The 72,089-nt window shown below is 40.6% G+C and overlaps 1 protein-coding gene across 2 annotated transcripts; it reads left to right on the top strand.

Moving 5' to 3' along the window:
• Nucleotides 1-20,043: 20,043 nt before the first annotated feature.
• On the top strand, nt 20,044-56,549 carry LOC125455923 (potassium channel subfamily K member 10-like). 2 transcript variants are annotated; one of them, XM_048538488.2, is made up of 7 exons: nt 20,044-20,589; nt 22,494-22,816; nt 28,217-28,334; nt 34,938-35,098; nt 38,444-38,630; nt 48,168-48,310; nt 55,046-56,549. In XM_048538488.2, the coding sequence occupies exons 1-7, from the start codon at nt 20,505-20,507 to the stop codon at nt 55,649-55,651; spliced, it is 1,623 nt and encodes a 540-aa protein (XP_048394445.1). In that variant the 5' UTR covers nt 20,044-20,504; the 3' UTR covers nt 55,652-56,549. The 2 variants fall into 2 exon arrangements, with proteins under 2 accessions (XP_048394445.1, XP_048394446.1); XM_048538489.2 differs by lacking the exon at nt 20,044-20,589 and adding an exon at nt 21,389-22,335.
• The last annotated feature ends 15,540 nt before the right edge of the window (nt 56,550-72,089 follow it).

Genomic DNA, 72,089 nt, shown 5'->3' on the forward strand with positions numbered 1-72,089 from the left:
TATAGGGGTGTGTCTGGGTGGGATGCTGTTGGGAGGGTCAGTGTGAATGGGGTGAATGTTCTGCTCCCTTGCTGTAGGAATTCTATAATTCTATGATAGTCTGGTAGTATAATATTTCTGGCAGAACAGACTTTCTGGGCAGAAATGCCTCTTCCGTATGGTGTAATTTTAAGATTCTATAGAGAAGAAAGCTAGCGGGGGGGTGTGGTCGAGAGAAGAATTGTGGGGGGAGAGAGAGGAAAGAGAGAAAGCAAGACAGAGAAGAGGTGAGAGAGTACAGAAGAATAGGTAATGGACTAAAGAGAGGTGTTCAATATGGTGTACTGACAAAAAAATTTGGTAAGAGCCATTGTGGACGTGCTGAATTTCCTCAGCCTTATGAGGATGTAGACATTTTAGGGCGCTTTCTTAGTATCGACGTGGATGGACCGGGACAGATCTTTGGAACTTGAAGCTCTTGATCACCTCCACCTCAGCACAAATGGTACAGACATCGTGTTCATCCACTTTGCTTCCTGAAGTCGACGATCAGCTCTTTTGTTGACATCGAGAAAGAAATTGTTTTCTCTACACCATGCCACTAAGCTCTCTATCTCTTTCCTGTACTCCTTCTCTTCATTGCTTACAAAGAACATAGAACAGTACAGCACAGTACAGGCCCTTAGCCCACGATGTTGTGCCAACCTATTATCCTACTAAGATCAAATTACCCTGCATACTGTACGTTATACTACCATCCATGTGCCTATCCAAGAATCACTTAAATGTCTCCAGACATTTATTTAAGATCTAACCGGCAGTGGTGGTGTCATCAACAAACTTGTAAATGGAGTTAGAGCAGAATTTGGCCACTCAGTCATGACCGTATAAGGATTATAGTGAGGAGCTGAGTACACAGCCTTGCATGGAACCTGTATTGGGGATTATAGTGGAGGAAATGCTGTCAACTGTCCTTAATGAATATGGTCTGTGGGTCAGTAAATCAAGGACCCATTTACAGAGAGGGGAGCGGAGTCCTAGGTCTCAGATTTTTAAGATGAGTTTGTTTGGAATTATAGTGTTGAATGTGGAATCAATAAATAGGAATCTGAGAAAAAAAGAAAGAAGAGGAGCAAAAAGGATAGAGAACAGAAAGAGAAGATCAGAAGAATTAAAAACTAGAAGTGAAAGATGGGATGGAAGAAAAGAGGGGAGAAAGAAATCTGAGGTAGTGATGCAAGAGGAAGCGCAAAAAGAGAGAAGCAGACACAGAAAAGAGACTGAGAAAACAGCAAAAGGGAGATAACAGATAGAAGGAAAGAGAAGAAACAATGAGAGAAAACGAAGTAACAGGAGAGAAGCAAGACAACAGTATAGATGGGACATGAAGGAAAGAGAAGAGAGGGAGATGAAACACGGATGAGGCAGAGAAGTAGGAAGTATGGAAGAGAGAGAATAAAAAGATAGATGAATTAGAGAAAAGGAGACACACAAATGAAGAGGTATGAGAGAAAATGAGGTATGAGAGGTAAGAGAAAACAAATTGTGAGAAGCATCAGGAAAAAGAAAGAAATGAACAAGTGAGAGTAAGGGAACAGGTAGAGATATGAGAGAAGAAAGAGAAGATCAGGAAGAGAGGGAAGACGTAAGAAGAGATAACGAGGGAAAGAAGGGGCAGTGAGAGAAAGCAGACAGGAAAAGGAGAAGGAGAGTGAAGAATCAATGAGAGAACTGGAAGAAACAGGACAGAAGTGAGAGATGCAGAAGTGAGTGAGAACATTGAGAATGGGTGATGAAGGAGGAGAGGGAGACAAAACAGACAGAGAGACAAAAGAGAACATAAAGATGGAGAAGGAGAAGAGGAAAAAGAGTCAGAAAAGAAGAAAGAGATTATGAAGAGACAGAGAGAAGAGACAGAAAAAGAAAAGAAAAAATGGAATGGTGAGACAAAAAGAAGAGACAGGAAGGAGGAGAGCAAAGAAGAGAGAGAACAGACAGCAGAAGAAGACTGAGAGGCTAAGAAAGGTAAGAATGAGTGACAACAGAGCGAGAGAGAAAACACAAAGGAGCAGAGGGAGAAGAGACAGAGAGAGAAGGAGGAGAAGGAAGGAGGTAGATTGAGAAGAAGAGGGGGAGAGAGAGACGTGAGAAGAAATGAGAGGGAGAAGAAACAGAGAAATCAAAAGAAAATGAGGTGAAAGGACCATCGTTTTATTTTTTTTAAAGGAGACTATGGACATAAATGAGCAAGAACTGCTTTAAAAATTATTGTTTAAAAGAGTGTCTGCAGTTTTGGAAGTAATCCGGCATCCATGCCAAGCATCATGTAGACTGTTTGAACAAGCAGGTTATTGAAGTTCAAGCTGCCAATGATTTGGAGCTGAGAGAATATATTAATGTACTGAGAGAGAAGAGACTGGGAGAATAAGAAGCAGGAGAGACAGAGAGATGAGAAGAGAGAAAGAGACAGGAGGAGCAAAGTGAGAGGAGAAACAGTGAGAAATGGAGGGAGAAGTGAGAGAAGAGAAGCATTAAAAGAGAAACGAGAGGAAGAAATGGACAAGTGTAAGAAGATTGAGGGAGAGAAGAGACATGGGAGAGACAGAGAGGAGAGATAGAAGTATAAGGAGGAGAGAAGGTGAGAGAAGAGATAAGAGAAATAAACAGAAGAGACAATGGGAGAGGGAAAAGAATGTGCAGAGGAAAGAGAGGAGTGGAGAGGAGAAGCAAGTGAAGAGACAAAAGGAAGAAGAGAATAATAGAGAAGAGAGCAAAATCAAAGAAATGAGGAACAGAGAGAGAGGAGAGATGCAAGTAGAGGCAGAAGGGAGAAAGGAGCAGCAAGAGAAGAGAAGCAAGAGGAAAGAGAGAAGTGAGAAATAAGATGAAGAGACAAACATTGAAGAAGCGAGGAAGAAAAAAGAGAGAGAAAGAACTAAGGAGAAAAGAGGGATGGGTGAAGAAGAATCAAGATAATAAGAGGAAGAGAGAATGGAGAGAGAGAGAACAAATAAGAGAAATGGAGAGAGGAAGAATAGATGGAGAGGAGGGAAAAGTGAGGAAAGGAGAAAGAAAAAGGGAGTGAGAGGAAAATGGGTGGAGAAGGGGGGAGAAAGAAGAGAAAGGCCAAAGGAGGTAACAGAAAGTGGAAAAATAAGAAGAAGGGAGAGTGAGAGAGAAGCGGAGAGGAGTGGAAGAGCAGGGGTTGGGTAAGTGGTGGAGAGAGAAGAGACAATGCTTGAAGGGGAGAAAGAGAGGTAGAAAAGAGAGAAGAGGCAGGAAGAAGGGAGATAAGTCATGAGAGAGTGGAGAGAGAAGGGAGATCAGAGAAGATGAGAGTAGCCAAAGAAGAGTGGGAAAGGAAGAACTGATAGAAGTATAGAAATGACTCTATGAATCACTCTATGATATATCACCACTCTATGAAATCCAAAAGTTGACAGCCAGGGTGTTGACAAACGTGAATTTTGCCTTTGATCAGAGAACGTTTTGTCATCACTCTGGTCAGTTGGTGACTGTGCATACTTTTAAAAATCCTTATTGATATGACTCCAGAAATAACAGGGCTTGATTTATGGTGCACTACTCCAGTTTGGCACTGCTCAGCTCGGGGGCATTGTTAGAGTCCTGCTTCCAGAAATCTTTTGAAATCCTAACTAAAATTTGAGGGTGGGGTGTGTGATGTGTGGAGGTGAGAGAGAAGGAAAGGATGGAAGTTGACAGAGAAAGTTTGGGTGAAAAGTGGTGGAAAAAAAATGACAGGAGAGGAAAGAGGAGCAAGTGGAATAGGAGAGGAAGGGAAATGCATGAGGGTTGCAGGAAAAACAGAAATAGGAGAGAATCAGTAGGATATTGTATTGGAAGAAAAAGAAAAAGATTGAAATAGAGTTGTAATTGGGGAGATTTAGACGGAAGTTTGCAAATCCATTTTGTATTCAAACATTTTTTTCAAACATTCATTTATATCATGATTCTTTGGATTTCCTTTTTTAAGAGTAATTTTGTCCAAGGGTAGATTCGTAAATTTTCCTTTAGGGGGCCCTGCCACATTACAATAAGCAATACCAAGCTATACATGAATAGAGATAGTAAGAACTGCCGATGCTGGAATCAGAGATAACAGTGTGGAGCTGGAGGAGCACAGCAGGCAAAGCAGCATCAGAGGAGCAGGAAAATTGCCGCCAACTTTCCTCCACCTCTGCTGCTGCCTGGCCTGCTGTGCTCCTCCAGCTCCACAGTGTTATCACTGAATGATATTGTACCTCCAAACACTGGCATCTGCTCACTAATTTCAAGATAAAATATTGATCCCTACATATTGGGAAAACTGCATGCAAACACAAACAGAAAATGTCTTGCATTTTTGTCCTGCATTAACCTTTACTAATAGAGCTCAATGAAGAATCAATACAATGATACAGAAATTAGATAATTTTTTGATAAGTTGTTCAGAGCTATGGTTGAAACACAGAATTTTTTCCCAGGAACCTTGGAAATGGGGCTGGAGGGGAGAGCAGAAAAATAGAAAAATTTAGGCCATCTCTCCACTGTGTTCCCACCTCCTTACACTTTCACCAGAGACATCTTCAAAGTTGTGACAGCAACCAGCATATCAATGATGGGAGCCAGTTATGGAAGCCAATAGTGGGCCTATTTAGAAGGTTATGGCTTTTTTTGCTGCACTTTGGGACCCTTGCTTTGCCTGCAAATTGTCTGCATACAAGAGCAGAGAGTACAGCAGAAGACTGGGAATGCTGTGAGATTCATACACATTGATTACTTGAAAAGGACAATGACAATCGTCTGGACATCCACAGGCAAACATTTTATCACATGCATAAGTTCCACCAGATAATTCTCTGGAGTAAAGATAATTCTGATCCCATCAGCAGAATGATATCTCCATCTTGTGCATCACTCTACTAAACACTTTAGCAGCACCATCATTCAGAGCCAGTCTGTAGGCTGCTCTTTACTTCAGATGATCTTATTAGCCAACAGTGATCTCAGTCTTCAAGCTGCTCTGCCATTTAATATGATTGGGGATGATGGTGAACTAATTTCCCAGTTGTTCTGCATAACCTTAATTTCATGAGAAATCAAAACTCTGTCTCAGCCTAAAATATATTCATTGATGAAATATCCATATTTCTCTGGGGTAGAGAATTCCAAAGATCCACAACTCTTTGGGAGATGAAATTTCTGTTAATCTCAGACCTAACTGATCAGCCCCTTATGAAGAAACCATGTCCCCTTGTTCTATATGCTCCATCCAGGGAAGCAATATTTCAGAACCTCACATTCAGTGAATAACCTCACACTTCCACACATTACAAGTAAAATCGGTGCCGTTGTTTAGTGAGAGGGATCCATTGACACAAAGGCAGTCAAGCTGAGAAAGTAAGTCAGTTAGTGTGGTATATGCCAAAAGGTGAAGGACTACTGAATTTAAGGAATTTGCACTTACTCTGAAAACAAAATATTATCTCAGTTTATAGTTTGTTTTGGGTGTCTTTGGGAGAGACACAAAATGAAAGGAAAAAGAATCTAGTGTCTGCAGTTCACCAATTTGCTGTGAGCACACCAGGAGATGATTATTAAATGTCTACTGTCTTTGCATGAGCTATTTAGCAATTAATCTATAGCAGGTAACCTACCTGACACCTTAGGTAACAGCATGAAGATCAAAGAATGGTAAAGAACACCAGCTGTACACATTACTCATGACTTCTTTCCATCATATGAACAAAAGATGAGAGGCATGCAGCAACCTGGACCATCACAGAACTATAATAAAGGAATGGGAATAGCTGTAGAGAACTTGATCCACCAAATCTTTCTTAATAAGATACAGGATGATGGGAGATGGAGTATTGGTAATGTTATTTGACTAGTAATTCAGAGGCATAGATTAATGGTGTGGGGATGTGGTCTCAAATCCTGTCATAGTAGCTGGTCAAATCTGAATTTAAGGGCTGTTGTAGTACAGTGGTAGAATCCCTAACTCTGGGCCAGGAGATCCTGTGATATGTTACAACATATTTGAATTAAAAATAAAATGGCAAGATAATAGCTGATCTGATTGTGGTTTAACTTGATGTTCCTGCTGCCCACAAGCTTCAGTTTGCTTGTAGGTCAAAAATCTATCTTAGTCTTAAATATATTCAATACCCTAGCCTCCACTCCTTTCTGAGGTAGACAATTCTAAATCCTAACAACCATCTGAGATGAAGCTTCTCCTCAATTTCATCCTTATTTTGGAAGTGTGCCTCCTAGTTTTAGACCTCTCCATGAGGGTAAACATTTATACAGAAAGAGCACACATACAGACCAGTTACTTAATTACAACCACCCCACCACCCATAAACAGAGCTGCATCAAGACATTACTCAAACAAGCCACAACACACTGCAGAAATCCGGAATTGCGCAAAGCATAACAATAGCACTTAAATGGAGTTTTTAAAATGAATGGATACCCAAAAAGCACAATCCAACATTACCTCTAAAACAGACCACAACAAGAAGACACAACACGGCCAGACACACTAATCACCCTACTGTCCATCAAAGACAAATTAGAGATGACCACAAGACTACTGACTCCAAGGTATCAAGAGTGTCCACAAACCAACCCAGCACTTTGCAACAGCTACTGACAAACATAAAGGATCCCATATCCACAACCAATAAAACCAATGTAACATACAAAATGCCATGCAAGGACTGTGAAAATAACTATAAATCAGCGAAACTGGAAGAAAAATGACAATAAGGATACATGAACACCAACTAGCCATTAAGACACATGACAAATTCTCACTGGCCTTAATACACACGGACAAAGAAATACATGAATTTGACAGAGATAACACATCCATAATAGCGTGAGTTAAACTGAGACATACCAGGGAATTTCTGGAGGCCTGGCATTCCAACTGGAACTCCATCAACAAACATTCAAACTGGACTCAATATGCAAACCACTGAAAAACAGAACCGGACGTAATGCCAGCCACCTAGCAAACCAAGGCATCTAAGTAGCAAGCAGGACAGAACACCAATGCCTCACCGGAGGCACACTGATGATGTTGCCTAGCAGGGTGACGAAATGTCTGCGACCAAATACACCAGCTTGGTGAGCAAGTCTATAACTTCATTTACAACCCAAGTTACAAATCTTCCCAAAACTTGAAGGGTAAACATCTTCTTGACATACATGTTGTCAAGCTCCTACAGAACCTTGTATTTGAATACAATCACCTTTCATTCTTCTTAATTACAGCAAATATAGACCCAAGCTCATAAACCTTACATCACAAGGCAGCCCTTTTAACCTAGGAATCGTCCAAGCTTAAATTGTTCGCAGTCCTTTAGTTGCAGTCTTGCCAATGCCCTGTACAGTTGTATCAAGACTTAACTATTTTTATTATCCATTTCCCTTACAGTAAAAGCTAATATTCCATTTGTTTTCCTAATTACTTTCTGTACCAACATGTTATCCTTTGTGATTCTAGTGTAAGGACATCCAGATTCCTCCGCATTGCAGCCTGCCTCTATTTAGGTAATACTCTGCTTTTGTATTCTTTCCAAAGCAAATGATCCCAAATTTTCCAACATTATATTTCATCTGCTGTTAAAGCTTTTGCAGAGTCACCCCACCTATCCTTTTCATCACTTTCTATACTCACAATGTGCAATCCCTTTACATGCCCATCCCCCACCAGGAGGGTGCTAGGGCTCTCTGATTCTTCCTGGAGCAAACCACACCCACCTTCGCTTGGCTGAGCTTGTCCTCACCTTCAACAACTTCTCTTTCAACTCCTCTCATTTTCTTCAGGTAAGAGGGGTTGCCATGCGTACCCATGTGGGCCCTAGTTATGCCTGTCTTTTCATGGGTTATGTGAAATATTCCTTGTTCCAGTCCTACTCCGGCCCCCACCCACAACTCTTTCTCCAATACATCATTGATATCGTCAGTGCTGCTTCCCTCTCTTGTCTGGAATTAGAAAACTTAATCAATTTCACCTCCAGTTTCCACTCTGTCCTCACTTTTACCTCGTCTACCTTTGACTCCTCCCTTCCCTTCCTCGACATTTCTGTTTCCATTTCTAAGGTTAGATTGGCCACTAATGTCCACTACAAACCCACTGACTCCCACAGCTACCTGGACTATACATCCTCACACCCCACTTCCTGTAAAGATGCCACCCCATTCTTTCAGTTCCTCCGTCTCCGTCACATTGGTTCAGATGAGGCCAGCGTTGACAAGGGAGCCTCCGAATTGTCCACCTTCTTCCTCAACTGAGGATTCCCCAGCTCTTTTGTCAACAGGGCCCTCAACCAGGTCCGACCCATCTCCCACACTTCGGCCCTCACACTTTCTCTTCCCTCTCACAACAGCGATAGGGTTCCCCTTATCGTCACCTACCATCCCACCAGCATCCACATCCAGAAGATCATCAGACACCATTTCCACCACCACCAGCAAGATGCCACTGCCAGATACATATTCCCCTCCGATCCCTTGTCCACCTTCCACAGGGAATGTTCCCTCCGGGACACCCTGGTCCATACTTCCTTCACCCCCCAGCACCTCCCCACAGCCCTACAGTACCTTCCCCTGTAACCAGCAAAGGTACAATACCTGCCCATTTACCTCCTCCCTCCCCAGTATCCAAGGGCTCAAATGTACCTTCCAGGTGAAACAACATTTCACCTGACTTCCCAAGATTAGTCTATTGCATTTGCTGCTCACAATGAGGTCTCCTCTACTTTGGGGAAATGAAGTGTAGACTTAGTGACCGCTTTGCAGAATATCTGTGTTCTGCTCGCAAAAAAGACCTTGAACTACCTGTTGCCTACCACTTTAATGCGCCACCCTGCTCCCTGGCCAACATCTCTGACTCTGACTTTCTGTAGTGTTCCAGCAAAGACAAATGCAAGCTGGAGGAACAACACCTCACTTGTCGCTTGGGGACCCTACAGTCCTCTAGACTCAACATTGAGTTCAATAATTTTGGGGCCTAAATTCTCCCATGTCCCAGCTCCCCAACCTACATACCAGTCCTTGTTACCACATTTGATAATGGGACCTGCAGACGCTGGAGAATCCAAGATAACAAAGTGTGAAGCTGGATGAACACAGCAGGCCAAGCAGCATCTCAGGAGCACAAATGAAGGGTCTAGGCCCGAAACGTCAGCTTTTGTACTCCTGAGATGCTGGTTGGCCTGCTGTGTTCATCCAGCTTCACACTTTGTTATCTTGTTACCACATAGCCTGCCACTACACACCCACTGTTGTTAGTCACTAACAGTCCCCCTTACCAACTATTCATTCTCCCAGCCTAATTGTTAACAACTCCTTTGTCTATCCATTTGTCTTTCTGTCTCTTTGGGCTATATCCAATCATTTACTCCCTACCCCACCCACTTCCCTATTTTCTGCATATAAACTGATGTTTTCCCAGCCACAATCTGTTCTGAGGAAGGGTCACTGGACCCAAAATGTTAACTCTGCTTTTTCCTTCACAGATATTGCCAGACCTGCTGAGCTTTTCCAGCAACTTTGTTTCTGCACACCTGGATCATTGTGCCCAATTCTTGGCACCACACTTTCAGAAGAATATGGAGAACTTAGAGCGAAAATATTCACAAGGATAGTTTCAGGAACAAAGAATTTTATTTACAGTTAGATGGATAAACTGGAGAAATTGAGGCACCTTTCCTTTCAGGAGAAAAGGTTAGCAGGAGATTTCATAGAGATGTCTGGATAGAGCAGCTCAGGAGAAAATGTTCCAATTGGTGGAAAGATCAAAAACCAAAAGAATCCTAATTTAAAGTGTTTGATAAAAGAATAAACAATGAGTGGAGGATCACCCTTTTTATGCTGCATGTATTCAAGATCTATAGTGCACTTAGTAGGAATCAAAATCTTCTAAAAAAATTTAACGGAAGTAAAAATATTGTTAGGGCTACTGAAGATTGTCTTCTGTTGAGAGCTTGCACAAGTACAATATGGGCATGGGCTCTTCTGTGTTGTAACCATTATATAACTATAAATGAAAGACTGTTTTCTCTCACTGACAAATTACAAATGAGCAAATACACTCAATATTATTTCTTTAAGTAAAAAGAGAATTAGAGGAAATGCTTTCATGTGTTTTGTTTAGGACAGGAAGGGACAGAAATTCAAATCAGTTGTGGACTTGCATCAAATTCCCAGGGACAGGCGGGCTAATGGATTGCTGTGGTCCATGCTGCCTGTCACGTTGAATTGAGGTATATCTGCATTGTACCACTGGAATCAAATGATTTCCTGCCCAGAAATTTCTTGTCTCACATGGCTACTGATGGAAAGGGTAAATTTCATGTGGCGAGTTACATTGATATTACACAAATGAAGAAAGATTTGCTTGCTCTTGTGGCCTGGAAAAATATTTAGGAGGTTCCTGCCTTAGCTCTATGGATATTCCATTTGAGGAGTTGTTTGTATAAATCCCAACTAAAGCATATGTCAATTTTACTTATACATGGTCAATAAAATTACCACACTGACACATAGGGACTTTGCAAAAGCCAGGTAACCCATAAAACTGGATAGGCTGTTTGTGACACCAAAAGTAATGAATTCTGCAGCTTCTTTACAAATTACCTGATAATGTGCCATTCCACTATTTTTGACAACCAGAAATTATTTAGTGCCATGAAAATTATGTGGTGATTAACTTAATTCATAACTACAGAGCAGTGTGGGCAGATGACCCTGACCCCAAAATAATTATGTAGTGGTTTTGGAACTTTTACTGTTCATGAAAGTCATTCTTTTTGTATACATCTTTGTTGCAGTCTTCAAATGATCTCTCCTGCAGTTACATTTGCTATATACTCTCTACATCGTGCTTAAGTGCTCCCTGACACTGCTTTACTCCAGCCCTTACTGTGCTTCCTTTTTATAAGAAAGAACAAAAATGTCTTGCAATTTGTATAACACTTTTCATCATGTTTCAAAAACTTTACAGCCAGTGAAGTACAACGTGTTGTTACTGTCATAATCCGGATATGCAGCAGCCAACTTCGCACAGTAAACTTCCATAATCAGCATTGTAATATTGACCAGATAATCTATTCTTTTGGGATGTCGATTAAGAGATAAATATTGACCAGGACAAAGGAGTTAACTCCCCTGTTTTTCTTTGAACAAATGCCTTTACATTTGCCTAGATGAAGCCACAGCTTCACTTCTCAATGAAAAGACAGCTACTCAGAGAGAGCATCATTGTTCAACATTGTGTTTGTAGGCCAGGTAATGTTTAGGAAGGAAATGTAATAGTGCGCAAATGTGTCTGTCAGCTTGCTGTGGTCATGTGACCTCTGCTATGATGCACTGACATCTACCTAGATGAATAAAGACACTGTGGATGCTGAACTGTTTGTATTGTGAGCTCTTAACTGTCATGGTGATAATATGGGTTTAACGATCAGTTGTCAAGGATTGATTATGGCTAAGTTTATTTGAAATAATAAAACATATCATGAGTAGTAAAACAGATATTATAACAAACCAGAGATAGCAAGAACTGCAGATGCTGGAGCCAGAGATAACCGTATGGAGCTGGAAGAACACAGCAGGCTAAGCAGCATCAGAGGAGCAGGAAAGTTGACATTCTGAAAAGAAGAGTCCTGATCTGAAACATCAACTTCCCTGCTCTTCTGATTATAGCAGACCAACTGGTTTTAATGCATGCTGCCTGCACTAAACTGGTAGGTAGAGTTGCAACCTTAGATATGTACAGCACCTGGGATCCTTAAAAGTGACATCTCTTAAGGGCAAAAGATACCTTAAGTACACCTTTCTTTTCCAAAGGAAATCTTAACTATAATAATTGAATCTACGTCATGTAGGTAGTATGCTGATGTGTATGGGTTGGTTTTCTTTAAAAGCTGAATCTCTTCAACATGCCTTCTTCAGTAATTGTTCAGTTTCTATGACCCATTTGAATTCTCACTACAGCATCATTGTTGGTATTTATTTCTGAAATTCCTGTCTCAATAGTTGTTTACATCTCATTATGAGCACTGTGCATCTCCACCCATTTTTGCACTTCCTCCAGCCTTTTTTTGTAGTCAACCCAATGTTCTGTATTTGTTCATGCTGAACTGAAATTATCTTATATGTGAAATACTCCAGGTCTTCCCATAAAGTAGCTACATTTTCATCGAATTGATAATGTGTTAATCCTGCTTCCTTTGTTGCTTTTTTAACTCGTCATTTATCATTTTGTGAATAGAGGTATCCCCTTAAAGACTTTTCTGAGATGGTATTCTCAGATTTGGATTCATCCTGAGCTAATTGTTCAGCCTTTTGCTCTTGAAGTTCCATTTCTCTCTTCACAGTTGAGCGTTTAGCTCTGCTAATTTGGAAGAAAGAAAAGTGCTCTATTCTTTTTCTCACTTTCAATTGTACAAGTGTTTTATAAGTACTCTGCAGCACCTTCTGTTCTGTCTTGATGCCTGATTCATTCCATAGATTGTGATTACTGTAAGGTCATGGCACATTGGCATTCTGGTCCAGCAGTGGCTATAATGTAGAACATCTGTGACATCCAGACGGATAGATTGTACTTGCACTTCAGTACTGTTTTCCTGCATATGGAATTGGTAAACAATTCTGTGCTGAACATTTTACATCATCAGTTTCATCATGGCTACCCATACTTCTGGGTACATGATTCTCAGAATTACAGGATAGTGTTATTGGTACTTGCCTCTGTGGTGATTTCAGCTAATAACAAATAGCAGTTTTCTGAGAAAATGACATTTTGAAATTCTATAACATTTTGAACTGTTTGATGTTTTCCACAAGATTGATGAAAACAAATTTCACATTTTCAATCATTGTCACATTCTCGGTATTTTCAGATTCTGGGTTGTGAATCATGTCATGTATGAGCCGATAGCAGGATACTAGATGGTCTGTATTATAGACTGGAGGTACTCCTTGTGAAAATAATATGAGGAGCCCAGCAAGGCCTATTTCAACAGTGAGGACAACTGGCTGGAGCTTTAACTAAGTTCCAGGTGTTGAGGGAAGATTCTCATTAGGCAGCAGCAAGTTGCCTGTTCACAGAGACTATTACTTTTCTATGGTCTTATTAAATGCAAATCTTTCCTCATTAATATGCATCTTTTTATAGTTCCATTTACATGAGCAAACTAGACACCAAGAATTCTCAACGTGGAAGTCAGAGCTGGTACGTGGCACCTTCAGCTACTGCTTCATCCAAAGAACTGTCACGGTAGCACCAACGTCTGAGGGCATGGTCCATGGACACATTGAGACACACACTCACACACACACACACCATATCCACTGACATTGGTATCTGATATATGCCAACTTCCAAGAATCCTCATTGCTCATCTCCAAACCGTGTACATTTTGCCTCTGCATTTCAATGATGGACAGCCTTTGATACCAGTCCAGGGACTTAGAACTAGTAAGCTACTTGAGTCAGTCAGATTCAGGATTCTCTCCTCACAACAAATCAGCAGTTGAGTGTTAGAGATAATGGGAACTGCAGATGCTGGAGATTCCAAGATAATAAAATGTGAGGCTGGATGAACACAGCAGGCCAAGCAGCATCTCAGGAGCACAAAAGCTGACGTTTCGGGCCTAGACCCTTCATCAGAGAGGGGGATGGGGGAAGGGAACTGGAATAAATAGGGAGAGAGGGGGAGGCGGACCGAAGATGGAGAGTAAAGAAGATAGGTGGAGAGAGTGTAGGTGGGGAGGTAGGGAGGGGATAGGTCAGTCCAGGGAAGACGGACAGGTCAAGGAGGTGGGATGAGGTTAGTAGGTAGCGTTGCAGCCCACCAACTAACATGACTCTTTCTGCCTATTGTGGGCTTCTTTCCTCCTGGCACAAGAAACATGGAAGTGCCAAAGGAGATGTAAGTGGGTGGCACAGTTGCTTCTTTTGTTGTGAATGGGTAGTGACCTCAGTGAGTTATTGGTGATCACAGAGGACATGCAGGGTTAGTAATATCGAGGTTGAGGTTAGTGAGAGCAACTGAGGGAAATTGTTGTAAGCAATAATAAGAGTACTAGAGCATAAGCCTTGGTGAAAGGTGGGTCCACTGGCTGAGATGGAGAATGTATGAGGTATCGGAGAGAAGATGGTGGATTTACACTGGTGGAGTAGAGAAGACAGTCTTCCTCTGTTAGTATCCATTTCTCCAGATGGCTGATATTGCACTGACCTGGGTGGCAACCTCAGAACTGTTAAGCGTTTTTCAGCCTAGTGACTCCATCTTCTGGTCCAAGAGGAAGAGCATGCCTCAATTCTGCTTCACACTAGCCATCAGGACCTCCAGGTCCCTGCCTGCAAATTGAGGTGCAAATTTTTGCTAGGCCATCAACTTCATCTGAACTCCATCTACAAGTTGGTTGACGACACCACCATTCTAGGCTGGATATCAAACAATGACAAGACAGAATACAGGAAAGAAATTGAGTTCATGGTGATGTGATGTAAAGATAACAGTCTGTCCCTCAATGTCAGCAAGATGAAAGAGCTGCCTTCAGGAAGCAAGGAAGAGAGCATACTTCCATCTACATCAATGGATCTGAAGTGGAGATGGCTAAGACCATCAATTCCTAGGAGTGGCGATCATCAACAATCTCTCCTGGGCCATCCTCATTGAAGAGACAGTTAAGAAGGCTCAACAATGCCTGTTCTTCTTCAGGAGACTAATTCAGCATGTCCATAAGGACTCACACCACATTTTGCAAATGCACCATAGAAAGCATTTTATCTGGATGCATTGCAGCTTGGTATGGCAACTGCAAAGCCCAGGAACATAAGAAACTACAGAAAGTTGCAAACACAGCCCAGTGTCTGTGAAAATGAAAGCTGAAATGGACCAAAACTAGTGTTTTTTTCCCGCAAACGCAATGACAAAAATACAAAATTGTGTCAGATTTAGTTAAGAGGCCAGAGCAGCTATGATTAGCTATACGTTCATTATTGTTTAAGAGAGTTTCTTTCAGTGCATACCATCTTAAACTGTTCCAAACAGCAGGGAAAAAAAGCAGCCTGGAAAACTTCTAAATAAAACACTTTGAACCCTGGGAGTCTTAAATATTAGGGTGCAGTGTGAAACGAGACCACTGTTAAGTATATGACTACATTAAAATAGCTCAAAGAATCCTGTGAATTACGGGATGATTTAGTTAAAGATTGGATTGTATGATGTGTATGAGCTCCGACAGTGAGAGCACATCTACTGAGAGAGGAGAAGTTTGTTCTCGGAAATCAATTGAAATTGCAGAAACACTGAAGTTGCAAACCAGAAGTCAAGTATATTCATGATGGAACAGAAAAAGACTTGCGTAATGCAGATAGAAATTGCATGCTAAAAGGGCTAAATAATAATCATGGACGAAGGGAAAGCTGCAAATTATTGCAAAAAACTTCATTTAAGAGAAATGAAAGCATTAGCTGTTTGCAAGAAGTTGAATTATTTTTCACATGACTGTATGACTAGAAGAAAGCTCAACAAATAGATACAGATAGTAAGTGGAGAGATAGCAGCTGAACATTCTATTAGATCACTCAATACCACAAAATAGGGTTTTCCAGTCAGAGTTGGGGCTAAATAACTTGTGACTGTTGGAATGATGACTGCAATGTCAAGTCAGCATAAAATGTCAGATAGACACTGGATATAACTTTTTTATTCACTTGTAGTATATGGATGTTGCTGGCTGACCAGTGTTTATTGCCCTCCCCTAGTTGTGAAAGTGGGGGTGAGCTGCCTTCTTGAACCACTACAGTCAGATTGCTGTAGGTAGGCCCACAATGGTGTTAGGGAGGGAATTCCAGGATTTTGATCCTGTAACAGTGAAGGAGCAGCAATGTACTATATCATAATGGTGAGTGGTTTGGAGGGGAAATAGCAGGCAATGCTGCTCTTGGCATTCTAGATCGAAGGAGTCATGGCTTTGGAAGGATCTTTGAGGAATTTCTGCAGTATATCCGCAGAAGGTAGTACACATTGCTACTACTGAGTTTTAGTGTTGGAGGGAGTGGATGTTTAGTGTAGATCATACAACATGCAAAATGTTTCTTGACTGTTGCAAAATGTATCAATATAGTAATCACAAAGCTATGTTTGAAACTATATGACTCACCATATTCTTTCCAAGAGTGCAGATTATTCTGAGAGCCAAATGCAATGACAAGATTTGGATTTCTAGATCATAGACCAAGATTGATCTAGCTCAAGACACTTCAAACTCACCTCAGCCGGAACAAGTCTAGAAATACTGAAAATGGGAGCAGGAGTAGGCCATTCAAGCCTTTAAGCCTGTCCTATGATTCAATATGATCATGGCAGATCATTCAACTCAGTACCCCATTCTTGCTTATACGTTTGATCCTATTAGCCCTAAGAACTATATTTAACTCCTTCTTGAGAGTTCCATCGGCTCACAACTCTGAGTGAAGAGATTTGTTTTCAACTTAGTCTAAATAGTCTACTTCATATTGTTAAAATGTGACCTCTGGTTCTGGACTCCCCATTCATTGGGTACATCCTTCCTATGTTTACCCTGTTTTGTCCTGTTAGAACTTTAAAGGCTCCTTTGAGATCTCCCTCATGCTTCTAAACTCCTGTGAAAATAGTCCTAACCGATTGAGTGTCTTCATACATTAGTCCTGCCATCCTAGGAAGCTTTCTGGTAAACCTTTATTGCTCTCCCTCCGTAGCCAGAACATCCTCCTCTGATAAAGAGACCAAAATTGTACAAAGCTCTGCAGTGTGATGCCAATAAGACAGAATTTGGAGCAAGGTTAATCAGCAAGGTTAGGTGGTTGTATTTGCCTCCATGAGATGGACACAAATGGAATGATGTGAATCTCCAATCGAGAAAGAATGTTTGGTCATTGCCTTTGTCAACATTTTCAGAAACAAAATGATAGTCATGTCCAAACACATTGCCACATCTTAACACTTGCTTCAAGCTGCTACTATTCACGTCAAGGCATCTGTAAAAGACATTATGCCAGTCACAGAGTTGCCATCTGGACATGATATGTAAGCAAGTGTAATATATCACTTACATTACTGTTGAGACCAGAATTCCCTATGGGGAAATTAAAAGATGCAACAGAATGTGAAATCCTCCATATTCAATGTGAAACAGCATCTCGCCCTGCTGTGGAAGTCATAAACCCAGCAGAGACATTGAATTTACAGATAAAACCCTGATGAAATCAAACAGATGACCCAACAAATGCAAGTCTCAGAGTAATGCAAGGAGATATGATGAAAGGGTGGCCTGAGAGCGCTATTGATTACTATCCTCAGTGTTAATAAGTAGACCAGCTGACTTCCACAACAACCTGGAATATGGAATGCCTGAAGCACATTTTGGTCATTAAAAACATCTGAACATGGCGCAGGAGTATGCGATTTGGCACTTCAAGCCTGCTCTAATATTCAATAAGATCATGGCTCACCTTATTGGAGATGGAGATGATTCATCCACTTAGCACTACTGGTTGAAGATAGTCGTGAATAATTCAGCCTTAGCATTTGTACTGTTGTACTGGGCTCCTACTCGTTGAGGATTGGAATATTTGTGAAGCCTTCTCTATTAAATTGTTTCATCACACATCACAATTCATGTGTATTTGCTGCTTGTGCTGTTTGGTATTCAAGTGTTACTGTGTTGCAAGTGGTCCTGTGCTATAGCTTCAGTCAGTTGACACCTCATTTTTAGATATGCCTGTTGCTGATCATATCGTGTTCTCCTTCACTCTTCATTGAACTAGTTTTGATCTCCTGGCTTGTACAGTGGGGGGTATATGCCAACTGTTTCAGGTTTCAGATCATGTTTGAATGTAACTCTGCTGATTTCAATGACCCACAGGACTGATTGGATGCACGGCCTTGAGTTATTATGCTGCACAAAATGATAAAGGATATTTTCAATATGAAGATTGAGGGGATTGAATGAGGTTTCCTTGTCTATCTTTGACCTGATGCCATGAGACTTCACAGGGTCCAGGGACAATGTTGAGTACTCCACTCCCAGGACATTCCTTCTCAATTACATATCAATGAACTGGCATAACAGCCGGGTCAATCTTGTGCAACAATAGTGTCTGGGACATTCTCTGTAAAGCTATGATTCCCATGTAAACCCATGAGTATGTGTGTCAGGTGATTGCTTGACTAGTTTGTGAGTCATCTCTCCCCATTTTTGAACTAAATCCCCAGAGGAACTTTGCTGGGTCAATGTTGTCATTTCTAGTGCTTTGGTCAATGCCAAGTCAGCCGCCCCATTTCATTTCTCTTATGATACAACTGAGTGGCTTATTGTGCTATTTCAGAGGGTGACTAAGAGTCAAACACATTGCTGTGAATCTGGAGTCATATGTAGACCAGATCAGATAAGGATAACAGACTTCTTTCCAAACAGCATGGCGAAAGGTAAGAGGAATTTTATTTTACAATAATGGTTTCTCTCAAAACTCAATTTGACCACCTGTGGTTGGGTACAAACTGAGTTCCCAAAGCAGTGTTCTGGTTTGCTAGGCCAGCAACAATACCTCTATGCCATCCACTGCCCTGATGGTTATTGCAGCTGAAAAAAGTTGTACGACAACTGTAAGACAAGGTTGTTGGAACTGCAAATGTTGTTTCAAGATGTATTTCTAGAACAATAAGATACAAACCTTCAGATACCAAAATTGACAAAGTGCGGGACCAGAATGTTTAAGATATTGCGTTGCGTTTTAGTGTATGAAGGTGTTGGTTAATTTGATATAGGATTGACTAAAAAAAACTCCTACGAAAGAGATGCTGTAGTTTTAATAGCAAGTGCATTGGAACTAAAGGATGAGCGAACCTCGTGCTAACCATTGACTACTGCCACAGCACTTTAGCGGCATAACCGAGTTAAAAAGTACTGTTGAACGAAAATAAAGTTGCTGGAAAAGCTCAGCAGGTCTGGCAGCATCTGTGAAGGAGAAGACTAGAGCTCCCGTTTCGGGTCCGGTGGTCCTTCCTCAGAACTGTTGATTTCGTTTCGACTCCTCCCTGGTTGTATATTTCCTTATTGGGTACGTCTTACATTAACAATTTATAAAAGGCTGCGTTTATTAGTGCCTTTTAGAACGGGTCAAACGAATGAGTTAAGGGGATTATTTCAGAACCTCTTCCCCATTTCTAAAGAAGGATCTAGACCCGAAATGTCAGCTTTCCTGTTCCTCTGATGCTGCTTGGCCTGCTGTGTTCATCCAGCTCCACACCTTGTTATCTCAGTTTCCCAGACGCGCCCATTTAAAAAAAAACTTTCTGTTGTCGAAGTGGCCGAAAGCGCCGCCCTATCTTTTGTTCTGGCTGTATCCCTGGAGGACCCGATGCCTCAGTCGGTGTAGGCAGTGGTTGAGATGAAAACATGGTTATTGACATTCCGCACAGGTTCCGGAATATCGTGGCGGTGCAGTGCGATGAAGTAATGCGAAATACAATCAACAGTTGAGCGGCTGTATGCTACACGATCCTGCTCTTATCCCTTCTATTTACTTGTAACACAGCCACGCCTGAACGTAAACGTATGGGATGTTTGCCAACATGACCTATACATTACACACATCAGCTGTTTCTGCGTGTATTCATATTCCGGATCCAATTTATAAAAACGGTACATTTTAATATTCATATGTGTTTATAGAATAAAAACTTTTCAAGTATAGGAATATTAGAGATTCACTAGCACAATACACATTAAGTAAGAAGTGGTCTGTTGAAACAAATTGTTGTGTGCGGTTTGTCAACATCTGCATAATGGAATAATACAACACAACCAGCTCCTACGATGGACCAAAGATCCAAGGTAATGTTTTTGCGCTGATTTCCCAACGAGATGTGAACATCTACACCCATATTTCAATCAATACTGGAGCAATCGAGAAGTGTAAACAATCGCGTCCCCAGAAAGGGTCCCCCTCCTGTTGCTCGAATGCTGATTGTTTATTCCGTCTGTCTGTGCGTGGGGAATGTGTGATGAGCTGGCTGCCGCCTGTCGCAGGACAGTGCCATGTGCCGACAATCCAAGGGTGTTCTCTGACTCTCAACTCCACCTGACAACACGACACGCCGCACAAAGCGTTCATCTCCAGCCAGAGAAAAAAAACAACTCAGCCACTATCGGAAGCAAGACCTGCAATGGTCTCCACAGACAATATACTTTTGTTTTAATTGCCATACGCGAGGCGGACGCATTCAAGTCGTTCTGCACTCTGCAGTGTGAGATCATTCGTGCACAAATCCTTTCTGGTGTTGCTGAGCCCCAGCCCGGCTTAGGAATTTCGCTTGAATACATATTTTAGAATCCAATTTTCCTTTGGTCGACGGGCTTGGAATAAAAGGCGCTTATGTGAAATGTTAACCCGAGAGGATGGCCTTTTATCTTAAGTACACGGATTCCGAATAACTGACTGCAATTTGCGAATGCAAGGAAAGAAAAGGTTTTGGCGATCGAAGATGAAATTTCCAATAGAATCGTCAAGGAAACACACTAATTGTGACCCTCCAGGTTCGTTGCTGTATTAGAGTAAGACTTAGAGTATGCGTATATGTATGTTATTTTATTCCACGAATTGAATAGTGTTTACCCCTGGGGTTAGTACTCGGTATATCGTTCAGGTATATGTCCATAAACAAAGCGGTAGACAATCGTGGGAACTGTTGCCCTTTGATAGCCAAATCCTTTTTTTGTCGTTTCTCCTCTATTTACAACGAGAATTCGCTTATTGGGGTTCCCAGTCCAGCGTCTGACAAATACCATTATTATGTGATGCTGCACTGTTAACTGAGCAGTTACACCAGGGTGTCAGGCTGTATGACTTAGATTTGAATAGAAACCTTACTTTGAATATACCAGTCTTTATTCATTCTAAATTGCATTTGGGAATACCAGTTATTTCAGCCGCTTTCTTTTTACGTTTCATTACCATTTTGATTTAAATATTGGTTCCGATTACTAGTACAGCTGTGGCGAATGTGTGTGGCTTCTTGTTTTTTTTGACATTATTGCATGGACAGAATCACACAACAAAAACCCGCAGTCTGCTGCGGCGGGAAGGAATGAACAAAAAAACCTCGCTATTGCTCGATAGATAATGTTGTTGAGACTACTGTATGCCATTGACATATTAAAACAGGAAACTAATATGTTTATACCTCTTCAGCTTTAACAGTCTCTCTATTCGCTCTCCCCTGTTTGCTGCCTTGCAATATTGCCGCTGAGGTGTTTTGTGAAAAATGGTTCTTTCACTGCAGTACACACAGGAGCTCAACAATTTCAAAACATTCACTGGCAAGATTTCTCCGATGCAAAACTGTTGGATGGATGTACGGTATTAGCCATATCAACTGCTCCAGCAGTCAATGACATCATTCCAACAGCTTTTAATTTCTCCTAAACAGACTCAAGCTCTTCTTCATCAAATCTGCTCATCTCCCTATGGCTTGAATGCAAATATCTAAATAGACTTTTTTTGCAGCCAGCTGCTTGCTTTCTCTCCATGGATGTTGCCCGACCCGCTGTAATCTCCAGCATTTTTTGCTTTCAGCGCTCGCCTGACGGGTTGGCTCCTCGTTACAGGGCACATTAGTTAGCTAATGACCACGAGTGGAGTGTTGCCTAGGAGCTGTCGTTTCGGTGCATGCCGGTAACCCTCCTCAAGATGCCAGTTTCGGTATACGTACAGAATGATTCTAAGCCCCTGCTGCTGTCTCCAGTCACCCAGTAATGGACGTTAAAACAATACCGCATAGATATAACCTTATGTATTCAAATAAATTAGAATCTGACCAAAATAGATCTTTTGTAATCAGTTCAGGCACATTTAGTATTGTTTCTTGCTCTCATTGCAAGTCAATGGACATTATTTTAGTTGGGATGGTACAGGTATAGTTCAGGGTGGGAAAAGCATTTTGAATTCTGTGGAGGAGAGGCGCTCGTCTGCCTCAGTATTCTGCATTAGAGGATACATTTACCCCACACATTGGCGCAGTGGCCGGCTCCACACATACACACTGCAGCCTGACACAACTGGAAGTAACTCATTCGACAAGAAACGGCAGGGAATAACATGAGCGACACGAGGGAGCGCTGACGGCACGCCCCTGTTTGAACCTATGAAAATACTACTCCAGCGACAGCAACACTTCTGCCTGACATATTGTACAGAGCCAACCTGAAAAGGGCTGATTCGCACACAATTTAAACAGGGCGTTTCACTGATCCGCACACCTCCAGGAAGCATCTGATTACAAGGTCAGACTCGAAACGAAAATATGAAGTTATTATCTATCTTAAAATGATGTCAGACTGACAGTTCAAGCCGCAAATGTCCTTCTTTAGTGCACAGCGCTATAGGTTTGTCCTCTGTCCACACTCGGATCAGAGTTACTCTTCAGTTGTTTCTGTTTCAGTTGGTGTCCAATCCACAGTGCAAGCCTGTGATCCAAAGACCAACGGGCACTACCCGGTGCCCAGGCTGTCCATATCCTCCAGGACCACGGTGGTAGCTAGCATGGACAGTGGCCCTCAGTCATCGCCCACTGTCATGAAGTGGAAAACAGTGCTGGCTATCTTCGTGGTCGTTGTCCTTTACCTGGTGATCGGAGGCACGGTGTTCCGAGCTTTGGAAAAACCTTTCGAAAGCAAACAGAAGCATAAGATCACGACAGAGAAATCTAGTTTCCTTCGAAATAACCCCTGTGTGAACCCCGGAGAACTTGACGCACTCATTGAGGTAAGAAAATGAATGCACACATGGGCTGGCCTCAGATTTAACTACAGACTTAGCTCCCAGTTTGGAAATGTTTGGATAAACGTGTCGGACCGTCAAACCTGCCCCACCAAAGAAAACATTATTTTGAAAAGATAGAACTTATTTTCGTAAAGGGAAGAAGTTGTCTTTGTTTTGAGAAGGAGTGAATGTTATTGGTCAGAATTAATGCTCAGATCATACTGACACCATTTCCAGATGCTTTTTGCAAAAGACCACCTTGTTTCACACGTAATCGTCACCAGGTGCTTTCAAGACCCTTGGTCTTTACGTTACTTTAAACGCAAAGGTTGCACGATGTTTATGACTGAACCGAAACAAATTCAGATTATTCGCACGTTCGAAAGGGAATATTCCAACAATTTACTCAGCGCATAGCTAAGAACTCCTGTCCTTTCCCAAGAGGCGGTGTTACTCCAAAAACAAGTACATCCACCTCACTTTTGATTTCGACATAGTTTAATGCTTCATTGTTGCCACGCGTTGATAATTCCTCAGCCTTCCATCAATTACAGACAGTGACATTCAACAATTAAGTTCATAGCCTTTTTGGCGATGACAGAGGGTTTACCATTTCACTAGTCATGCTGCTGGTAGAAATACAATAATACAGGAATAAGAACAATGTGTTAAATCAAGCCTTCTTAAATAAACGTAACCACCTATAAACGCAACATTTTACATTTAAACTTAAGTAAATACACAATTTCTGTTCAACTGGATGTACAAAGAACAATATAGCACGGAACAGGCCCTTCAGCCCTTCAAGCCTGGGACGCATTTTACTCATCCATACTGAATCTCTGTCGCCTTACAGAATCCATATCTCTGCATTCCCTTCCTATTCATGTATTCGTCCAAGTGCTTTCTGAATGCTGCGTTCATGTCTGCTTCCACCACCTCCTCTGGCAGGGCATTACAGGCACTCACCACCCTTTGTGTGAAAAACTTACCTTGCACATCTTTTGCAAACTCCTGCCCCACCTGCACCTTGAACCTGAGTCCGCTAGTAATTGACCCACTCTACCCAGGGAGAAAGCCTCATACTTACCACTCTATCCATGCTATTCTTAATTATATAAACTTCTATAGGTGAAAAGCTTGTAATTAAATACTCCTCACACCACTTCAGAATATTCTAAAATGTTCTACAACCCGATAAGAACTCTTGAAGAGTAATCACTGCGATAAAGTAAGACACAGCTGCCAATTTGTACATACCAAGGTCTCACAGAGAAATATTAGATAATAGCCAGACAATCTGCTTTATTTTGTAATGTTGGATTGGGGGATCATTACTGATCAGGAATGAATTTTGATGAAACTCTCTGGTTGTTCTTTGTGTAGTGTCACTGGGTCAGTTTTACACTGAACGTGGGTGAATTTATTAAAAAATAGAAACTGACCCATATTGGGAATGCACAGAATCACAATTCCGGAATGATACTTCATGAAATAAAGTAGAAAGTTTTACCAGAACTAGTTCCAAAAAAGGCAACTGATAGATACAGAATACTGATAGAAAGGAAGTTATTGTAAGATTTGAAACAATTTTTGTGGGATGTTTTCTATAACTTTGTTACAAGTGATATTGCTAGTTGAACAAGTATCACAATCTATTTATCAGATGAAAGTTAGCTCTACCTTCTCCTCTTCATAGATATTGCCTGAGCTGAGATATTCCAAATTCTTTTGCTCTAATATGCAAATGTTTTAACAATATCTTAAATATTGAAATCAGAAACGTTCAAACTTATTTTTAAAGTGGGTCACTTAACTATGTGCTATGAAACACAATAGTTCTCATCATAACAGTCATAGTATAAAAAAAACTTAAAGAAAAACTTCATTAACTCAGGCAGTAGTAATATTTCCTTCCAAGCTATGTTACAAACTAATATTACATTTAATACTATAACTTCAACTTACTGCTGGTTTCTGAAATGACCAACACAAGGGTAATTAAAACAACAACATCTGAAATTCATTAGAACCTTTAACAAAGTAAAATTTCGCAAGGTCCATTACAGGAGCATTAGAAACAAAATGTTACACTGAACTACATTTTTAATAATCTTTTGATGGGATATGGGTGTCACCAGCAAGGCTGACATTTGTTGTCTATTCCTAATTGCAAAAGATTTCAATTATTCAAATATTAGACCTGGTGACTAAATGCTTGCTCAAGGAGATTGGGTTTAATTAATGAATGAAAGTAGGAAAAAATGGTAGGCAGATGGAAAGTTGAAGAGTGGCTGATCCAGAATTTGGGGTCTTGGCAACTTCATACAGAGCCACCAATGGTGAAATGATTAAAATTGAGGATGCTCAAGAATATAGAACTAGATAAGCATAGAAAACTTGGAAAATTACGTCATTAAAAAGATTATAGAGAAATGGAAAGGTGAGGCCATGGGAGGGATTTGAGAGCAATAAAGAGAATTTTAAAATCATAACATTTTTTGACAAAGAGCCAGTGTACGTCAGCAAGCATGGAGATATAAGTGAATGAGACTTTGTGTGAGTTAAAACACAGAAATCTGGGTTTTGGATAACGTCAAGTTTTTGGAGGTTGGATTGTGAGAGATCAGTATTATAACCCCTGAAAAGACTGTCGACATTGAGAGCAAAATTTGAACATTTAAAAGAAATTAAGATTTCTCATTTTTTGAACAGAAAACAGACTATACTACATAGTAACAGAATCCACAAAATTTCTATGGCACAGAAGGAAGCTGTGTCTACTCATCTACTATGTCTACATTGGCTGTTCAAATAAGCAACTGACCTAGTGCCATTCCCTTTCCTTTATTCCATATCCTTACAAGTTCTTCCTTGTCAGATGACTGTCTCTTTTTAGACACCTAATTTGAACCTGTTTGAACCACTCTTCGACAGGGCATTCCAGATCCTTACCACTCACTGTGTGAAAAAAGCTTTTCCTCACAGCACTTTTTCTATTTTTACTGATTACTTTACTTCTGTGCCCCGTTGCTTTTATTTAAAAAAGAAAAAAAAACATTCATTTGTGGGAGTGGATGTGGCTGGCTGGCTGGCCAGCATTTATTGACCATCCCTCGTTGTCCTGCAAATGGTGATGATGAGCTGCCCTTTTGAATGGCTGCAGTCCATGTGCAGTATGCTGACCCACAATAGCCTGAGGGAGGGAGTTGTCAAGAATTTTGATCCAGCGACACTGAAGGAATATGTGATATATTTCCAAGTCGAGCTGGTGTGTGGCTGGGATGGGAACTTGCAAGGAAGGTGCTGTCTAAGGATCATTGGTGAATTTCTGCACTGCATGTTGAAGGTAGCACACACTGCTGCTACTGAGCATTAATAGTGGAAGGAATGGCTGCTTTTGGAAGTAGTGCCAATCAAGTGGGCTGCTTTGTCCTGGATGGGGTCAAGCTTCTTGAGGGTTTTTGGAGCTGCACGCACCCAGGCAAGTGGGGAGTATTCCATCACGCTCCTGACATGTGCCTTGTAGATAGTGGACAGGCTTTGAGGAGTCAGCAAGTGAGTCACTTGCCACAGTATTCCTTGGCTCTGACTTGCTGTTGTAACTGCAGTGTTTATGTGATGATCCAGTTGAGTTTCTAATGAGTGGTATCCCCATTGTGTAATCATTGGTGACTATCCCCACTTATGATGGAAGGAAGGTCATTGATAAAGCAGCTGAGATAGTTGGACCTATGACACTTCCCTGAAGATCTCCTGCAGAGGTGTCCTGGAGCTGAAATAACTGACTTTCAATGACGCAACCATCTTCCTACGTGACAGGTATGATTCCAACCAGTAGAGAGTTTGACCTGTGATACCCATTGATTCCCATTTGTGCGTAGATGTCAGAACTGTACTGGGAAAGCTTGGGTAGGGGAGCTGATCCATCACCCAAGCAAGGTACGTCATAATCGGCAAGAGATTTCCTTTTCGATGTTTAACCTAAAGCCAATCGTCTACATGGGGCTCAATATCAATGTTGAGAATTCCCAGGACAACTCCATCCCAACTGTATATCATTGTACCACCACCTCTACTGGGTCTTACCTGCTGGTCGGGCCAGACATATCCAGGGTTGGTGATGTGGTGTTGTCTGTCAGGTATGATTCTGTGAGTATGACTGTATCAGGCCACATCTAGCTCCCCAGGTGTTAGTAAGGAGCACTTTGCAGGATTGATGCGGTTGTTTCTGCTGTTGTCTTTTCCTGGGGTCCAGGTTGATACCAGGTGGTCTGTTCAGTTTCATTTCTTCGTTGAGACTTTGTAACGATTGATGCAACTGAGTAGCTTGCTAGCCCATTTTGGAGAACAATTGAGGGTCAACACATTGCTGTGGCTCTGGAGTCACATATAGGCCAGACCAGGTGAGGATGGCAAGTTTCTTTCCCTGAAAGACATTAGTGAGCCAGTGGGTTTTTCTAGCAATTAGCCATAGAACATAGAACAGTACAGCACAGTTACAGGCCCTTTGGCCCACGATGTTGTGCCGAACATTTACCCTAAACCTAAGGTCTATCCAACCTCCACCCTTACCTTATACTATCATCCATATGCCCATCTAATAGCCGCTTAAATGCTCCTAATGAGGCCAACTCCACTACCCTCTCCGGCAATGCATTCCACACCCCTACCACTCTCTGAGTAAAGAACCTACCTCTGACATCTCCCCTATATCTACCTCCACTAACTTTAAAACTATGCCCCCTCGTAATAGCTACCTCCACCCTAAGAAAATGTCTTTGGCTGTCCACTCTATCTATACCTCTGATCATTTTGTACACCTGAATAGTTTCCACGATTATTAGTAGATTCTTAATTCCAGAATATTTTTATCAAGTTTAAATTCCATCTGCTGTGGTGAGATTTGAATCCAGGTCCCCAGAACATGATTTGAGTTTATTGATTAATAGTCTAGCACAAGGGTTCTGAATACACTGTTTTAATCTCAGACTGTTGCCAGGGAGAGGATTGGTATCAGTAGTCAGTGAATGGAGTTGGAGTGGGAACAGAGAAAAACAGCTTCAGTCTTTTCAGTTTTTAATTTGAAAAAAATCTTTGACTATCTAATACTGGATATCTGATAAGCAGTCTGATAACTTAGGAACAGTGGGGGAATCAAGAGATGTGGTGGTGAGCTAGAGTTGGGTCTCAGCTGCATATGTATGAAAATGTAATACAATGTTTTCATACAGCTTTGTAGGTCAGGAAACTATTGCTTGTGTGCTGTACATGAGTTACACATTGTATTGTGAATTCCTGTTTAAAGCTATAGATCAGTGTATCCAACAACTATGTTTCTATTGCTTTATTGTGATTTTTCCTGACTGTATAATTTGTTAATGTACACCTGTTTCCTTCCAGCATGCAATTGAGGCTCTTGGTGCTGGAGTGAATCCTGTAGATAATTCAGCTAACAATACAAGTCACTGGGAACTCGGTAGTGCCTTTTTCTTTGCTGGGACTGTGATAACCACCATAGGTAATTTAAAAAAAAATTAAACTCTATTACCAATATTAATAGCATATGTGAAAATAGTTTCAATACAAGTTTAAAAAACCTGTGAGATGCTCTATCCTATTCATTTTTACAATGTCCTCTCTTCATACTTAAACAAGAAACATGCCTTATTTGGATGAGCCCTATTTTATGGGGCACATGGAATGGCCAAAATTTGCTGATTCCTGTTCTAGTGGTTGTTAACTTTGTTCCTATTTTGAATAGTATCTAATATATGCATAGCTGGAGTACATATGATTCGATATTGCAAAAAAAGCTTTAAAATGATAATCTGGTTAAGATCAAGAATTCTCCATTCAATTTGTACCATATTTTATGAATCACAAATAATACTAAATTCAACAGCACTGAAGTGCTGTGCCATAACCTGTTTCCACATGCACGCACAAAACATATCTTTAATACTATTTGATTCTTCTTTCTTCTATTATTTCTTTATAAAAGTCCATTTTTGGATTTGCTACCAATTTGGTGAAAACATGAGATGTACCCTTTCTTCTCCTATTCTTCTTGGAATGGCTCTTCCCTGTCTATTGAGCCCTCCTGTTGACAAAATGATCTGACCTCTTTCTTCAGTTCTGTGTCCAAAGGCAGGTCTGACCCCTGGCATCAAACCTGCATCAAACCTACGTGACAGGTATGATTCCAACCAGTAGAGAGTTTGTTGTGGGGTATGTAGGGTATGTAGGCTTTGTGCCACAAGACCTCCTGTGCCTTGATCTGATAGACAAATGCAATCTATTGCTGAATGAGACTCATGATTGATGAATTTGGAGATCTTGTCATAAAGGATAAAAAGTGTTGGGTGAATCTGAAGGGAGTGTAAAGAAAGATTTACATTTATGTGGCATTTTTTTTCCTTTCTAACGATCTTCCAACATACTTTACAGCTAATAAATAAGCTGAAGCCAAGTCAGTGTTACAATGTAGGAGAGCCAACAGATAATTTGAACACAGTAAAATCCCACCAAACAGAATTGTATCAGACTAGACAATCTGACATTGGTATTACAATAACCGCTTGAAGACCTTGTTACTAGTGTGCAAAAAAAAATACACAAAGTAAAAACGCTATCCTATAAAAATGTACACAAGCCTTACATCCAGTAACAGCCTCCATCTTCATATTGTCAAAAAGCAAGAAGTCATGCATATTGGCGTGAAGCACCAACAAGATTAATGGTGGTCACTGTTGGTCCCTGCTGGCACAATTGCGATGTGAATCATGTAAAGTTATTGAGGCTATTCAACAGTAGTAACAGTGATGATGGAAGATAATATAAAGCATATATCACAATAGGAAACTCCTCCCCTTTCTGCCTTTCTCTGTCTCACCACTGCCATTGCCCATCTGATGTTTCTCACTTTATGCAAATTGATTTCCTTTGGTCTCATACAAATATAATGCAAACAAAAAGAAATAAACACATAGCATGTACTGGAATTGATGATCTTTGTTTCAGATCTCGTCAGTCAGATATTGGCAGCCTTATCCCCTCCTGGTCTCCTGACTTGCTGTTCACTCTCAGTGCACTCCTGGTTGTGTCAAATGCAGAATCACACTCACTCTTTGTCCCTGGGTTGTCTTGACATGACCGGGCGGTAGTTATTTTTGCCAACTTTTTTTATTGTTTCAGTTGGCTGCTTCTGTTCCTTAACTTGGACCAGAAAGTTCCAAATTGATTCATTGTCTGGTTTTGCCTCTTGCAGATATTTGTCTTTTATCTCCCACTGCAACCCTGGGAGGAAACTTGCAAAACTATCGGTATTCATTTCTTCAGACAAGCACGCTCACTCTCCTTGCTAGCTTACAAATAGACTTTCCAGCTGACTGAAGGAAACCGAGATGCTCAATACATTCATGCATGTGAACCAGTTAAGAATCATTGGATTATGCTGCATTTGCAGAACAGTACTTACACAGGTTTAGAACTTGTAGGAGGGATCATAGGAACTGCAGATGCTGGAGAATCTGTGATAGCAAGGTGTGGAGCTGATGAACACAGCAGGCCAAGCAGCATCTTAGCAGCAGGAAAGCTGATGTTTCGGGCCTAGACCCTTTATCAGAAACCTGAAACGCCAGCTTTCCTGCTCCTCTGATGCTACTTGGCCTGCTGTGTTCATCCAGCTCCACACTTTGTTATCTTAGATCTTGTAGGACCCTGGTGCTAATTGAGTGAGCTGTCTAGACACTTATGCTTCATTGCAATATCTTTTAATTAAATAACAACAGAATTTAAAATGAGTCCTTTTGAGAATAAGTACTTGTTGCATATATTGATTTGCAAAAATTACAATGTTTCCTTCAGTAATTTGAGAACTACATCCTAGAACTTTTTCACTCAATCATTCCAGCTTTTACTTACTTGAGAAACCTTTGGAAAACCCAGCACCAACTTTGCCTTCAAGTGCCTTTTATTGCTTGATGACTCTTTCTTCTCCAGGAAGTTTTTTGGGATGTTCATTGTTTTAGAGGCGCCATATAAATAAAAATTGCACACATTTGGAGAACACTACACCAGTCTGGACTGCTGATTCCAGAGAGACATTAAGGTGGGATTTTATGGATCACTGTCTCTCCCTGAAAGGAGCTGGCAGGAAGAGAGTCTGCAAAATCAGGTACCGTGGTGACAGTACCATGTCATCACCTACCCACCTCTGCTGTTGTTTGCCCAATGCCACATGAGACACTGCCCACTTTAAAACCTTTTTCCACTGCCACTGTCTCTGGTATTTTACCAGTTGAAGCAGGGAGCCCTTATACTATTTTATTTGAAGACTAGAGGTGGGAGGCTGCTGTCCAGATGGTTCATGCACCCTTAATTCAAAGGACAGTCTTGCCCACACCCAGAGTGTACAGGCAAGCCAAATAGCTCATCCTCCCTTACCAATCTTGTCCTCCAAACCCCTCACACCTGGGTACAGTTTGCAATTCCACCAATGACAATCAACCGTGGTGGTGTCTCAGGGTCTGGAAAGCTGCTGGCCATCTAACTGTCCAGCTGCTTTCACAAGCAGCATCTCATCCGCACTTGAGCGGAAGTCTTGCCCTGAGCTAAGTAGGAATCTGATGTCTGGTGTCAAGGCAGCCTGGCCACGTGGAATCAGGCGCAATCCATTTTATAAACTAGAATAATGGAGATAACATCTCTATATAAAATTCAGTCCCAGATTACCTCTCAGGTGAAAATTTTAGTTTGTAAACCGCATATGTGAGTTAGTATAACAAAAAAGATGCATTCATCATCTAAATCTACATTTTAATAGATTGAAACAATATGAAACAAAGAGTGCAAAACCAATCCTTTGAATATGTTTTCCTGACATTACATACATATTCGTCTCAAATTCAATGAGCATCAAATAAAAATTCCACACTTTTCTGTAGATATTAACCAGGTGATAATAGTAAGGAATAAAAAATGAATAAGCGTGTTCTTTTGCTTTTTTTAAAATGAATAATTAAATTAACCACTGTCGAATTCTAAAATCATTCTAGAATGATTTTGAACAAATTTATGCAGAATGTTTAATAACAATGCAGAGAGATGGAATTTGGCACGTACTGCAAATTTGCAGCAAGTTTGATATTCAGAAAATGAGAAATATGCTGTTCTCCCAACCAGACACCAAATAGGTGTAGAGTTGGATGAATGCAGCAGGCCAAGCAGCGTCAGAGGAGCAGGGAGGCTGACGTTTCGGGCCTAGACACTCTTTCAGAAATTTCTGAAGAAGGGTCTAGGCCTGAAACGTCAGCCTTCCTGCTCCCCTGACGCTACTTGGCCAGCTATGTTCATCCAGCTCTACACCTTGTTATCTCAGATTCTCCATCATCTGCAGTTCCTACTACCTCTAAGCTACCAAATAGTCTCACTTAAGATGCCTGGAATGTTAATTTTTTCAGCAGTGTGATGTTGCAGTATTTTGTGACATTGTATCTACGTGTAAGGAGTTCTGAAATCTCATTCCTTATACTGAAATAATAGGAGTGTGCTTAATTTTCTAAATGCTTTCTTCAAAATTCCAATCAAAAGACACATTAATTGGCTGGAAGCAGGCCCTCTCTTCCCCCATTTGGGGAGGAGGGTGGTTTGTCTGAGTGAGCAGCCAGCCATTCCAATTGGCCAGCAGCTCTCTTGTCTCAACTGTGCTACGCTGAACAGTTTTAAGAAATAAAGAATAGGATAAGCCGTTCAGTCACTGAAACCTGGTGGTGATACAAACGAAAATTAATTTTATAATAAAGCAAACTTTAATTTACAAATCAAGCCCAGTGATTATTCATAAACAATATAGAACATAGAACATAGAACAATACAGCGCAGAACAAGCCCTTCGGCACTCGATGTTGTGCCGACCTGTGAACTAATCTAAACCCCTCCCCCTACACTATCCAATCATCATCCATATGCTTATCCAATATTATAACATTATTTGTGACAAGGTTCCTCATGTTAGGCTGATGCAGAAAATCAAATTACATGGAATTCATGGTGAATTGGAAAGCTGACTAGAAAATTGACTTGGCCATAGAAGACAGAGGATGGTTGTGGAGGTGTGTTTTTCTGACTGGAGAACTGTGACTGGCAGTGTTCTGCAAGGATTAGTGCTAGGACCTCTGTTGCTTATAATATATGTACAAGATTTGGACGAAAGTGTGGTGAGTTGATCAACATGTTTGCAGATGACATGAAGATTTGTGGAATTTATAGATGGTGAGGAAGGATATCAAAGATGCAACAGGATATAGATCAGCTGAAAAATTGGGCGAAGAGATGGCAAATAGAGTTTAATTTGGACAAGTGTGAGGTGATGCATTTTGGCAGGTCAAATGTAGGAGGAAAGTGTACAATAAATGGCAGAATCCCTTAGGAGCATTGATAAGCAGAGAGAGCTTGGGGTCCAAACCCAAAGCTCTCTGAAAGTGACAACATAAGTGGATAAGGTGGTAAAGAAGGTATATGGCATGCATTCATCAATTGGTGCATTGAATATAAAAGTATACAAGGCATCTTGTAACTGTATAAGGTTTTGGTCAGGCCACATTTGGAGTACTGTTTTCAGTTATGCTCGCCACACTACAGGAAGGATGTGGAGATTTTGCAGAGGGTGCAAGAGAGGTTTACCGGGCTATTACCTGGATTGGAATGTATTAGCTACGGGAGAGGTTGTACAATCTTGGATTGTTTTTGCTCAAGGTTGCTGGGCTATCTGATAGAAGTATATAGAAGCATAGATAAGGTGGATACTCAGAGTCTCTTTCTTTGTATGGATATGTCAAATAGTATTTAACGTAGGTTTGAGGTGATGGAGTTAAGTTTAAAGGAATTATACAAACAAAATTTCTTTACACAGAGCATATTCCAGGTGCCTGGAATATTACTGCCAGGCGAGGTGGTAAAGGCAGGTATGATAGGAAAGCTTAAGAGCATTTAGATAGACACATGAATAGATTGAGAACAGAGGGATACAGACTGTGTGCAGACAGATGAGATTACAATAGCATCATGGTCGGCACAGACATGATGGGTTGAAGGGCTTGCTCTTGTGCTGTACTGTTTTATTATGAGGTAATATCCTCATTCAAAGTTCAATTTGCAATGTATCTTGATAATAAGTGGAACACTGTTACTTTGTGCATGTAGATTAGGTCTAATTAGCATTCTACGTCAATATGTTGTCTGTAATGGCATCATATTTGCAAGCTTCATGTACTATAAACAAAGTATGCAGAATTAATAACACAGAGAGTTAATACTAGAATCATTCATTTCTCATTCTCATTTGTTCCCTAATATGCAGGTAAAGTAAAAACCACAGAACATAAATAGATTTATCGACATGATATTTCAATCCATCATCTCTGAACTGTTTCTTGTAGGGCATCACTGATTTTAATGATTGAACATTTCTATGGGGTATAGAGGACATGCAGATTTCAAAATAAGGTATCAAAGCTTCAGAACCTAAGCAGAGAACCTGAATATCAATTTTGGATTGCTAAGATTTCTAAAGAGGTCTTTAGAATTGTGACTTCTCAGATAATATATCATTTGCACTGCTGCAAGGCACTGAACTAATCTACATTGGGGACTGAACTAACTATATAATTAACTATAAAATATTGTCTTTGTTCCCCAAGTAAGGACTAAGATACTGGGCAATAAAAGGTAGAGTAGTAGTTTAATTGCGGACAAAAACAAAGTTGCTGGAGAAGCTCAGCAGGTCTGGCAGCATCTGTGAAGGAGAAAACAGAGTTAATGTTTTGGGTCCGGTGACCCGTTCTCAGAACTGTTCTGAATGTGCCAGACCTGCTGAGCTTTTTCAGAAAATTTGTTTTTGTTCCTGATTTACAGCATCCACGGTTCTTTTGGTTCTTATTTAGTAGTTTAATTGTATACTTTGATAGCTTACTGCTTGAACTCTAGTTACCACTTCAACACTTATGTCTATCTCCAAGCTGATTGATGATTTAGCATTTTATTTCCTTGTTCATTATCTAGCAAGAGATCTTTATGACTTTGGTGTTATATCTCAAAAATATATTGTTATTTATTTTGATAGGTTATGGGAATATTGCACCCAGTACTGAAGGAGGGAAAATATTCTGCATCTTATATGCTTTGTTTGGAATTCCTCTCTTCGGCTTTCTGTTAGCAGGAATTGGGGATCAATTGGGCACAATCTTTGGTAAAAGCATTGCAAGAGTGGAGAAAGTATTCAGAGTAAGTTGATAGATATTCAATATTTTGCATATTATTTTATGCTTCATGAACTCTATGGTGTGTAAAACATTCATCCTCAGCAAGCATTAATATGCTCAACACATCAACAAATCAAAGTTGATTACATATTTTATAAACATTACATCATTTCTGACTCAGATGTTCACACATTTTACTCTATAAATGAAACATAGTCTTCCCTTCATCAGAACTAAATAATAGGTCACATTTATGCTGGTGCATGATGAAAGAATGATTCACGTATGAACCGACAGCAAAAATAATACTAGAAATCAAAATAATGGAAAAATTAACTAGATGCTAAAGAATGAACAATACAATATCAAACTACTAGGAGCTACACTTCAATATTGTTATACATTTACATTATTTTTGGGCAGTGGATGTCACTGACAAAAGCCTTTTACTGACCGGAGGAGGCAGCAGTGAGCCTTATTCTTGAACTACTGTGTAAAGATTCTGCTAAAACTGAAAGGCTTACCTGAACACTTTAGAGGACATTGAAGAGTCAACCACATTGATGGTGGACTGGAATAATGTCGAAAGGGCAGATGGGGTAATGACTTCCCAATTCTGTAGAAAACCTTAGTAAACTGTTTGGGTATTTACAACGATTCAATATCTTCATTGTTACTGGATTTAGTCATTTAAAAACTGAATTCAAGTTCCCAAGTGCCCATGGTCTTTTTCTCATGGTCCCGTACTTAATGTTATTCATCTATATTAAATAATTATGGTATTTCAGATATTGTAGTATTTCCCATGAATTGGGAAATATAAAAGGTACACTAAGGCCTTATGAACAAATTTCTAATTTGAAAAGACTCAATCAAAAATTTATGGTGTTATTCTCCAGGCACTAGAATCACCATTGGAAATGCATTGCACTACATTAACCACTCCCTACACTGCTTTATTTAACAAATGAAAAAAAATGTTAGTTGCCTGGCAAATATTTAATGTGGATGTAAAGCAAGGCACTGTCACAAATACTACACCCAGAACCAATCATGTCTTTTAGCTGAAAAGAAAGCATATTCCAAACCAGAAAATACTCTTCACTTCTGATAGACCTGCTTTCAGCTGCTTTACAGCCCCTGGCAAATTCTCCATCTATACCTGTCTCAAAGTAGCTATCAAGCTGGCCTCCACTCACTGTGATAAATGAGGTAAAACCCAAAACAAAACAAAATCTCCCTGCAAGTTATTCCCATGGCAACATGGCACACCTTCGGAACTAAAAAGGGAAGAAATCAAAATTTAAAAAAACGTGATCCTTTTGCTTTTGTATTTGCCATAAGTATGTGACAATCTAGCTTATTTAAAGAATTAGACTTTCTGGTAGTATGTGGCTAAATGGGGGAAAATTAGCACCACAGTCCTTTCCATTGTTTAGCTAAATGCACAGCTTTTTCTTTAACGTGTACTTATCCAATTTTGGCAAATCATTAAACATCATTCTAACTTCAGAGGAAGCATTGACAATGTAATGTACCCCTTTCCGGATAAAGAGATCTTCTGACCAACTGGATTAAATTTATCACATCAATATTAATGCCAGTATCAATAAGATAAAGGGAACGTCAGATAACACTGCAACAGTGTATCTCAGTTAAATCAAAATTAAGCCTCCTGTGTTGTGTCGCTCATTTGTAAAAATTTACTTCTTGTGGAGAAGTTTATGATAAAAGAGTATCATGTCTTTTGAGGAATTATTTTAGGAGACAACAGATCTAAAGAAAATGTAGATCTAGACGTGGACCAGACAGTTGTGGGATAGGGTTGCCTGATTTTTGGCTTCACCAATTTCCTAAGAGTGAGGCTTATGATAAATCTGTGGTATGATACCCACCCACAATCCCACCAACCCACAGAAGTATCATGGGGGATCTCTGGGTCCTCTGGGATTTTGGCCATTAAATAGTTTCATTGGAACTCATGCCAGTTGAAAGTTGAGTTGAGTCCAGCTGAAGCTACAGGAAAGCTGCCAAATCTTACCCAATGTAAAATAATACATCCTGGAGGGAATTGATTATATAGTTCCATCGAGCTTTGAATCCATTGAAATCACAAATCTTTCAATGTTGCTTGCTTTTAACCTGGGAACAACCTTGTTGTACAATCTGATAAGATTTATGTGTGTGTCATTCCGTCTTCTTGCGGGCTGATTGGAAGTGAATTCTCCTGACGTGGCCTTACAAGTTATTATGACCAGTTTGGGAAACATTACTGACCCCATCCCCTTCCACTTCTTCGAACAGTCTGAGCCGGTGAAGTGATCTGAATGAATTAATTCAGATTTGTCCTGAAGCCCATATATTTTGTTTTTAATTTGATAGTTCATTCTTATGTAACATCTCACAGAGATGACACTTAACCACTAGTATTGTAAATGAGTGCAATACTAAGAACTGTGCAAGAATGCTTTAGTTTCCCTTCCCTTTTGGTTTACTTCCAGCCTGTATGGAAATAGCTTGCTTTTCCACACACCTCAAGCTGATAGCCTCTGGGATAGCAAGGCGAAGGATAGAAATTCACCATATGGTCAATTGGAAGGAAGAATCCAAAACCTATCATTTTATGGCATTGTACTTTAAAGTGTATCAACATTCTGTCCTTCAACGTAGAATTGTAGATCAATTTCAACTTCAGATGGTTCTTTTACAATTTTAGGTAAATACAGCAATAGGCACTGTGTGTGTTATCAGAAGCCACATCAAAGGTGATTATATTATTTCAAAACTTAATTCAAGTTTTGACTACATGCATCCAAAAACCAAAAGTATGAATTTCACATTCAGGTTTAAATTTCTACTTCCTCCAACTGTATACAGTTGTTTTTAGACCTTGGAGATAGATGGTTGGAAGTCCCACAAGTTTTTTTTTACAGGATGATCAGCAGAACCCCTGGAGATATGGCACAAATTGCTGGAAACATTAAATACAGTTTCTCCAGGGCACCCATTAACCTATTGTTTTATCAAGTACATAGGAGAATTTTACAGAAATTCTTTTTACATTGTCTAAAATTCAATTCAGACGTGGTTTGCCTCTCTCTGTTGACTACTTGACAAGCTTTCTTGCAGTGCAGCAATTGACTCCTGTGCCTTCTTTTGAATCAATACTCAGAGGCTTCATGTGTTTGAGAAGGAAAAAATGTTTCGTTTTCAATATCATTTGTGACCACAATAATGACTATTCAGTTATAATTATTTTTATCAAACAAAGCACTGTATTATTTCTAAATCCAATTTTTACAGTATATTGTACTGTCGCTTCAAGTGTAGGTATAGATAAATAATCATCACTTATTTCTTCTTTCAGAAAAAGCAAGTAAGCCAAACTAAAATCCGGGTCATCTCCACAATCCTTTTCATTCTAGCTGGCTGCCTTGTTTTTGTGACTATCCCAGCAATTATTTTCAAGCACATCGAAGGGTGGACAACTCTGGACTCCATTTATTTTGTTGTTATCTCCTTAACAACTGTAGGATTTGGTGACTATGTAGCAGGTAAACAGCGTATTGGCCTAAGATCATTTCAGGTACAAATTTATGCCTTTAATAAATTTATTTAGTTTAGGTGTTTACTTGGCTTGTTCGACAATCAACCCAATATTTATATGATCACAAACTGTTGCAGATGCTGGAAATCTGAAGTAAAAATAGAAAATGCTGAAACTACTCATTAGGTCAGGTAGCATGTGTGAATAGAGAAATAGAGTTAATGGACAGAAAGCAGCAGAGCTTAATGGGGTGAAACAGACTCTCGTTTAGGTTCTAAAAACTCATTAGATCTTCTAGCGTTTGACCAGAAATAAGACCCCAATGGAGAAAATCGCACCTTCCAAGAGCTACTAACCAATCAGAGGATGGCAGCTCTTTCACTTGGCAATGTCATGGAGGAGGCTATTATAATAAAATGTGAGGCTGGATGAACACAGCAGGCCAAGCAGTATCCCAGGAGCACAAAAGCTGACATTTCGGGCCTAGACCCTTCATCAGAGAGGGGGATGGGGAGAGGGTTCTGGAATAAATAGGGAGAGAGGGGGAGGCAGACCGAAGATGGAGAGAAAAGAAGATAGGTGGAGAGGAGAGTATAGTTGGGGAGGTAGGGAGGGGATAGGTCAGTCCAGGAAAGACGGACAGGTCAAGGAGGTGGGATGAGGTTAGTAGGTAGGAGATGGAGGTGCGGCTTGGGGTGGGAGGAAGGGATGGGTGAGAGGAAGAACAGGTTAGGGAGGCAGAGACAGGTTGGACTGGTTTTGGGATGCAGTGGGTGGAGGGGAAGAGCTGGGCTGGTTGCGTGGTGCAGTGGGGGGAGGGGACGAAGTGGGCTGGTTTTGGGATGCGGTGGGGGAAGGGGAGATTTTGAAGCTGGTGACAGCCACAGTGAACCCTGCCACATCTTCACCATTCCCCCAGACCTCCCACTAACTGAGGACGAACGGTCAGCCCTTAGTAAGGGGCTCACCTTTGTTCCCCTACAACCACACATCAACGAATACCAGTCACGGTTGGACATAGAACAGTTTTTCTACCGCTTTCGCCTCCACGCCTACTTCTTCAACCGGGAACCTAACCCTCCCTCCACTGACCCCTTCACCCGCTTCCAACACAAGTCCTTCTCCTGGGCACCACCCCCAGGCCTCCTACCTTCCCTCGACCTCTTCACCTCTAACTGCCGTCGAGACATTAACTGCCTCAACCTCTCCACCCCTCTCACCCACTCCAACCTCTCCCCTGCAGAACGGGCAGCCTTCCGCTCCCTCCGCTCCAACCCCAACCTCACCATCAAACCCGCAGACAAGGGCGGCACAGTGGTAGTATGGCGCACTGACCTCTACATCGCCGAGGACAAACGCCAACTCTCCGACACCACCTCCTACCGCCCCCTCGATCATGACCCCACACCCAAACACCAAACCATCATCTCCAACACCATACATGACCTCATCACCTCAGGGGACCTCCCACCCACAGCCTCCAACCTCATTGTTCCCCAACCCCGCACAACCCCGTTTCTATCTCCTTCCCAAAATCTACAAACCTGCCTGCCCTGGTCGACCCATTGTCTCAGCCTGTTCCTGCCCCACCGAACTCATCTCCACCTATCTGGACTCCATTTTCTCCCCTTTGGTCCAGGAACTCCCTACCTACGTCCGTGACACCACCCACGCCCTCCACCTCCTCCAGGACTTCCAATTCCCTGGCCCCCAACACCTCATTTTCACCATGGATGTCCAGTCCCTATACACCTGTATTCCACATGCAGATGGCCTCAAGGCCCTCCGCTTCTTCCTGTCCCGCAGGCCCGACCAGTCCCCCTCCACCGACACCTCATCCACCTAGCCGAACTCGTCCTCACCCTCAACAACTTCTCTTTCGATTCCTCCCACTTCCCACAGACTAAGGGGGTGGCCATGGGCACCCGCTTGGGCCCCAGCTATGCCTGCCTCTTTGTAGGTTACGTGGAACAGTCCCTCTTCCGTACCTACACAGGCCCCAAACCCCACCTCTTCCTCCGTTATATTGATGATGTATCGGCGCCGCCTCTTGCTCCCCAGAGGAGCTCGAACAGTTCATCCACTTCACCAACACCTTCCACCCCAACCTTCAGTTCACCTGGGCCATCTCCAGCACATCCCTCACCTTCCTGGACCTCTCAGTCTCCATCTCAGGCAACCAGCTTGTAACTGATGTCCATTTCAAGCCCACCAACTCCAACAGCTACCTAGAATACACCTCCTCCCACCCACCCTCCTGCAAAAATTCCATCCCCTATTCCCAATTCCTCCGCCTCCACCCACACGATGAGGCATTCCACTCCCGCTCATCCCAGATGTCCAAGTTCTTCAAGGACTGCAACTTTCCCCCCACAGTGGTCGAGAACGCCCTTGACCGCATCTCCCGCATTTCCCGCAACACATCCCTCACACCCCGCCCCCGCCACAACCGCCCAAAGAGGATCCCCCTCATTCTCACACACCACCCCACCAACCTCCGGATACAACGCATCATCCTCCGACACTTTTGTCATCTACAATCCGACCCCACCACCCAAGACATTTTTCCATCCCCACCCTTGTCTGCTTTCCGGAGAGACCACTCTCTCCGTGACTCCCTTGTTCGCTCCACACTGCCCTCCAACCCCACCACACCCAGCACCTTCCCCTGCAACTGCAGGAAATGCTACACTTTCCCCCACACCGCCTCCCTCACCCCTATCCCAGGTCCCAAGATGACTTTCCATATTAAGCAGAGGTTCACCTGCACATCTGCCAATGTGGTATACTGCATCCACTGTACCCGGTGTGGCTTCCTCTACATTGGGGAAACCAAGCGGAGGCTTGTGGACCGCTTTGCAGAACACCTCCGCTTGGTTCGCAATAAACAACTGCACCTCCCAGTCGCAAACCATTTCCACTCCCCCTCCCATTCTTTAGATGACATGTCCATCATGGGCCTCCTGCAGTGCCACAATGATGCCACCCAAAGGTTGCAGGAACAGCAACTCATATTCCGCTTGGGAACCCTGGAGCCCAATGGTATCAATGTGGACTTCACCAGCTTCAAAATCTCCCCTTCCCCCACCGCATCCCAAAACCAGCCCACTTTGTCCCCTCCACCCACTGCATCCCAAAACCAGTCCAACCTGTCTCTGCCTCCCTAACTTGTTCTTCCTCTCACCCATCCCTTCCTCCCACCCCAAGCCGCACCTCCATCTCCTAACTACTAACCTCATCCCACCTCCTTGACCTGTCCGTCTTCCCTGGACTGACCTATCCCCTCCCTACTTCCCCACCTATACTCTCCTCTCCACCTATCTTCTTTTCTCTCCATCTTCGGTCCGCCTCCCCCTCTCTCCCTATTTGTTCCAGAACCCTCACCCCATCCCCCTCTCTAATGAAGGGTCTAGGCCCGAAATGTCAGCTTTTGTGCTCCTGGGAAGCTGCTTAGCCTGCTGTGTTCATCCAGCCTCACATTTTATTATCTTGGATTCTCCAGCATCTGCAGTTCCCATTATCATGGAGGAGGCTGTGGCTTTCAGTGCCACAGTGCCCTATGGATTCTAAAAATGGAGCTGCAGCCATGGAACATGGTAGTATTATTGGGGTTCCCGCAGGATGGAAGTCACCAGGAGGGGATCATCAGCACCGTTATGTTTAACGCCTCAATCATGCACAGATTAGTGCCCATTGAGGAAACCCCTCCAATTGACAGTCTGCTGCGCTGGTTGAGAAGTAACATAGACTGATTCTTTCTCACTCTGATTGGACTCCAGGTTAGAATAAACTTACAAAAGATCATTCATAGACCATTAAAGGCCTCAATTAGCATTAGGGTGGGAAAATTAAGTTTAGCCATTCTCACCCAGAATTTGGTTTCAGTGAATGTGGAAAGATAATAGAGAACTAGCTCAACTTAGATAGGTTGCCTTTCTGCCTGTAGGCCCATTGCTCTGGGACTAGCAGATTTTCCCCATATTTTAGCTCTGTGACCTTACTTCAAAACTGGAAAAAGTAATAGGCTTTGAACAAATGAAAATGGTATGTAGATGAAAAAGTCAAAAAGAATAAAAGGGAAAGTCTGTGATGATAGTGGAGGGCAGAAGAGATTAAATGACAAAAGATTACATGGCGCAAGAAGAAATGGAGTTCTGACAAGAAAAGTAATGAAACAAAATATTTGTCTTTATGAGATGTGAGTACCAGAATCATGCAATAGTTGCCATCCGATAGTAATGCAATGGAAAAATGAGAGAAATAACTGACCAGCAAATAAATAGAATGAAATGTGGACAGAGGTTATCATCTAAAATTGGAGAATACAATGTTGAGTTCAGAAGGCTGAAAAGTACTCATGGAAGAATAAAGTGCAGTATCTTGAGTTGCATTGCACTTCATGGAAACACTGAAGAATGCCAATTGGAAACTCAGGGTCAAGCTTGTGCACTGAAAAGAGCAGGGTTAAAAACCAATTGCTGAGTTAACATTTGGTCTCCCTGCTAAGCAGCAAATACAATGGATTACATTTCAAGAAGTATAAGAAAATCACCGCTTCATCTGATATAGTTTGGGGACCTGTAAGGAAACAGTTTGCATTCTTGAGCTTGTATGGAGAGACATTATAGGAAGGAGTAGATATCGTGGATGACTAAGGACTGGACCAGGACTTTGGAATAGTCCTTATTGGAATGTTGTGAGGGAAGAAAGAGAAAATGTATATCAATAGTCATCTGACACTAGAGGTGGAGGAAATGACTGAGGACGATCTGTTGAATTTAGAGGATGGTATGGTTTCTGTTGAGGATAAGGGGAAATCCATTGTAGTTTTGGCAGAGAGATAAAGTTGTGAGAACAGAATGCCTGAAATAGAACAAACATGATCGATGGCCCTGTAAACCACACTGGGGAAAATTCCTTGGATCAGAAGAAAGAAAGACATATAATTATGTCATTGGAACAGATATTTATTTCTGTCTATTACTAACTCCACTCCAAGTCATATACCTGGATCAGAATCGCAATTTGTTGAACAAAGGATGAATGTGAATTTGAGGCCAAACCTGAGCTACCTGAGAGATTGCAAAGTAAGAAAACATATAAGACCATAATTAAGAAATAATGACATTCTGCATTGATTGTGGCAGGCAGAGCATTGCATTAGTGGCTGGCTGGGTGACCCTGGCAATTTAAATAGCCTGTCACATAAATCTTAGAAACTGCAGCCATGCTATAACAATGTCTAATTATATTACACATATATCTGATTATTTGTCAATCTATAAAAGGTAGCTATTTGTAATGAAAATAAACAAAGCAAGATTGTACACACAATTTTAAAAAACATATTCAGTATGCATTGAATTCCAGGGTGTGTATAAACCTTAGTTTTTTGAACAGCTGTATAAACACTGATGCATTATGGACTTTATGTTTTAATGAGAAGTTATTGCTCTGTTATTGCTTGAGGCTCAATATACAAAATGCAGCCAGTAAGCATGAGACATTGTTTGGTTAAGCTATGCTCGCCAGACAAAATTATCAGCATAAGATTGAAGGTTATGACCTGAACTTTTCCTCATCAGCCTCTTCAGAGATGTTAGTATACACCTGTGGAGCAGGTAGGACTTGAACCCAGGTCTCTCAGTCTAGGGGTGGGGACGCTACCACTGAACTACAAGAGGATCCTTCCTGAATTTTTCCACATGGGGTATGGCAAACCAAGTTCATCATAAGTCACTGATATGTATGGAGCCTATGAGAAACTCTCAGCCAAGTGCAGTACTTATTTTAACATCCAGTTGCATGTTTTATCCTGCCAGAATTGCTGCAAGATTCTTCACATCTCTGGGATCAGATAGCCAAATCCCAGTGATGTGAGATCAGTGATAGTGTCAAAGTCTTCAGCAATGTGACAGTGCTCACCCAACCCAAAAATCTCAATCCCTGCTGACAATCCTCACTCCGTTCTAACAATCCTCGCTCCCTCCTGACAATCATCATCCTTCACAGACAATCCTCACTGCAGACCCTGATAATCCTTAGGTCCTGCTAACAATAGTCACACTCTCTCCTTGACACTTGACAATGTTGCCCACTGCTTCACTGATAATGCTCCCCTCCCTCACTGAGCAACGTTCCCTCTCCCTCACTGACAATGCTCCTCCTCCCCCACTGAATAATGATCTCTCTCCCTGACTGACAATATTTCCCCTCCATTACTGACAATGGTCCCCCTTTCCTCACTGAACAATGTTAACCCAGCTTCCAACAATATTCAAGCACTGGGGAAGTATGGTTTCAACAAAGGAGGGCAAAGCGATTGAATAAGAGGCCAGAAATGGAGGATGAGAGTAAGCTTGGGGGGAATATACAAAATCTGTATATTGATTGTAAAAATCCTGATAGATGTATATAAGGAAAAAAAGACTAATGAACACACACACACACACACACACACACACACACACACACACACACACTTTGGTTGTGTCTTCACAAATAACATCCCAAAAATATTAGGGATCTCAGGGTCTTTTGAGAGGGAGGAAGATCAATATTAGGAGGGAAATGATGTTGGGGAAATTGATGCATTAAAGGTCAATAAATCCCCAGGGCATGATGACCTACATCCCAGATATCTTCAGGAAGTGTCCCTAGAGATAACGGATCCTTGGTGCTTATCTTTCAAGATTCCAAAGACTCTTGAACAGTTTCTACATATAGGAAGATATCTAATGTAATCCAAATATTTATGAAAAATTAGGTGGAGAGGAAACAGGGACTTACATTTAGATAAATCTGTAATTGGTATTGGGGAATATTAATCCATCATAAAAGATTTAATAGCAGACACTTGGAAAACTAACGGTATTAGACAGTTTTTTATGACCAATTTATTAAATGTTTCGAGGATGTAACTAGTAGAGTTGATAATGGGGAGCCGTTGGACGTGGCTTAATCGGACTTTCAGAAGGTTTTCAATAAGGTTCCATATCAGAGATTAGTGCCTAAAGTTAACACATGTTGGATTGAGGATAGTGCACTGTCGTGGATGGAGAACTGCTTGGCAGATAGGAACCAAAAAATATGAACACAGTGATCTTTTTCTGAGTGGTAGCCAGTGACTATTGGGGTACTACAGAGATCACTGCTAGAACCCCAGCTACTTACTATATTAGTGATTTAGATGAGGGAACTAAATGAATTATCACCAAATTTGCAGACAGCATGAAACTAGGTGGGAAGGTGAACTGAAAGGATGATGCAGAAATGCTTTGGCATGATTTCAAACAAATTGAGTGAGTATGAAAATGCATGGTAAATGAAGTACAATGTGGATAAAGGAGGCAAAAACAGGAAGGTATTATTATTTGGATAGCAATAGATTGGGAAAGGTGGAGATGCAATGAGACCTGAATGTCCTCATATACCAGTTACTGAAAGGAAGCATGTAGGTGTAGCAGGCTGTGAAGAAGGTAAATAGTAAGTTAGCCTTCACAGTGAGAGGATTCAGTTCAAGAGCAGGGATATCTTGCTGTAATTGTTCAGAGAGTTGATGAGACCACGCCTGGAGCACTGTGTCCAGATTTGGTTTCCTTATCTAAAGAAGGACGTTCTGGCTGTGGAGGGAGTGTAATAAAGGTTTACCCAAAATGATTCCTAGGATCACAGGACTGATGTATGAAGACAAATTGGATTGGCTGGGACTATATTCACTAGTGTTTAGAAGAATGAAGGCAAATCTCACAGAAACTTATAAAATTCTAACTGGACTAGACAGGGTAAATGTAGGGATGATGTTCCTGAAGATCAGGGAGCCCAAGACCAAGGGTCACAGTCTAAGAATATGGGGTAGGCCATCTTAGGACTGAAATGAAGAGAAATTTCTTCACCCAGAGAGTGGTCAGTCTGTTGAATTCTCTGCCAAAGAAAGCGGTCATTGAATGTTTTCAAGAAGGAATTAGAGATTGATCTTCAGGTGGGATCAAAGGGTGTCAGGAGAAAGTGTGAACAAGGTACAGAGTGGAATGATCAGACATGATCACTTTGAATGGTGTAGCAGGCTTGAAGGCTATTCCCATTGTTACAAATATTGGTTGGAGAAATTGTATGTTGACTGTTGCAACTCAATGACTTTAGAAATGAATGGAGAAAATACAGTGAAATACAGTGAAACATTTATTTCAAATTCATTCATTTAAATATTTAATATTTATATCTTAATATTTTTCTCCTTGCTTTAAATTTGTATTATTTTTGCATTATCCTTTTTGGGTTTGCATTCCTCAACCACTGAGCTTCTCTGTCAGAAAAATTAAGAAGCCTAATTAGACTAAACAGGCTTCAGCTAATGACAAAGTGTAGAGAATGGAATAAAATCACCATTTCTGGAAGCATAAATAAATAAATTAATTTTTATCTTCATCAAAACAGGTTTCCAATTGTGGCAAATAAATCCTTGAGAGAAATGGTCATTTGTATTCTGGAAAAAATATACCAGTGAGGACTTGAAAACTGATTATGTTTTGTATTTTCCACAAGGCGTTGAAGGGATCTTTTTTTTACATGTTTGATAGGGTATAGTGGATTACTTAAACGTTTGAATAATATTCTACCAAACAGAAATATAATTTAAATTAATCCAATAAATAAAACTACAGTTTTCATTTTTTCTGTTGTTCTGTAATGGCTATCAGATCAACTGATCTGAAATTAATTTCAAAATCATGATTACTTATGATAAGTTCCAATCTTACATACAACTGAAATAAAATCAGTGATGAGCAGCAAGTTACAATTACAACTCAGTTTCTCTATCAAGTGTCCTAAGTTTTTCCCATTAGTTTCTTTTGTGCATTTATGATATCTTGTCAGTGGCAGCGCATAATGTTAAATTAAACTCATGCTATAAGGTATTACTGCGTATAACGTGATGCATAATTGAAATAACAGGATGTACAACAAAATTAACAAACGAAATGTGACAGATTTCATGTTGAAGCAAGTAAAGCAGCATAGCTGCAGACAGATAAAACAATGGCTGGGCATTTGAAGTCAGGTATTTGGGTAAGCAAAATAATGCTGATATTGACACAGCCTGTTATTTTCCTATTGATTTCCAATTGGAAATGGTAATTTTAGCTGTTTGTTTCCAGCTCTGAGTTTGATTGGCTTAGACCAGTTTCAATAAAACCAAGTGCCTGAACTGCGGCCAATCTCTTAATGCTAATAAGAACTACTGATATAATGAGTGTTTTATGAATTGGTGAGTATTTTTGTGAACTTTAACACTTAAGAAAATGCTTTACAAAGTGTTGGACATGACAAATATTTCGGTTAGTGCTGAACATGTCAGTGTTTCATTGTCACTGAGTGATCACAACAGGTGATAGAGGTTAGCAGTTGCTGTGAAATTAGATCATTTTTGAAAATCAAGTGACAGGCTGTCCATTTTCAAGTATACTGTTCAATATCAAGAGGACATTACAAGTTTTAAATTTATAAAATGCACCACTTAGTTCTATGTAATCTGTTTATTTAGGTGGAAACATAGCTATTCATTATCGGGAATGGTATAAACCATTAGTCTGGTTCTGGATTCTAGTGGGTCTGGCCTACTTTGCAGCTGTCCTCAGCATGATTGGAGATTGGCTACGTGTGATATCCAAGAAAACAAAGGAAGAGGTAAGATGTTGTATTTGCAATTATAAACCTACCAGCCCTTTTTAGAGCTAAAGACCTCTGACTAATTAAATTACAGATCCTGGGTGGAGGCTGCAGAGTTAATATGATTTTGCAGATCTAACAGATCCTGGGAATAAATGCACTTGTATTGGGGAAATACCAAGATCAGTGAATCCACCTTTGGGCACTTGCTTCTTCCTTGTCCACCCATGGAACAAACCTGAAGGTTGAGCTGCTCAACACTCACAGAGCCAGCATGCTAGATTTAGAAATAATATTTGCCCTTTTTTTTCAGCACATTATTGCTGAAAAAGACGGTTTTAGGACTCAACTTCAGTTATATCTTGCAAAGAACAGTTTGAAGTTCTTATCCAAGTGAGTATGATCAACGTAAAGAGTCTTTGTGCGAGTTTGCACAATGAGGGAGGTGGGGTTCTTAGAAACTGCAGTTCAACTTTTGCATAAGGACTGATATGGCATGCTCTTGGTTGGGACAATGTGTGGATTTTCATATCAAAAGCAATTGGTTCAGTGGGTTGTATCCATTACTGGAAGAAGTTCTTGATCACAGAATGCATCACCAATCTCCCTACCTGTACATCAACTCCTTCCATGCTGATCTCCTCCACTGCCTCATCCTCTTTCTATGGTCCTGCAGGCCCATTGGCCTTCTAATCGAGCTGCTGCATGCTCCCTCCTCGTTGGATGGCAAATTGTATTGCAAGATGGTGATTTTGGAGACCCTGCCTGAGGCTGAAGTGGAAAACAACATCCTGCCTGAGTAGCCCAAATAACGGAATCATTACTTTAGCATTCCTAAGGTGTGTTCGACAGTAAAATGGATAGTGGCATGGAACTCATACTTGTACTTTGCTGTGCTGGGATTTTAATCTGGGAATGTGAGACAGATGCAAATAGTAGATCTGGTCTCCCAACAAGCCATTCTTTCAAGGGTTGCAAATAATTTGAGTACTATGGAATGTTACATACAATCACCATGGCTGATTCCTAAATACTGGAAAATTGGTTTTGCAGAAACCATCTGAATATTAAAGTACTGGTATTCCTTCCAGATCAGGTATGCATTGAAGTTGATGTGTAGAACATTCAATGCTACGTGCATCCGATTTATAGCTGGGCTCTCTGAAAGCCTGCCAGTCAAAATAATCTGTGCCTACTCTAGTTTCCATTGGTAAAATAAACAGAGCATCAGTCACTACGCTTAGGCAACCTATATAAAGGCAAGCACCAGAGGAATCACCCACCTACGCACTGATGATGTCTTCTCGACTGGAGACGAAACGTTTGCAATTCATTTGCCAAGCTCAGCGAACAAACCAACAGCCAATCAGTCACTTCCTTATGCAGATATGTGCTAGTTTGTCTGGCAGATGTTCCTTACAGTGATTTAGAAGGATCCTATTGCATGACAATTTGATGCTATTGAGTCTTTTGCAGCTGGATGTGAAGTTATCCCAGACATTAGGTTGGCATAGCACAGTCATTGCCTCTGCAGCTAAGTGGAGACAGCAAACTATTTTCTGACTGAATCAGGAGAGGTCTTGTAGTGTATAAATGCAGAGACTTGAATGTTGATTGGATTGAACTTATGTTCTCCTGGTGATGATTTTATCCCTTCATGAAACCAATCTGATCAAATTCATACAGCACAATAGGAACAATTGCAAAGACCACAAGAAATTGGAAGTTTTATAGCAAAATGAATAGAAATGGACAGGTCAGAGGCTATGCAAGAAATGTAGTGAAGTCCTCATTGCAAAGAAAATTTACCCTCGGAAACTTTTCTTCATGGTTTAGCTTCTGGCATGATCACTCCATTTAACTTCGATTTCTGTGGGCAAGGTGCACTGTGGCAGTCTTTCACCAAAGTCATGGGTCAAAATGTTATCAGAGATAATAGGAACTTCAGATGCTGGAGAATCCAAGATAACAAAGTATGGAGCTGGATGAACACAGCAGGCCAAGCAGCATCTTAGGAGCACAAAAGCTGACATTTTGGGCCTAGACCCTTGTTATGTGTTTACAACCCCCACCTTCACCACCACAATATCACTCCCACTCCCTACCACACCACCACCACCACAACACCACAGCCCCCATGTCCCAGAGGCGGAAACATTGGGTGATATGCAGCAGCCCATTTTCAGCACCTACCCACCAGTCCCTACTGCAATTTAGCCAATGGCCGCAGAGACATAGGGTGGTGGAAGCAATTACCTGTGGGCCAAATGAGATTCATAAGTGACCAATTATTGGTCAGTTAAAGTCCTTTTTCTTGCAATTGCTGGGACTTTACCTGTTGCAGGAGAGTTTATGGCTGCCTGGTTAAATTTGACAGATGTGGGTGTCTCCTTGATGGTTATTTGTGACCGTCAAAAGCCCTCACCGAAAGTTAAAATCTCACTGCAGTCATGTTTCCTTGTGTTACGAAGCAGAGGTCAACACTACCCTCTCGATAACTAAAACTAAAACACCTAGAGAGGCCTGCCTTGCCTCATAATTTGTTATGAAGCAGTGTAAAAAGTGATATAACCTGCCTCTCATTTCCCAATTTGTTATAAAGGAATGGTTAAATAAAATAAAACCCTTTCACTCACCCTATAATCAACAAGTAAAAATTTATTTATCTAACTCTAACAATGAACAAATTAACAGAGCTATTAACAAACCAAAAACTTCCCACTTAACTACTAACTAATCCCAAATAAAACAAAATTCTAATAGTATGCTGTTCCAATGGATACAGCTACCATATTTATAAAACAAATTGATAAAAGGAATTAAAATTTAATCTCTCAAAATTACAGCCAGGAAATGTCTTCTGGAAATTTCCATGCCCTCTCCACTGATCCTCAGTCGAGAACACCTTTCTCTGTGAAATTCTTGTGTCAGGAATATTAGAGTGCCGCTGTAATTTTACATAGAAACATAGAGGGTAGGAGCAGGAGGAGGCCATTGGCCCTTCGAGCTTGCTCTGCCATTCACCACAATCGTGACTGATTGTCCAGCTCAATAGCCTAATCCTGCTTTCTCCCCATAACCTTTGAATCCTGTTCACCCCAAGTGCTGCATCTAGCTGCCTCTTAAGTCCATTCAATGTTTTGGCATCAACTACTTCTGGCTACACAGGGCCTTGGTCAGGCCACACTTATATATTGTGTGTAATTTTGATCTCTTTTTCTGATGAAGGATGCTCTGACTCTTGAGCCATTGCAGCAAAGGTTTTCCAGGCTGATTCGAGGGATGGCAGGACTGACATACGAAGAGAAATTGACTTGATTAGGATTGTTTTTGCTGGTGTTCAGATGAATAGGTGGGGTTGGTGGGGGTATCTCAGAGATGTATAAAATTCTAACAGAATTAGACAGGGTAGATGCAGGGAGGATGTTCCCGATGGTGGGTGTGTCTAGAACCAGGGGTCAAAGTTTGAGGATTCAGGTTAGATCATTTAGGATGGAGATGAGGAGATATTTCTTCACTCAAAGTATGGTGAGCCTGTGGAATTACAACATCACATCCCTGCTCCCGTAATCAAAATCTCTCACAATGAAGGCCAACATACCATTTTCCTTCTTTACTGCCTGCTTCACCTGTATGCTTACCTTAAGCGAATGGTGAACAAGGACACCCAGGTTCCATTGCACACTCACCTCTCCTAATTCACAGCCATTCAGCTTGTAATGTGTCTTCTTGTTTTTGCTACCACAGTGAATAACCTCGCATTTATCCACATTACACTGCATCTGCCATAGATTTGTTTTTATGAGATGATGTTTTTCTGAGACCTTGGAGAATTCTGTGAGAGCAAGTGATTTTCTCTTTAGGGATGGTTGTTAGCTGTGTAAGATGGTGGTTGCTCTCATACTGATTTTCAAATACCCTCTTCATTTGTTCCCTTGATGACCTATTAATTTATTACAATAGGATTGGTCATAGGTTGTCAAAACAATCAGGTTTAAATTTTATTGGTTTGTAGTTTCTAGGTATCTAGTTTAAATTAATTGGCTGATTTTCAAACTGGTTACCTTAACAACAAAACAAACCATTGCCTGGATTGTTAACCACACAGTTTTTTGATTCAGTGTTTCAATTTCAGGAGCTCTGTGCACCTGCCCATTTTTTAATATTGCCAAGCCTAGAAAAAGCACATCATTTTTACAGGGACTATGCATTCCTCCTTCCCCCACCTCACCATTTTACAGACATCAAATTCTAATGTCCTGCCTTCCAATCCACAAATACACTTCCCAATTTCACATCACCTTGTCCTTGCAACCATGATCTCTGTGGCCACAATGATACATTACATCCCTACTCCATCTACAGTGGTGTTGGTGAGACATAAAAGCTGCTGGCCTTCTGTTTCACAGCACCTCTCTAATGCAAGAGATCTTTTTCGTGAAGGGTGGGCATCCTGCTTGTAGCCAATTAGAGCACCCTCATTCAGCCACATCTAGAAAGGCAAGTGGATAAAGAGAACACAAAGAGCCTGTAGAGGGATATAGACAGGCTAAGTAAGTAGGCAAAAACTTGGAAGATGGAATTTAAAATGGGAAAATGTGAGGTTATGCAGTTCAGCCGGAATAATGTAGGAGCTGAATGTTATTCAAATGAAGAAATACGGGATATAGCTGCAGCACGGAGGGATTTTAGGTTACTCATGTATGAATCACAAAGAGCTAGCATCAGCAGGTAATAGGGAAAGTAAATGGAATGTTGACCTTTGTTTCAAAGTGAATGGAATATATGATAGGAAAGTTTTGCTAAAACTATACAAAGCACTAGTCAGAGATAGTAGGAGCTGCAGATGCTGGAGAATCTGAAATAACAAAGTGTAGACCTGGATGAGCATAGCAGCATCAGAGGAACAGGAAGGGTCTAGGCCTGAAATGTCAGCTTTCCTGCTCCTTTGATGCTGCTTGGCCTGCTGTGTACATTCAGCTCTACACCTTGTTATCTCAAAGCACCAGTCAGACCACATCTAGAATATTACAAACAATTTTAGTCCCCTTATCTAAGGAAAGATATTCTAGCATTGGAGACAGTTAGAGTAGGTTCACTAGGTTGATCCAGGCATGGGGAGACTGTCTTAAAAGGAGAGATTGAGAAGGTTCGGCATGTAGTTTAAAAGAATGAGTGGCAACCTTATTGAAACATACAAGAGTGTAAGGAGACCTTGACAGGGTGAACGTGTAGAGAGGTTGCTTCCCCTTGTCAGAAAGTCTAATACCAAACGGCATAATCTCAGAGTAAGGGGCTACCCATTTAAGACAAGAATGAGGGTTTTTTTTTCTTTCAGAGGATAGCGAATCTGTGAAATTCTTTACTGCAGAAGGCTGTCGAGGCTGAATTATTAAGAAATTCAAGGCGGAGACAGACAGTAAGAGAATTGAAGGTTATAGAAAATAGGAAAATGGAGTTGAAAATTATTAGATCAACCATGATCTCATTCAATGATGAGCAGATTTGAATGGGAAAATGGCCTGTTTTGTCTCCTGTGCCGTATGGTCTTAATATGTACATATAGCCTTACTTAAAACCAGCGTTCTTCTCACAATTAGCACTGCTTCCTTGGTTTATCTTAATAAAGATGAACCATAAATCATCTTAATAAATTCAGAATATCAGGTATGTAAGTTTATAACATTACCACCATCAGTGTTTCTGCTTAATTCCAGCAAACCGCATAAAATCAGAGCAATATTGCAAATCTAGACCATAAAGTATATCTCAAGGAATATGCCAAGAAGCAAAGATGCAACACTTATTAATGAGGAACATAATCTGCAAAAGCTCATAAGCTGCTGATGAAAAACAACATAGTCACCCCACATTGGCATAACTCTAGTTTTGAGCAGACGTGGTGTGTGGAATTTTATGTTAGATCATTCATTTTCATTCGTAGGATCTGCTCACACAAGCGTAATTAAGGTTTTCATTCTAATGGGCTGTCTAGACTGAAATGAAATCAAGATATCTCAATTTACTTCCTGGGGATTTGAAACCATTGGCAAAGAATTTCCCTTAGGAACATTCAATTGTCTTGCAATACTGTTATTTGGTGATAAATCCTAAAGGTATATTTAGAATCTTGAAACTTTTTGCTTCCAGAATTAGAGATGATTTTTAAGTTGATAAAATCTAAAGGTACTTAATTGCAGTCTTTTTCCATTTAAATATTTTGTTCCTTTTGTAAATTTAAAGACATGATGAAACACAAAAGGAAAACTCCATTGGATGTATTAGTGAGTAGCGAATTCAAGAAATTGGTTAAATCTCTACAACTCAATCATTAAATGTAATATATGCTCAGCATATCCCCTTTTGCATTATATAATGAAGAAATTGAGTCCTTGTCCAAGAGAAACAAAATGCCTCAGGCACTGCAGGAAAAATATAGCTTGGCAATTCATTATCTAAAATACACTCCAAGTGATTTTCCTTCTGCTTGCGCAGAAGTCCCAATGTCTTTAAAACTTTCAAAATGGAAAGATTTAACAAACCCACCTATAACTTCAAAAAGAATCTGCACGGTGATAGCAATAGAAATTGCCACTGCAGTGAATGCATGCAACCTTTGTTTTCTTTCCTATTTCGTGTGTAAAGTTAGCTTTATTTAACACTCTGTTAATCTTGTACATGCTACTGTTGCCTTGTTACTGAATAATTCTTTGTTTTATGTGACAACATATAATAATTTCTTTGTGCTGGAAGGTTGGTGAAATTAAGGCTCACGCTGCTGAATGGAAAGCAAATGTGACAGCAGAGTTTAGGGAAACACGAAGGCGATTAAGTGTGGAAATTCATGACAAACTTCAAAGGGCAGCAACTATCCGAAACATGGAGCGAAGACGGCTTGGTTTGGACCAACGAGCCCATTCCCTTGATATGCTCTCCCCTGAGAAACGATTAGCATTTGCAGGTCTGGAGACAGGACAGTTCAAGGCCTCGTCTCAGGAAAGTATAAATGGAAATTCTAACAATCTACAGCAGAAAGAAACAAAGCAATATGACAAACACATGCAAGGAGCTTCAGAAGACAACATCATCAATAAAGTTGGATCTTCAGCAAGAGGGCCCAAGAGATTCAAAAATAGAGAACTAAAGAAAGAGATACCAGAGAATATTAGAAAAATATATGAAACATTTGGAAATTGCACACTGGATGAAGAGAAAAAGGAGCAGGAACGAGAGAAAGAAAACAACACAAATGTTCCAGCTATAACAAGTTACGTCCAACATTCAGAAGTAGAAGATGACAGAACAACCAATGAAGCCAAATATCCAGAGAATAGGAAATTACTTGAAAAAAAGATATGAAAACACTATGATGAACAATATAAAAAGTTTGAAGTTTTTTTACACTATTGATATGTGCCTTATCATTTTAAAATGTGAGAAAACCATCTTCACACATGCATGGTCTACACAAACCTTTAGATTGATTTATTATGCCACTGTGATATAGGGTTGAACTACCAAATATCAAACATCGGCTTGAATTAATCTGTTTGAACTATGGGAATGTGTTTGATGACTACATTAGTACCAATCTGGGAACATTTTATGTGGACCTAGAGCTCATTACCAATGCAGTATATCTTAGGAAAGAGGTGGATGACTCTGTACGTTATCAGAAGTTCCACTAAGTCTCCATCACGTTTATTACTGAGAGGATTCAGTTTTGGAATATTTATTCCCACTAATTTATTCGAATTGTTCAACAATTTTTAAACAAACATCAGTTTATTTTAGGAATCTTGTGCATCTGCTTTGGCGTGTGTTGTACGTCCTGTTGAAGATGTTACATTTCTGATAGGTATAAGAATTTCTGCAGCAGAGAAATACATCAGAGTCATGACATTGCAATATTCCAGTGTAATTGTTGAAGATTGACATAAGCACTGAGCAAAAGATTGCGGTCTGCATGTCCGTGTCTTTGTAATTTAGTAAGAAACTTCTATGACTGATCTTGATATATATTGACTTCACAGGGCTCTCTTGTCCTGCTTTTACAAAGTTTCCTATATTAGGTTTTAAAAAAAAAGGGTGTTGGGAATAATTTTAACACTAAAGTAATAATTCAAAGAAAGCATGTTGGTGTATGGATCTATGATCATTCTCTTTGTTGTCTGTGTACTCCTGCAAATAATACAATTAATTTGTATTGGTTCTTGAAATTAACTAATGAATAAAACAACGTCAGAATCTGATAAAATTAAACAGGTATTTTTAATCCTTGTACTGTTTTTATCTTTTCTCCTCTGTTAAAACATCAACCCACTGCTCAGCCTTGTTGACTAATCTGTTAAAACAGACCAGTTACCTAGAATGCAGCTATTGTAGGTAAGAAAGGATTAAAGCAGTATGTTCCCCAGAGTCAGATACTTCTTTATAGAATGTTTCATTTAGTAGCCAAATGGAGACTTATGCATGGATTCACATTGCTATCTGGTAAATTTGGTTGAGCTAGTGCTGGGACTTTGCAACTTCAACACCGAGAAAGGAGTGGTTTGATGCAAAACAAAAACTCCAATGAAAATCCATGATGTGGGGGGACCGCATTCCAGTTTAAGTGCTAGCATCTGCTTTAGACTTAGCTTTCAAACTGGGGTAGGGTGGTAAAATTTGAAATTATAATGGTTTGGGAAAGTGATCTGTTTTCTCACTGAAGAATCTTGAAACACCAAGTAAAGCTTCAAATCAGAAAGGCTACCTATTTGCTCTTCGTCTCCTCATTCCGAATGGAGTGTCTGGCAGTCAAACATAATGAACTTACGAATCAAGAGCAGGGGTAGGCCATTCATTTGTAATCTTTAGGAACTCAAATTCTGATTCAAGCCTGAACCACCAGTTTGACCTGATATCAGTAGACGTAGATATCACTTCTCTGTTCAGGTACCCTGTACTGACCCTACCCAAAGGCGTGGCTGAGAGTTGGCAAATGAATTTAAGTGCCAAACTGCATGTGCTAAAAATGAAATAACCAAAAAAGAAGTTATATTAAAATAGCAAAGTGTGAAGCTGGATGATCACAGCAGGCCAAGCAGCATCTTAGGAGCACAAAAGCTGACGTTTCAGGACTAGACCGTCCATCAGATTTTTTCTGATGAAGGGTCTAGGCCCGAAACGTCAGCTTTTGTGCTCCTAAGATGCTGCTTGGCCTGCTGTGCCCATCCAGCCCCACACCTTGTTATCTTGGATTCTCCAGCATCTGCAGTTCCCATTATCTCTTATATTAAAATAGCTTTGAAATAATGCAAAATTATTTGGCGCACACTGTCAACTGCATTTAAAATTGCATTCCTACCTTGCTACTACGGCAAGAATTTGCTCACAAGTTGCCTTGTAGGTCCATCAATGAGGTCAGTGGGGTTGCGTCGTAATAAGTCAATTCCAATCAGGACTGCCTTCTTGTCCATGACCAGTATATCATTTTGTGTTTATAAGCTTTTAAAACATCATTCTATTTTTAATTCAAGCTGTCAAACCACATTCTCCAAGCTCTGCTTACTCCCCACCCATAGCACCTCTATATGCATGTTCATTCCACAGGACCTCAACACCCGCTCCCTGAAAGCTCATTTCCATCTCCATCCCTGGAATCCCATCCCACACCAACCCCGGGTGCCCCATCTACCCTCATACTCCCTGAATTCCATCCACCTGGAATGCCATGCCCTGCCCTATCTCTGCCTGAAACTGCATTCTGATCCTAGAACTCCATCCTCTTGTGCACGTCTACTCTATTCCCTGCACCTGAGCCCAGAATCCCAATCTCCCTGGAACCCTATACCGCCCCCCCCATGTCACGTAACTTCATCCCTGATTCCTCTGACCCCAGTTTTTGACCGTTTAAGTGGATCAAACAATTATCAACTCTGATATCTTGGATTTTGAATTTAAAATACTAAAAAAGATGAAGTTTAGCTGTTGAACATGAATAAGACATCTCTCCTGATATCATTCAGTCATAAAAATATCACCCTCGTCCATATTCCAAGCAAAACCAAGCAACAGCTTCACTACTTGCAACAAGATTGGAGGCGACACAATGGGAGCAACAGAATCCTGCACTGTCAGAGGAAATGTTTGCTGAAGTCCCATCTCTTCTAAGGTAGCTGTAAAGGATCCCAACTTGTTATTTCAAAAAAACAAGAGTGAAGTTATTTCTGGTACCTTGCCAACATAAATATCTCAATGAATTTTCCCCCCAAAATTGATTGTTATCACATTGTTATGGGAGTTTGATGGGCATAAATTGCTGACTGTATTGACTCAGTTGAACACTTCACAAGTACTTCTTTGGCTATAAAGCATTTCGGAACACCATGTGGTCATGAAAGATGCTATATAAATTCAAATTTTTTTCTTTTTTATCAGCTTTGAGCTGTCTTTGACTTCCTTTGGAATAAATAAATTGGATATACTGCAGATTATCTATTATTCATTATTTGTAGATCAAGTGCGGGATTAGAAATGTGTTATAGAGTGATAGAGTCACAGAGATACACAGCATGGAAACAAACGCTTAGGTCCTACTTGTCCATGTTGACCATATAACCTATATAAATCTAGCCCCATTTACCAGCATTTGGCCCAGATCCTTCTAAACCTTTCCTATCCACATACCCATCCAGATACCTTTTAACTGTTGTAATCATACCAGCCCCTACCACTTCCTTTGGCAGCTCATTCCAAACACAATCCACCATCTGTGTGAAAAAGTTGCCCCTTAGGTCCCTTTTATATCTTTCCCCTCTCACCTTAAACCTATACCCTCTGGTTTTGGATGCCCCCCACCCCATCCCAGGGAAAAAAATCTTGTCTGTCCATGCCCATCATGATTTTATAAACCCTTATAAGGTCACTCCCCAGCCTCTGACACTCCAGGGAAAATAACCCAGCCTATTCAGCCACTGCCTATGGCTCGAACCCTCCAAACCTGGCAGTGTCCTCTTAAATCTTTTCTGAATCCTTTCTAGTTTCACAACATCCTTCCTATAGGACAGAGGTCAGAATTGCATGCAGTACTCCGAAAGTGGCTGAACCAATGTCCTGTACAGCCGCAACATGACCTCCTAACTCCTATGCTCAATGCCCTGACCAATAAAGACAAAGTTAAACCCAATATTTAATTTTATTAATGAACATCACAAGCATAAAGGGTATCTTTTTAATATATATATATAATGAACGTCTTTCTTGTTTGTCAGTGTTTTGAACATCCTTTCAAGGACAATGTATAATTATATTTGAGCAACCAGTCTTCCCCAAAATTATGCTGCCTTTATAATAAGTAATAGCAGGACTGTTTAACTATGTACAGAAGGAAGAGATTAGAAAATCTGTTTTTATGTTACAATATTTTATTTGTTGGTATTTATAGTTATGTTTGAAATTTGTCACAATGTGAAATTTCTTTTAAAGAATGGTAAAGATTGTCAACTGCCACAAGACTGGCCAGACAATGGAATTTTTTTCAGCAGCTTTGAAGTTATTTTTATCATACTGTATCATATTAAGCATATTTGCTTTGGTGAGATTCAAACCCACATTCCCAGAACATTACCTAGGTCTCTGGATTAATAGTCTAGCAATAATACCATCAGGCAATTGCCTTATGAGTGCTGATTATGTAAAGTGTGCGTAATGCCATCTTGTAACTGTTACAATTATTATGTCTTATAACCATATCACATATTATAATGAACTTTCTTTGAAAACATATCCTCTGAAAAGTGTAGAACAATGCAAATGTATAGTCAGTACCATCATAATCTCTGTTATCATGTAAAACAATTCCATGATTATAAATGTAGAATTTTTATTCATACCAATACTGTATCACTTTTGGAAAAAATAAATATGGAATGTGGGAAGGGCAGGCATGTCAGATGAAGGTTTGCTTAGGATGCAAGATACTTTTTGCACAATTGAATTTGGATTGTATTGACAAAGATCCAGCACAAATATGATAGACTAAGCTTGTCTAAATTTCTACTCTCTTGTAGCTCTACCTATCCCTATTTTCAAAATTTGGTCTCTGTCTCAATATTTTGTTTTCAGTCTCTCTGTTTATCTTAGCTATTGAAGTTGGCTGGATTTCTGCTTGCCAGGATCCAGGTGCATATTCAGATATATTTGTGTTATTCCTTCATAAGTTCCTTTCCTGGAACTGAAGCATAATCTACTGTTTGAATTGATTTTTCACACTCTATTTGGGTTGATGCTGATCACATCTCCGGCGCAGGCAGTGAAATGGAACAGATTGAAATCTTGCAGCCTGAATGAGGGACCACAGCTCATAATATTGAATTTTACCCACCAGGAATAAATTATATTCTTCTGTAGTGAATCTGTCTACAAATGAAAATTTTGTATGGAAATTTGTTTGGTTTCAAGTAAACGAGCTCACCTGAATGGATAGATCTGAGACGTACCTTTAATTGGGTTTCAAACATCATTATCATTGAACTTGAATTTGTTGGCATTTAAAGGGTGGCCTCAGGCAGCTTGTTGAAGAGATCTTAGGCATTAGGCTGCTGCACAGTTAGCAATGATACTAGTGTTAAGTCCCAAGAAGGGACCATGACAGTGGGAAGACCAGATAAGGGGAATGACTAGGAAAGGTTGGCAGTAGCTGGTATGAGGGTTTTGAGCTAGTTGATTAGAAGGAATTATAAAGTCGTACAGTCACACAGCACAGAAGAGGCCCTTCAGCTCATCAAGTCTGCACTGATGTATCTATGCATTAATTTCACCTTCCAGCACTTTGCCCACAGCCTTGAATGCTATGACATTTTCAGTGTTCATCCACGTACTTTTTAAAGGTTGTGAGGTTTGCCAACTCTAGCACCCTCCCAGGCTGTCTTCATCCAGATACCCAAAACCCTGTGAGTGAAAACCAGGTTCTTCCAATCCACTCCAAATCTCCTGTCCTTCATCTTAAAATTATGCTTACTTGTTATTGATGCTTAAGGGGAAACACTGCCTCTGATACAGCCTGTCCATGCTGCTCATAATCTTATATACCTCAACAAGTACCCCTCTTAACCTTCTTTGCACCAAAGAAAACAATCTGAGCCTAAGTAGCCTGTCTTCATGTCGGCACAACATCGTAGGCTGAAGGGCCTGTTCTGCACTGTACTGTTCTATGTTCTATGTTCATAGCTAAAGTACTCTATTCCAGGTAACATCCTAATGAATCGTCTCTGAAATCTCTCCAGTGCAATCACATCCTTCCGACAGTGAGGCAATCAGAACTGTGCATAGTGCTTCAACTGGAGTTTAACCAAAGTTTTGTACAGCTCCAGCATAACCTCCCTGCTCTTATACAATGACTGATAAAGCAAATCATTGTATGCCTTGTATGCCTTCTTAACTATACTACTAACCTGTTCTCTCACCTTCAGGGATCTCTGGATAAGCCCTCCAAGATCCCTCTGTTCATTTGAGCTTCCTAATGTCCTGCCATGAAGTTGAGGTTGCAACTGAAAGATGGGCAGGTGGTGGTTGGAACAACCTATGTTTTTAAGGAGGGAATTTCTTGCTGTACCCAGATCCAAATTTACGTAAATATCTTTACGTAAGTGAATCAGTGATGGTAAAGCCATTGAATTACAACGGGCGATGATTAAATTCTCTCTTGTTGAAGATGGTTATTGCCTGACACTTCAGTGGTGTGAATGTTCCTTGCCATTTGTTGGCCTAAGCCTCGATATTGTTTGCATTGGACATGGATTACTTTACTGTCTGAGGAGTCACAAATGTCACTTAACATTGATCATACCAAAGACCAAGCAAAGATTAACCAGTCAGCCTTTCAAGTTTGCTCTGCCAATTAATAATACTATCCAAGAAAAGACATTTCTCCTAATCTCTGTTCTAGAAGGACAACATCTATTTTTAAAACAATTGTCGCTAGTTCTGGACCCATTTCCAAGACAAAATATTCTTTTCATTTTCAATTTGTCAACACCATTCACGATCTTATTCACTTTGATCAAGTCACGTCACGCTTTTCAAAGCTCCAATGGAACAAAGCCAACTGGTTTAATTTTTCCTCATTAGGCAACCTTCTCACTCCAGGTATCAATTTAGTAAACTTCCTATGAGCCATCTCCAATGTATTTACCTTTTTCCTTAAATAAGGAAAACAAAACTACATGCAGTCTTTGAGACGTTGTCTCACAAATGTCCTCTTTAACTGAACAATAAAATCATTAGTTTTTTGCTGAATTCATCTGGTAATAAAGGTTAGAATTCTATTATCTTTCTTGATTATGTGTTGTATCTATGTACTAACTTCGTGTGGCCCATGCACCAGAACATTTAAATCACTCTCTACCTCAGAATTCTGCAGTCATTCTTCATTTAAGTCATTCTCTGCTTTTTTATTCTTCCAGCCAAAGTGAATAATTTCACATATTCACGAATTATACTCATTTATCAGATTTTTGGCCTACTCACTCAACCTATCCATTTCCATTGCAACTTCTTTATGTTTTGTTAATAACATAATTTTCTACCTGTCATGATATCAACTGCAATTTCAGCCACCAGGCCTTTGCTCCAATCGTTTAAGTCATTAATGTGAAAAGTTGATGCCCTAGTTGATGACACCTGTAGAACTCTGCTCATCACATCTCGCCAATCAGCTAAAGATCCATTTTTGCATAGTTTCTGCTTTTGCCAGCCAGCCAATCTTCTATACATTCTAATATGTTACCCCTCACACATTGAGTTTTTATTTTCCACAATAACTTTTGATGTGTTCCGTAATGTAAAGTATTCTAAAAAGCTGAATATTGTATGTATACAGGCTCCACTGTATCCACAACACGTTACCCTTTCACAAGAAGTCCAATAAATTGTTTAAACCTGATTTCCCATAAACAAAATATGTCTAGTTTTTCTAACTTCCCAGATATAATCTTATAGTGGCAATTTCAAAACATTCTCGCAACAGGCAGCAAGCTAATTGGCCTATAGTATTCTTTGTTCCTACCTTCGTTTTATTATGAATCGAATAGTTATACTTCCTGCTTTTCAGTTTGATGGGACCTTTCCCGTATTTACAAAATTTTGCAAAATTAATACCAATTAATCTATGACCTCATTTAAAACCTCCTTTATAATTCTACGATGATATCCATCTGGACCTGGGATCTTGTCAGCCAGCAGCTCTTTCGGTTTGCTTCGTACCACTTTGTTGAGAAAGGACTCATTTTGTTAAGTTATTTTTTGCCCTCATCAGGGTGTTTGGCAAGAATATAAATTCAAATGGAAAACCACCTGCACTGTATGAGATGAGAGTGCTGACTAGTTGGTAAGTGGATTTGGATTTCTAGAGGTGTTACTATGGAGAATGTATCTATTAATGCTAATTGACAGTTAACAAACAATTTTGTTCAATTTTAAACCAGGCAGGTTGACCAGGCCATTGCCCTGAGAAATGAACCAGGGCAATGTCTGTTTTATTTTATGTCTATTTTGTTGAGTTGAAAAAGGTATCTATACACCTTCTTTCTGTCTGCAAAGAACAGCCTGTGCATTAATATATGCAGCTTCCAGTATATGCGTCATAGAATCCCTACAGTGGGGCAACAATCCTTTCAGCCCAACAAGCCCACACTGACCCTCAGAGCATCCTATCCAGACCCATTCCCCTATAACCCACCTAATCTACATATGCCTCAACACCACAGGCAATTTAGCGTGACCAATCCACCTAGTCTGCACATCTTTGGACTGTGGGAGGTAACCGGAGCACCCTGAGGAAACCAACGAAGACATGAGAAGAATGTGCAAACTCCACACAGACAGTTGCCCAAGGGTGGAATCAACCCTGGGTCCCTGGAGCTATGAGACAGCAGTGCTAACCACTAAGCCACTGTGCTTCCCTCTCTGAAAAGCATATCAGCAAACGCAAGTGTGCCATACTGTGAGGCCAACTGACAATCCTACTCAAATTCTGTACTATTCAATTGCTGTTTGTATACCTGCGACAGAGGTGCAGCAAAGACCAAATTCAGATACGAACACATAAGAGATGACACGGTGTAGAGCTGGAGGAACACAGCAGGCCAAGCAGCATCATAGGAGCAGGAAGGCTGCTTGCTCCTATAATTTTGGATTTTCCAGCATCTACAGTTCCTATTATCACAAATAACATAATTCAGCTTACAGTTCTATTGAATTCTTTCAAGAATGTAGTAAGTCCAAGTTTAAGCCAGATTTCATGCCCAAATCCACAGATAATACTAAAGTAGGCCCCACTCTGCACATGGTCTAAAGTGCACAAATTTCTTTCATTTTTGATCCACTTATGCCATGATATTGTTTCTATAGATGATTGCACTATAAACAATACCTGTTTTAAATATGCTTGCACCATAAATTTAAAGCAGAAGTGGTTTGGCAACAAAATGAATATATGTGGTAAATGTCTCTGTCCATGTTCTATCTGATAATGAGGAGCTTTTACTGTACATATATCTAATTTTGATGTGCTTTTATCCCACATCAAACAGAATGATATATTTTCTGAGTTTAAACTCTTCTGCTCACAGCTATCGAATTACAAACCAGTGTACACTGAAGGTACTAAATCCTTGGAGGGGTGCCTAGTTGCTCTAGCACATGCATGTTGTTAGATTCTGAATGACTCGTTCACTTTTCCTATGCATTGTGAACGTCGAGCAGCATTGCAAGATCTGAACACCAATGTAGACCTAGTAAAGGGACTGGAATAATTATCCTCAGCAAGCATAATGATATAAACAAAATGCACTTTTTGATGGCAGGTCCATATCTATATCAATCAGATATAAATGCACAGCATGACCACACAGCCTGATTTGAAAGGAACCGTAAAAGTGTTTGCTGGACTTTTGCAAAAACAATGAATTTCCAGTTGATGTGTAATGTATAGGGCAATCTTGCTAAAACTATACAAGGCACCAGTCAGATCACAGCTTGAATTATGTGAGCAGTTTTGGCCCTTTATATCAGAAAGATATCCTGGCATTGAAGGCATCCAGAAAAATTTCACTAGGTTGATGTTGGGTTTGGAGAGATTTCTTTGTGAGGAGATGTAGGGTTTGTACGCATTGGAGTTTAGGAGTAAGACAGGAGATGTCATTGAAACATATAAGATTCTAAAAATGTCTTGATAGGGTCAATGCAGAGAAGTTGTTTCCCCATGTGGGAGAATCTTGGACCAGAAAACATAATCTTACAGTAAGGGGTTGACGATTTAAGACAGAGAGGAGGAATTTTTCTCTCAGAAAATCACTGCAATTCTTTACTGCAAGGGGCTATCAAGTATGAGTCATCAAGTGTATTCAAGGCAGAGATAGATAGATTTCTAATCATTGAGGAAACTAAGGGTTATGGAGATAAGGCAGGATAGTGGAACTGAGAATTATTGCAACAGTCATGATTTCATTGATTGGCAGAGCAGACTCAATGAGCCAAATGACCTACTTCTGCTCCTGTGTCTTATGGTATTAAAAATAATAGGGATCATTTTCATAGTTCATTGCAGCTGCTTATGCATGGATTGTCTAAGACATAGAAAAGTACTTTTCCTTTACACTGTCATATCTATGACTGGTTCTGTATAGAATGAACTGGCCAAATGGCTGGGTGAAGTCTTATAACCAGTTTCAAGCAACTTCTCCACTTACATAGTAAAGGATTCCTTCATATTTCCAAAGGATATGCAAGGCTTGTGCATCGATAACAATGCTCTTTCCGCATGTTCATTTAACATTGCTGGCCTATTCACCAATGTCTTCATTTACAGAAACCAAAAATATCTGCACTTCAGCACTCTATATGGAAATATATTCTGCAACAGAGACATTGTGAATCTTTATCAATTGAACTTATGAACTCAGCAACATATGCAGTTGAGTTCAGTCTCAACAGAACCATGTATGCTGAAAATAGATGGTGTTGCCATGGAATCCTCCACTAGTCCAAGCTTTCACAAATATCTGTATTGGATTCCATAACAAATGTGTCTTCAATGGAATGGCACCTAACCTCCTACCCTTGCATATTTCTGACATATTGATGATATGAATCATAGAATCCTTAGAGTGTGGAAACAGGCTATACAGCCCAACAAATCCACACTGCCTCTCTGAAGAACATCCCACCCAGACCCATTCCCCTACCTCCCCTACCATTTCCCTATAACCTTGCAGTTCCCATGTTTCAATCCACCTAACTTACACAAACCCTTGACACTATGGGCAATTTAGCATGGCTAATCCAACTAACCTGTACATCTTTGGGCTGTGGGAGGAAACTGGACCACCCAGAAGAAACCTATGCAGACAAGGAGAATGTACAAACTCCACACAGACAGTTGCCTGAGGGTGAAAGCAAGCCTGGGTTCCTAATGCTGTGAGCAGCATGCTGACTACTGAGCCACGATGCTACATTTAAATCAGCAGCTGCAAGTAATGATTTCCTAATGTGTTAATGGGCTCCATCATGCACTCAAATTCATATTTGAAATTGAACTATCAAATAAGTACCCTTTTGTTGATATCTTAACTCTAACCCCTAACCCTAACCTCTGTCTAATGTGGAATGTCAGAGGTTCACCTGCGCACCTGTCAATGTGGTCTATTGCATCCGCTGCTCCCAATGTGGCCTTCTCCACATCGGTGAGACCAAGCGGAGGCTTGGAGACTGTTTTGCAGAGCACCTGCTTTCTGTTCGCAACAAACGACAACAGCATCCAGCCTTGAGCCATTTCAACTCCCCCTCCCATTCCCTGGGTGACATGTCCATCGTGGGTCTCCTCCAGTGTCACATTGATGTCACCTGCAAACTGGAGGAGTAGCACCTCATATTCCACTTTGGGAGCCTAGAGCCTAATGGCCTAAATATGGAATTTACAGTTTCAAAATCTCCCCAACCCCAGCCTTATCCCATGTCCATCCCTCCCTCTCATCCCTGCCTTCTTGACCTGACACAACCTGTCCACCTTCTGTCCCACCTATCTGCCCCTCCCACCTCCCTGATCAATCCCCACCACTGCCTACCTGCTATCCCACCCACCTTCCCCAGCCCCACCCCTCCTCTCTATTTATTTCTGAACTTCCTTACCTCTCCCCATTTCTGAAGAAGGGTCCTGATCCGAATTGTCAACTTTCACGCTCTTCTGATGCTGCCTGCCTTCCTGTGTTCTTCTAGCTCCACCCTATGTTATCTCTAGTATTCTCTGTAGGTCAGCCTCCATCACTGAGCCAAAGCTGTTTGAACTTCAAACATTCACTCTACAGTAATTAGTGAATATTCTACCCTGTGACACAACAGAGGGAAGTTGGTTGATGATGTAGCTGAAGATTGTTGGGCCTAGGACACCACTCTGAGGAACTCCTGCAGAGGTGTCCTGGAGCTGAGGTGATTGACTTACAACAACCCTCCTCTTTGGTGCTAGGTGTGATACCAAACAGTCTTCTTCCAATTTCCATTTACTCTACTTTGCAATGCTCTCCTTGGTGCCAAACTTGATCAAATGCAGCCTTGATTTCAAAGAGTCTGGAGTAATGGACTCTGCTCCCACAGATCTCTGTGGCATGGTATTCCAAAGACTGACAGCCTTCTCAGAGAAGAAATTCCTCCTCACCTCAGTCTAAAATTGGCACCCCTTTATTCTGAGACAATGTCCTCGAGCCCTAGACTCTCTTATGAGAGGGAGCATCCTCTCAGCATTTATCCTGTCAACTCCCTTAAGAATCCTCCATCACTTTACTGATGATTAAGATATACTGACAGGGTAGTAATTGAGAGAGTTGAATTTGACCTGCTTTTTTTTACATTGGACATAATTGGATGATTTTTGACATTGTCTTATAGATGCTATTTAGTAGCTGTACTGGAACAGCTTAGGTAGGGGCACGGCAAATACTTCAGTACTACATTTGGATATCACATAGAATGAAATGAATCAGTGATGCTGGAGACCCCTGGAGGAGGCTAAGAAATGTCACTGAATTGGCACTTTTGGTTAAAGATTGTTGCAAAATGTTTCAGCCTTATCCTTTGCACCGATGTTCTGCGGACCCATTCATTGAGGACATAGATATTTGTTGAATTGCCACCTCTAGTGATTCGTTTAATTGTCCATACCATCATGTTTAGAATTGGCAGGACTGCAGAGCTTGAATCTGATCTGTTGTTTATGAAATTGTGTAACCCTACCTTTTATTTGCTGCTTATGTTGTCAGGCACACAAGCACTCCTGTAATTTAGTTTCACCAGGCTGATACCTCATTTTTAGATATAACTAGAACTGTTCTTGGCATTCCGTCATGCCTTCTTCATTGAAACTGAAGTGAGACCCTCATTTAACGGCAACGGTAGATGTGAGGGATAATTAGACCATGAAGTTGGAGTTTACTTTTAAGTACACACTACTGATGGTTCATTACACCTTATGGATGCCTTGCCTTGAGTTGCCAGATCTGTTCAAACCTATCACATTTAGCATGATGGTATTGGCTCACAACATGAAGAAAGGTACACTCAATTTGAAAATGAGACTTCATCTCACCTAAGTTTGCTCTACTGTTACTTTTAATGTAGCACAGACCTCCAGGGTTTGTGTGTGGCTGTGATGTCCACATATGGAGGTTGACACATCATCTTGCACAGTGTGCACAGGACTCCAGGTAGTTTAGAAGGAACATTGGTCATCATTCTTCCCGATTCTGTAATGGACAAATGCAGCAGGCAAATGAGTGTGGATGGGGTCAAGTATGCTTTTCCTTCTTGATGGCTCTCTCACACTTGTTACAGACAAATTCTAGCAGCCATGTCCATTAGGACTCACCCAGCTTAGTCAGTATTGATGCTGCTCAGCCACTCTTTGGAATGGTCATCAAAACCTCCTGCTTTGTGCCTTTGCTATCCTCAGTGCTTCCCCAAAGTAGTGTTCAACATGGAGGAGTACTGATTCATCAGCAGAAGCAGCATGGTATATTGTAATCAATGAGGTTTCCTCACTCAAGTTTGACCTGATGCCATTATACTTTATGGGATCTGAATTCAGCGTTGAGGACTCCCAGGGAAATTCAGTCCTGGATATTAAATTACCACAGGATAAAACACTGTGCCTACCACATCTGCTGAGTCTGCCCTGCCAATAGGGCAGAAAATACCCTGTAATATGTTGCCTGCAGGCATTATTTGCAAGGTGTGATTCTATGAATATGTAATATTCTTAGTTATTAACAAAGGATGTGATCTAATTTGTCTTTTTAAAATAGTTAAGTGAAATCTCAGAGTTTTCTAGTAGTGGAGATTAAGTCTCAATTCCCAAGAACCCAAAAGATATGTGGCATTCTGGGTAGAGTGACATCATGTATATAATTTACATTTGTTGTGCTATATAATTTTCCATTATATTCTGACTCATAATGTGTCTTTGCAGATGTGCCCCTTTGTTTGTGAGACCAATTTTGATGGAAAATTTTGCTTCACAGCTGCAGAGCAATTAGTCATAAAGCACTGAAGACCACCAACAGCAGAATCAAACTGCAGCAACACTGTATGTTTTGCAGCTGAGATCATTCAACGGAGGGTAGCGATTGTAAATGATTTACAGCTAATTTTACTATTGAATATGCTATTATCCTTTGGTATTTTCTCAACAACTGCAAAACTTATGAAAACTACAACCAAAATTACTGCATAATTATTGAGCAGAACATGTTTTCCATTAATAAGGACACAGATCTCAATGATAAAAATGATGTATCTTTCAATCTGTCTTTGGCATGCATGGATATTATTCGATGGGAAATATTAGATAAAAATACAGTATTTGCAGAAGCTGAAGAATCAGAGGTAAATAAGATGTGTGTGTTTATAGAAATGAGCTTAAAATTCAAAGCCTGCATAGAAAATAAGAATTTGGATTGAGAAACCACAGATAAAAATCATAAAATCGCAGGCAGGACTGTTTCTCCACATCCTACAGAAAGAAGATAGTCTTGTGGGAGGGAAGAGGATGATAGCTGGGAAATGAATAAACTGGGTGTTGCAGGAGTTTGCAGTCTTCACTCCCTCTGATACAGGCAGGATTCACACAGATGCAGCTCAACGTGGATGTCCAAAATTTGCTGTCAGAGGTTCTACATTTCTCCATTGAACCTGGTGAAGTTGCTGTTCTCATCAATCAATTAGAAATCATTGAACTGATGATAACATTGCCTTTTAAGTTGGGTTATCATATTGCTTTTAAATACTCTGCAGTTAAAGCACATTTAATTCATAAAATGGCATCTCATAATGACACTTGAAGTTGTCAAGTATTACTTTCTGTCAGAATATTCCTAATTCCTCAGCAGGCTTCCAAACTATCAAAAAGGCAGATTTTCACAGATTTTCTAAACCCTGATTGAAATATTGTGGGTCATTGAAACCAAGTTTCTCCCAGGACCGCCAAGGATCAAACTGACAACAGAAGATGTATCAGTTAGTTTGCAACCTAAATCTAGCCTGCACCTCTTCCCAGCTGTAGGAAGTTAGTTTAGAGAGCTGGATGAACATGGCAGGCCAAGCAGCATCAGAGAAGAAGGGTCTAGCCCTGAAACATCAGCCTTCCTGCTCCTCTGATGCTGCTTGGCCTGCTGTGTTCATCCAGCTCGACACCTTGTTATCTCAGATTCTCCAGCACCTGCAGTTGCTACTATCTTGGAAGTTAGTGTAGGTTGTTTTTCCAATGGGAAATGCAGAATTGGGCACTGGAGGCTCATTCTCTTGTCAAAGTCTCATCCAGTCCCAACTATTTCAGGGCATAAATACCTAGGCCTTTCAAGGAAACTGATAGCTAGGTAGCAAGCAGCAAAATGGTGTTGGAAGTTAACAACTTTTAGTAATTTATATTGTTCACAGATGAGTTTTCTGAAATATTAATTAATTAAATCATCTGCTGCATCTGTACAGAACACAAGCTGGTTAAATAGAGACACTGAGTCAACACACCTTCGGGTAGAGGTCACATGACCTGGTATATTGGAGGGAAAGTATTAGTTTTAAACACAAGTGATCAGAAAGAACTTGCTACAGGGGAAATAATATTTATCGTCTCTCCCTTCTCTGAAATCCCTTTCATCAAATTTTATGAGTTGAGAAATCTCATCCCTGCAAGTAGAGGCTTCTTAAAGAAGTCTGTATCCAAATAATCTTCTCTAGAAAAAGAGAACCAATTGCAGAACAATTGAATTATTCCAGCTCTTGGCCCATTATCTGTTCTAATACCTAGTGTCAATTTCCTGCCTTTTCCCCATATCTGTGCAAACCATTTATGTCTAAATAATCATTCAATGCCCTCTTGCATGCTTCAATTGAACCTGCTTCAACCTCATTTCCAAGCAGTGCATTCCATACCCTAACTACTTATTGTCTAACAAAAGGCTTTCTCCTTTCTGACTTCTTTGGCACATGACTTTAAATCTATGCCCTCTCATTTTTATTTCTTTTACAATCAGGAACAGCTTATCAATTCTGTCCAGTCCATTCATGATCTTTGAAAACTTCTCTCAAATCTCCTCTTCACCTTCTATTCAAGGAGAACAACCCCAAGTTCTTCAAACTAATCTTGTAAGTGAAGCTTCCCATTCCTGGAAACAGTTTAGTAAATTGATTCTGCTCTTTCTCCAATGCATTCACATCTTTCCAATAATGTGGTGTCTACAACTGTACTCCACCTCAGATCTAACAAGTG

The sequence above is a fragment of the Stegostoma tigrinum genome, chromosome 10 (genome assembly GCF_030684315.1).
Source record: "Stegostoma tigrinum isolate sSteTig4 chromosome 10, sSteTig4.hap1, whole genome shotgun sequence".
NCBI lineage: Eukaryota > Metazoa > Chordata > Chondrichthyes > Orectolobiformes > Stegostomatidae > Stegostoma > Stegostoma tigrinum.

Bases quoted from the DNA above. Each gene is read 5' to 3' on its own strand.
- LOC125455923 (XM_048538488.2), top strand. From the start codon at position 20,505: ATGCAAGGAAAGAAAAGGTTTTGGCGATCGAAGATGAAATTTCCAATA. The intron at 22,817-28,216 runs GTAAGAAAATGA...GTTTCCTTCCAG, and splicing joins AACTTGACGCACTCATTGAG to CATGCAATTGAGGCTCTTGG. The intron at 48,311-55,045 runs GTAAGATGTTGT...TTGTGCTGGAAG, and splicing joins CCAAGAAAACAAAGGAAGAG to GTTGGTGAAATTAAGGCTCA.